This window comes from Zalophus californianus, chromosome 15, assembly GCF_009762305.2.
Source record: "Zalophus californianus isolate mZalCal1 chromosome 15, mZalCal1.pri.v2, whole genome shotgun sequence".
NCBI classification, from domain to species: domain Eukaryota; kingdom Metazoa; phylum Chordata; class Mammalia; order Carnivora; family Otariidae; genus Zalophus; species Zalophus californianus.
The window spans coordinates 47643397-47706938 of record NC_045609.1 but is presented as its reverse complement, the minus strand read 5'-3'; the positions used below and the strand labels follow the sequence as shown (position 1 = coordinate 47706938).

The window sequence follows — 63542 nt, the reverse complement described above, 5'->3', positions numbered from 1 at the left end:
CCGAGCATGGAAGACAGGATGGCAGGCACCCACAATATCACTCAACACATTATGATGAAGGGGGACGAGAGGGCTCTAAAGAGAGCAAGGCGCACTTCTAAGCTTGGGAAGGATGGGAACGGGAGATGGAGGTCAGGGCTGGGACCCAGGAAGAGAACCAATTGCATGGAAGGGCTGGAAAATGGTGTCAGTGTGGCAGTGCCCAGAATACGCTGAGTTGGAGAACAGTGCGGGAACAGTGAGGGGACTTAAAAAACGAAACTGCAGTTGGATGAATGATGAGCACAGCCAAGACTGGCTTTGCTTAGGGATGGTGATGTGCGTGGCTCCTCAGTCCCCCGTTATCTCCTCGTGTGCTGGGAACTCTGGCTCAACCGCCTTGGAAGGGAGCCCTCGTTCCTGTCTTCTGAGATCAGTCCATAGGCTCCTTTCAGAGCTCCAGGGAACGCCTGCGTCTGGCTCTGGCAGGGCCTGGTGGCTGCGCTGGACAGTTCCAGGACCTGGCTGTGCCTTTGCCCGTCCACAGCTTTCCACCTGGAGAAGGAGTGCCCGCCCATGGGCAAACCCAGATGGGCCCTTCCTCCTCATATGCCTCCACTGAAGTGACCCCACTGGCGGGAACGCTGGGCCCGGGCAGCGCCGGGTCATTTGCGTGGGAACTCTGCTTAGGATGGTGTTTATGAATCTGGGTGTCCCTGAGTCCCCCGGGGAGCTCTTCTATTTACAGCTGTCCTTTTCCCACACTTGGAGAGGTGATGAGGTGAGCAGGAATTGCAGCCGGGGCTGTCTTGTCATCAAGTGCACAGGTGTTGGGAAAGCCAAGAAAGGCTTGGGCTTCCTGTCTGAGAGCCAGCAGGTGAAGGAGAGAACCCCTAGAATCAGCTGCAGTTCTGCATCTACACGGAGTCCAGCGGAAGGAGGAGCCCTCTGCTCAGATGGCCCTGCTGGGGTGACACTAAGACACATAAGCAGGTGGTGACAGGCTCTGATGACATGGCCCGGAGCTCTCTCTGCTTACCTTGGACTTTATATCTCAGTGATATAGAAGGTTCACATAAGACAATCGTGTGTAACATCACAGTGTTATCTGGGCCAAAATGCTTCCCACCTGCATAGAATTTACGTTTTGCCTAGAGCTCCTCTTTCAATTGCAAATGTTTCATTCATATATTTCACTCCTGAGGCCATGCCCTGTTTAGACTTTGGACCCATGACATTGTCATACTGGAACCCCATGTGCAGCCTGGGGTCTCAGAGATGTAGTTAGGACACGTTGGACATTGAACCCATCCCTGTCTTAGGAAAGGGGTCATAGCTTCTCTGGCACGTTTCCAGTGATGGGGAGCTTAGTGCTCCCCAGGCCGTGCTAGCCACCTGGACACGGTGATGCCGTCTCCTGTAGGAAGCCCCTTTTCTGCCCGGGCTGAGCTAGATGCCCCTCAGACCACTTTATTAAATTACTTACCACACAGGACTATCACTGTCTTTCTTCTCTGTTAGATTTTAATTCTTTGGGTGTGGAGACCAGATCTAATTATCATAGTATATCTTTAGAGTCCAGTGAAGTGCCTGGCACAGGACGGGAACTCTGAAAATGTTTGTGATAGGAGGACACGAGGAAAATAGAGAGATAGGAAAAAGGAGAGAAAGGGAGGCAAAGAGGGAAAGAAGGAGGAAGGGAGGAAGGAAAGAGAACATTATTTGCAAATGAGTTGGTCTTCATTGATTTTTATCCCCCGGAAGCACTACCTGCTTCCTAGGAACATAGGAACCTTGCTGTAAGTGATGGAGGCCTTCCGCTGGCTGACCTGCTGGGGAGCCAGGTGTCCCAGGAATCACTTCTCTCTGAGTGGATGCTGCATCCTGCCAGATGCCCTGTTCCTCTTGTGCATTCACAAGGAAGTTGACCTTGATCTCCAAATATCTACCTTGATGCTTTTAGCTTGATCAATAGCTTTGCTTATATTGTTTCTAAGACAGAAGATGACTGCTTCCCCATACGTAAGCTCCCCTTAAAGAAAGTATATTATTCCTCGTGGGGACATCGTTACTATTACTATGTTTTTTTTTGTTTGTTTGTTTGTTTTGTTTTGTTTTTTAACCGAAGGTTTCTATTTTTGTTAGGCAGTTCTTTTCCTGGGCCCTGAGAATTTTAAAATGAGCTATCCATTTTCCTATCTGAGTAAGATGAAAGCAGGTGAGAGGATGCTTAGCCACGGTGGCAAGAGCCAAGATCACAGATTGTTCTTCCCACTGGCACCCCAGTGCATGACTCGTGGGAACCAGACTTCTCAGACAGCAGCCAGACTGTGTTCCTGGCCAATCATCTGGTTGTCTCACCATGGCATCGAGACAGGGGATTTGTGGAGTATTTTCACAATGAAATTAAGGTGTGGCTGTACTTGTTGGGAAAACAAACAGGTAAAAAATCCTGAATCCAAATAGTGGCCAAGAATAAGAGCTCTTATATTGGTGTGAGCCTGGGACTTGGTGAGTTCTGTGCCTTCCCATCTTTCCAGCCTGGAAACAGCATCTTTGCCAAAGGAACAAGGATGATGCAGTTTGTGGGGTCCCTGGGGACGTGGACAGCACAGTCCTGACAGCTGCCTCAACAGCTGCCCTTTCTAAACAAGGAGGGAGACGTGTTTGCCCCTGTCTTTCCCATAGCACAAGAATTAAGTTGCTTCAGCAGATGCCCTGGGTAGAAGCCCATGAAACCTGCCTGCTTTCTTTCCTAGCACGGTTGCCCACAGTGTGCATGTGCTCACAGACTCCTCTGTTCTCAGAGGTCAGAGATGGTTATTGCATTTTGCTGCCTTGACCTGAATCAGATACTTCCCTCCACATCCCCAGAGGCCTGGGAGTTGGGACAATACAATTTCCTTTTGAGCACAGGGCATAGGTTAACAGTCATGAAATTGGGACACCGAGGGCCTGACTCAGTTCCCTGGGCCAGCCGTGATGGTGAGCTTGGGTCTCCCTCCTCTTTGTCCCCCGACACGGGTGGACAGCCTGGCCCCGCGAACTCAGGGACAGCGTTGAGGGCTCCAGGAGGAGCGCCGGGATGGCAGCAGGTGCCGAGGCTGCTCTGTTCAGAGCAATGCCCCTGCGTGGCCGGCGGTGACGGAAGGTGATGGAAGGCCTGGACAGCACAAGGCACTTTACTCACCAGGGGAGACCTGCCACTGCCCAGATGGAAGACCAGTCCAGGACAGAACCACATCTGCAAGCTTGTTTCACTTTTTAAAAGGTAGCCTTTTCTTTATCAGAAAATAGCCTTCAGAGGAAAGCTTCCTCAGTAAAGAAAACCCACTCTATCCAAAGAAACATTTCTGCAGGGTTGCCTTGGGGCAGTCCTTAGCCATTTCTGCCTGCAGTGAGCTGAAAATGGTTACTGCACGGGAGCGAGGGTAGAGGCACTTCTCTGTGCCCTGCTGGACCTGGAGGGGCTGGGCCGGGTGGTCTGCTCGCTGGGCAGGGCTGCGCTCAGTGCAGTGCAGCGTTTCTGGGAGATTGGGAGTTGGCTCACTGCATGAGCCGGCCCTTGAGAAGAAGTAGGTGCGGTGCCCGAGCAGAGCAGCCATTAGGAATCAGGCTGGACTCACCCCAGTCGCATGGCCAGAGGAGGACAGGCAGTAAGGGAGGGGAGAAGGAAGGGGGAAAGGGAGCAGATCCAGGATCCGGGAAGGGGCTTGGGAGGGACCCGGTCATGCAAAAGTGCCCTCCCAGGGAGGAGAGCCCCAGGAAGCCCTTCAGGTCGGGTTTTCTCAGAATCCCCACTTCCTTTGAGACTTTAGGGATCCCACATGGCTAAGTATGTGTTGGTGTGTGTGTGTGTGTGTGTGTGTGTGTGTGTGCGTGTGTGTGTGTGAGAGTGATTGATTGGTGGAAAGGGGAAGTAAGTTCTTCTGGGTTTATTTGAGGGGGGTTAGTCTGCTGTAATTCTCAAGAAATGCCTTCTGTGGCAAAGTCCTCTAGGTCGTCGGTAGAGATAATGCCCAGGCGTGGAGCATCTCCCCCCTCCACCCCTGGGCACCGGGGAGGTGCTGGCTGCATGCTCTGGGACCCAGGGCCGGCCGCCTCGGGGGTGTGCGGGCCCTGCCTGAAGAAGGTGGGGGCAGAGAGCTGAGACGAGCAGCGCAGTGGCATCAAGGGCAGGGGCCGGAAGTGGGGGTACAGCATGTAGGGAGAATCAGGTGTGTTTGGCGGGGGCTGCTCGGGGGAACCCCCCTCAGAGGATGGGATGGGGACCTTGACATATTTGCCTGTCTCTGGGTCATAGAAGGTCTTGATTTTCACCTGGAGTGGCAGATCGAAGACAAAGTACTCTCCAGATTGGGGGTCTTGGAGGACCTTCTGGGTGGCAGGGTAAGGGGCCAGAGGCATACCGGACTGGGATCCCGCAGGCTGCCTCCTGAGTGGCTCTAAAGCAGACACTGAGTGGCGGTGGATGGGATGGGGCAGGGAACGGACCTCGGGGAACCTGTATCGGGGCCTCTCTCCGGGGGATGGTGGCCTATGCTCCCAGTCCTCCAGGAAGGGCTTTTCTTCTCCAGGTTCACCATGCTTTTCTTGCAGTTGGTCGGTCTTTCTCCTCTTGCTTGCCAGCTTTTTGGCCCGCCGCAGGGCCTTCTCTGTTTTGGGTGGGACTGCCGGGGGCTTGCCGGCTGCCCTCTCCTGCTGAGCAGGAGGCTCTGGTTTCTCAGGGAGGCCTGCTGAGTTGGTGGCCATGTCCAGCACCGAACCTCTTGGAGAAAGTGTCCTGAGGTCTTCGGTGGATGGCTCAAGTTGGGGATCTGAGCCGGCCTCCCATGTGAGGGCGTGTGTCAGGTCCTCCCTACGGGCGACCCTGGTTGGGTAGAGGCTGGCCCAGGGGCTGGGGTGATGAGGCTCCCCTGGCAGCAGGCCCTGCTCAGTGGGGGCCTGGGAGGCATCGTCCCAGGTGCTGCTGGTGGCCGGGGAGCACGCGCTGCTCTCGTCCAGGGAGCTGGCATTAGGGGAAATTGCCATCTCCCCGGGGACCAGTCTTCTCCCTGGTGGCCCTGCTCTGGGTGTGGACAATAAGTGACTTTTGAAATCTTGTGTGTGCTCTTCCCAACACGTTCCCAGCTGCCGTGGGGGTGGCTGGTCTTCTGGGTCGCCTTGGGGCAAAGCGATGGTGGGGATGCACCTTGGAGCATCCAGCTTCCCCTGGTCCATGGAACTGTTCTTGGTTTCATTTGCCACAACGTGACATGCAGTCTCTGGGGGTGGCTTCAGCCCTTCGCCCTCTCCCATGAGTGGAGGAGACGGGATGTTTCTTGTTGGGACTGGCTGGGAAGTCTCCGTCCGGGCCATGCCAGGCACCTGTCCGTGGTCCTCCGTGCCCTCCCAGGCTGTGTGCTTCAAGTGTGTGTCCTGCATGCTAGCGGGGGTCGGGGTGTTGGCCATTTCCTGGCTCTCGGGGCCATCAAGACCAGCCTCTTCTCCCCAGCTTGGCTTTGGCAAGTTGTCTTCTTTGTGGCTGCTGCCCAGAGGGTCCGCTGATGACATGGTCCTCAGGAGGGGCAGCATGATGGGTTTTATTACGGGGGTGGCCCTAAGGGTATTGTCTTTAATTGCAAACAATATGTGCTTGTTTGAAGTAGAAGATGGTGAGAGGGTAAGGTCTTTGGTTGTATCCTTACTTCTCCCCATCCAAGTGCCTCTGAAGTGAGCCTCCTCTCTCGATGCCTTCTTGGGTCTATATCCAGACAAACCTCCCCCTTCTCCTTGCAAGGATTCCCTCTTGCTGCGCTCCTGCATGCACGTGGGCCCATTACTCAGGGCACAGGGCTGTAGCTCCTCTTTCGCCATCGTTTTCTCCTTCTCATCCTTCCAACTGTCTCCTGCACTTCTGTCATTCCTCCTGTCTTCCTGCTGGCTCTCGGTGAACCACGTTTTCTGCTGATCTTCAAATGAAGCAAAGGACTGGTCTGAAGAGCTGGTGCTGAACTTGGCCTTACTTTTGAAGCCTGGCATGAAATCAGATTGGCTGTCACTGTAAAACACATCTTCTTCCTCTGGAGAGAGGGGCTCTGGGGAGAATTTCTGGTTGAAGTTTGGATTCTGAAGTCCTGCGTCTCTCTCTGGTTCTGTCTCTTGAGACACGGATCTCAAGAAGCCCTTCTCGAGGCTGGGGCTCTTTGGTTTCTCTGCAGCCTTCCCTGCCTCAGGCTCTCTGCTGCAAAGCCTCAGGGACAGGTGCTTTCTAGGGCAGGGTTCCCCGGCGTCCGGACACTTGCCCGACCCGGTGGTACCCATCTCCAGATCTCCATTGTCCTTCTCGTCACTGTTTCTGTCAGTTCCCTCCCCGTTGATGCAGAAGGGGGCTAGGGTGGTAGCTGGAGGTGAGCTAAGAGTTAGACAGTTATCTGCAGAGGCTGCACCAGAGACAGCCCTAGGGTCCTTCTGGGTACTGATGTGTGACCCAGAAGGGCCGTCAGCTGGTGTCTCCTTAGCCATCTCCTCTGGAGGGCTCTCCTCCAGCCCATTGGGAAGGATGGCACCATTGCTCACGGGTTCTTGCTTGCCTCTGGTTTTCTCCTCAAGGCCTTTCAAGAGGGGTGAGGGGCTGTATGTGCTTTTAACATGCTTCCGCACATCCTTAAGGTTGAACAGCAGGCTGGGCGCTTTGGATTTGTAGCTGTCCCGAGACTGACATTCACTGAGCTCCTTCTCTTGGTATCCATTTAGCTGCCCTGGGGGTGGTGGGGTTATCTCCCCTGGCTGGCTGTCGGATGGCTCCAGGACATGCTTGGTGGGTATGACGGGGGTCAGAAGCTTACTGATGTTAAAAGGAGGACTATAATGCTCATTGGGGTCCATGGGCAGGTCAAGAGCCTTGCTTTCTGGAAATTGTCCCTGGGGATTGTGCTTTGTATACAAGGCTGGGCCTCTTCTGGTGACCTGCTTCTTCTCTTCTGAAGCATCTGGTAGACTTTCTTTCCTTCCTTTGTCAGGCTTTGGTTTCCTCCATGGGGGCTGGGTCGGCTTCACCTGAGGGTCAGGCTGTAAGCTAGAAGCTTTTCCCTCCACAGCGAATGCCTGGGCTCCTGGATCCCTAGCTCCCCAGGGTCCAGATACGGTGAGAGCCCCTGCAGCCAGCCTGTTCACCTCCTGGCTGCAGCTGGCCCGGGCGTGGCAGGGGGAGACCCTGTGCTCAGGGGCCGGGGGCTCTCTTAACAAGGGCGTGTCATCGTAATGCTTGGGAGCTTTGGTCTCTGGGACGGGCTCAGCGGCCTCCTTTCTCTCTGGCAGCCTCGGTTGGTGGGCGTTCCATGACTCAAAAGCACTGTTTTCGCTATGAAGAAAGGTCCCTTTGCGGGGCCACTCCTTACCTCTTCCAGGCTCACCCTTGGCTGGCTTGTGGGGCGGGGAGGGGAACTTGGACTCAAACGAGTTGGCCACGTTTTCGGGTGTTGGGAGGAAGCTGCTGGAGCCGTGACAGGCCATTTCGGGATTCTTGGGGGACTCCTGCTCTCCGTGCTTCCTGCCAGGCTGGTGGTGGCTATTCTGGTGGGCGCCAGAGACTTCAGCAGGCACCCTCCTGACCGTCAGAAAGGCAGAATCGAAGCAGAAGTGGACACCACTTTCTGGAAGAGGAGCAAATTTGGGCGGATTTTTGAGAGCCGGGGGCTTACTGGTCGGAGGCCTGCTGTCACAAGGTTGGCTCTCAGTCCTGTCAAAGGATTTAATTAGTGATGACACTTTCGAAGCAGGCTTGCTGTTGCTCCTCAGGCCGGACACGGGCACCTCCAGTCTCCTCTGGGCTGGTGTCAGCGGCGGGCTGCTCTTGGGATACTTATCTTCCCCTTGAACGTACTTGGGGAGCTGCTGGAATGTGGCCGCCCAGCCTGTGTGCTCTGTGCCTTGCGACGGTAACTGGCTCCAGATGCTGCTTTTCCTGTGGGTGTGGATCACTGTTCCCTGGGGAAAATTCCCAAACACCTGGCGGGTGATATCCGGGGACAGAGCCAGGTTGGAGTCATTGCAGGATATGTCCTCTGAGATGCACAGGCTCCGGAAGGCCCGGTCTGTGAGGCTGCTCACCTCCCTGTCTGCATCGTCCAGCACACTGCCGATGCTCGAGGAATCACTGAACCCGTCCGTGCACTTCTTATTCCCCTGCATCATCCGCCAGCTAGGAAGACTGTCCCTGGTCAGCCAGGGGGTGCCTCTGGGGGATGATTTTGGAAGAGCAGTCCTCTTGCTGCAAAACTAGAGCTTCCTGTCGACCAGATGGAATTACAAAGTGTGATTTCTTTCTTTCTTTTTATTTTTTTTTCTCTGTAAAAGAAAGGCATGCAGGGTATGAACAGGATATCCAACTTAGTGGCTCCATGTGAGAACTACACACTGGTCCAGATGGGTGATCGTGCCCGTGATGGCTAATTTTATGTGTCAACCTGGCTGGGCCCTAGTGGCCAGTTTTTGGCCAAACATATGTAGATGTGGCTATGAAAGTATTTTTTAGATGTAATTAACGTTTAAATCAATGGATTGTGAGTAAAGCGGATTACCCACCCTCCACAATGTGGGTGGGCCACATCTCAGAGACTGAGCTCCCCAGAGGAAGGGAGAATTCTGCCCCAGGTCCCTGGACTGGAGCTGCAACATCAACTCCCCCTGGGTGTCCAGTCTGCTCTGCAGATGTCAGACCCGCCAGCCCTCATAACTGCATGAGCCAGTTCCTTAAGATAAATCTCTTTTTATATTTATACATCCTGTTGGTTCTGCTCCTCTGGAGAACCCTGCCTGATATAGTGCCTAAGGTCCAGATGTGCCATTTTTGCAGAGAGGTCTCCCCTGACATTTCAGGGGCTGTCCCCTCCCCACTTTCTCTCACAGCGCCTGCTTTGTTTTCTTTCTGGTACTGAGCACGCTCTAAAATTACGTTGACTTCTTTGTTGCCTATCCCATCATGAGACCGTTAAGAACCAGGAGGCACTAGGCTATCTGTCGGCTGCTTGAGCTTGTCCCAGAGCCACCCCAAGAAAGCACAGTCTCCAAGAGCCTGCAGCACCTGGGCTCCTTAACTCTCTGACTTGCCCTTGGGTGTCACCAGTGGGAGATGCTGGGTGGAGTCTGGAGGGAGCCAGAATCCCTGGCATTTCTTCCCCATGCCTGCTCCTGGCTGTGGTGTGGGGTCTGGGCAATGCTGCCATCCTCTCTAACTATGGCGCCTCTCTAACTAGATCCTGGGCTCGGACTCTAACTGCTCCCCTTGCTCCCTGGGGCTGTGGGAAGGATGGCTCCTACTCTTCCTGAGTGGCTCCACTTGCTGGGGTCTCCCTAATGCTTATACCTCTCTTATGGTCCCTTCATTCGATTTTCTTCTTAAAAAAAAAAAACTGTCGTGAAATTGACATGAAATAAACTTTACCAACTTGACCATGGAAGTGTACAGTTCAGGAGTGTGAAGTACATTCATATTGGTGCAACCATCACCACCATCCCTCTCCAGAACTCTTACAGCATCCCGAAGTGAAACTCCATACCCATTAAATATCGGCTCCACTCCGCCCACCACCCTGCCGACCCCAGCCCCTGGCAGCCCGTCTGCTTTCTGTCTCTATGAACTGGATTATTCTAGGAACTTCATATGAGTGGAATCACACAGTATTTGTCTTTTTGTGACTGGCTGGTTCACTTAGCATGATGTCCTCAAGGATCATCCACTTCCATCCAATTTCCTTCCTTTATAAGGCTGATTAATATTCCATTGTATGTTTATTCTACATTTTGTTTATCCATTTGTCTGTCAATGAACATTTAGGTTGCCTCCACTATTGGCTACTGTGAAAAATGCCACTATGAACATGGGTATACAAATATGTGTTCAAGATTCTGCTGTGCCCAATTCTTTTGGGCATATACCTAGAGGGGGAATTGGGGGATCCTATGATAATTCCATTTTAAATTTTTTGAGGAAACTCCATACTGTTTTTCACAGTGGTTGTATCATTTTACGTTCCCACCAGCAGTGCATGGGGTTCATCTCTCCACATCTTGCCAGCACTTATTATTTTATGTTTTTTTTTTTTTAAAGATTTTGTTTATTTGACAGAGAGAGAGACAGTGAGAGAGGGAACACAAGCAGGGGGAGTGGGAGTGGGAGAAGCAGGCTTCCCGCTAAGCAGGGAGCCCGATGCGGGGCTCGATCCCAGGACCCTGAGATCATGACCTGAGCCGAAGGCAGTTGTTTAACCACTGAGCCACCCAGGCGCCCCTATGTTGTTTTTTTTTTTATTTTTTTATAGTAGCCATCCTAATGGGTGTGAGGTGGCACATTGCATTTCCTTCTGGGTCCTGTCTGAGGATGCTGCTTTTGCCAGGACCCTGACCACTACTGCTGGGGTACATACTTCCACTGCTTGGAACAGACCTCACCCAGACAGAGGATAGGTCAATGAGTACATGAAAAGTTAGATAAAATAGCAAGTGTAGACCCTAGAGTGGGCCTGAGTGGTGGGCACTTGGGACAGTGAACATCTGGCAGTGTGCTTTGGGTCCTCAGCTGACAGATGACATTGTCACCCAATGGCCCCGTTCACAGCAGCAGCAGAAGCCGGCAAGGCTGCATTCTTCCCTCCTTGCCTGGCTCCAGAGCGATAACACAGCCAAGGCTTTAGGGGATGGAAGATGTAGATGCTCCCACAGGGAGGTAGGGCCTGCACATCAGGTGTTCCATGTCCTATCCCGGCCCCGCATGGGGGATGGTGCAGGAGGTGTCCTGCCCAGCTCTGCCGCTGTTGGGCTAGCGGCGTCCTGTTTTGGTCCTGGAGGCCGGCCTTCTTTGGGGTTGTTTGTTTCCTGTGTCTTGACCAGCCTGACGGTGAGTTTCCAGTGCTGACTCGTCGGCAGGCTGACCTGGTTTTATGATGGGAGAACTGAGCTGGCTGTGATGGAGAAAGGAGGGACCCTGAGTTCTAGGAACTGGATGAGCCCACTCTGCAAAAGCCTCTACTTCCATGCTCCTCAGCCCTGCCTTGCAAATGAGGGCATCTCCCCAGAGAGCACAGTGCAGGATTTTTAGAAGGCCGAGGGCATCTGCTTCAGCTCTCAGACCCTGCTGGTGGGCCAGCTGCGCTCCTTTCCCCACCGGCTTCTCCTTCCGTGTGGCCCAGCTCCGGTCACAGGGATGGAAGCATTCAGATGTCAGGGAGAGTTCCGGCCTTTCTGATCAAGGGAGCAATCCGTTGTCTCCACTTTGTTGGTGCTATTTCTTCCTGCTTCGAATGTAGACACAAAGCCCGAGATGGAGTGTGTTTGTTTGCTAGGGCTAATGAAGTACCACAGAGTGCTGGCTTACACAACAGAAATTTAGTATCTCACAGTTTTGGAGGCTGGAAGTCCCAAATCGGGTGTCAGTGGGGTTAGTTCCTTCTCTGGGCTGTGAGGGAAAGATCTGTTCCAGGTCATTCTCCTTGGCTGGTAGATGACCACCTTCTCCTGCATCTTCATATTGTTTCTCCTTTGTCTGTGCCTCTGGGTCCAAATTTCCCCTTTTTATAAGAGCACCAGTCCTATTGGATTAGAGCCCACCCTAATGATCTCCTCTTAACTGATTATATCGGCAACGACCCAATTTCAAATAAAATCACATTCTGAGGCCTGGGGGGTTAGAACTTCAACATATGAAAATTTGGGGGATGCAACTCAACTCATAACAGTAAGGCATTCACTTTCCAATCTTGAGGAACAAGCAATGACAATGAGAAGCCCGTTTGCTGAGGATGGCCTGGTGGGCAGAATGGCCCTGGGTCTTTGATGGCGTCGTTGAGCTCTGAGCCTGTGCCTGAACTCCCGGTCCTGGAATTTGTGTTATTGGGGTGGGGTGGGAGACCTTAGTGGCTTCGGCCAATGTGAATCAAGTTTTCTGGATCTTGAGGTCCTACGGATACAGTCAGGGAGGCTTCTGGTGTCCTGAATGCTGGGGTCTTGATCTTGGCAATGGCTGTACTTGGTAATGGTAATACTGGGGTTTCTATACTTTCATATTTAGAAGAAAATAGGATAGTTGGAGATTTAAATTTAGAATCTTAGAGTTAAGCAAATGACCTCCAGCCAGTTAAATCCCTCCCACTTTTGGCAGATACTTGTTATCTTTTTGAACACTCAGCTTTGAACATTTGATAACGTTGGGGTAATTTCTTCTCCCCTCTGTGTTTTGTCTTGGTGGGGCTGAAAACCAAGGTGCCTGCCGAGACCTCCCTGGGCCAAGTGCAGATGTGAGACCCAGGCCAGGCCCTCTGTACTGTTTCTTCTGGAATGACGTGAGGATGGAAATGTGCTTGGATGGGGCAGGGCTGTCTGCTCAGCCTTTACCAGCCTGGAACTTCAGCCTTCACCTTGAGTCTGCAAGGGCTCCAATTTCCTTTTAATACTTATCTATTTCAGTTGAATTTGTCCAGTTTCTGTTTCTTTTGTGCATGGCCAAAGAACCCTAACTGATCTGAAGTTTGTGTCATAATTCCCAACAGTAATACAAGATGTTCACCATATTAGAGTATTCAGAAAATACAGTAGTCCCCCCTTATCCACAGGGGATACGTTTCAAGACCCCTAGTGGATGGCTGAAACCACAGAGAGTAGTATTGATTCCTATATATACTATGTTTTACCTATGATAGAGTTCAATTTACAAATTAGACACAGTAAGAGATTACCAATACCCAATAGTAAATAGAACAACTATAACAATATACTATAATAATCGTTATGTGAATGTGGTCTCTCTCAAAATCTTACTGTACTGTACTCACCCTTCTTGTGATGATGTGAGGTGATAAAATGTCTATGTGATGAGATGACGTGGGATGAATGACGTGGGCACTGTGACGTAGGGTTAGGCTACTGTTGACTTCTGACCATACATCAGAGGGAGGCTCATGTACTTCTGGACCGTGGTTGAGCGTTGGTAACTGAAACTGCAAAAAGCAAAACCATGAGCAAGGGGGAACTGCTCTAACCACATTTCTTCTGCCTCAGGAAAGAGACCTTTATTCAGATAGCTTCTTCAGTTCTGATTTGATTTTCCTGGGTTTGGATGGGACAGTCATAAAGTTGGCTCCACGCCTGGTCCTACCCCTCGTCTCCCAATGCCCAGTGGAGCCCTTCAGCACAGTAGTTGACAATGGAAGGTGTTTCCTTGGGTTGGTTCCATACCTGTTACAGCGGTGGGGGTTGCAGGTGCCTGCCTCGCTGGGTTTTAGTGTCTGCAGTTTTAAAACTTCTCATGTTTACATTTGCTATCATCACTGCCCATCTAGAAAGAAGAAGAAAAATATTATCAGTGGATCCAACTGGCCAACTGGTCAAGCACACATCAGGTGCAAAAGATGTCTTTAAATGTCAGTAATACAGTGGGCTTTCAAATATATATATTTTTAAATCCACACTTGAACTCAACAAAATTCCAGACATAGGCATTTTTGGTGAAAACCAATATAGAACCAATATCTATGCCTTCCAATATTCGTTAATTCATCTCTGGTCCAAGAAATGTTTAGGAAGCTGTTTAAGCCTTTGGGGTTTCTAATATGGTTGGCCCAGTTGAGAATTAGTTTTTGCTAGTCCAATCTGATCAAAGGCCCTTTCCCACCTGGATTAATAACTCAGGTTTTGCAGTAAAGAGAATGGGAGTGGCAGAACTTGAATCCACTCAGCAAGCGGTAGCACAGTGTTCGATTTATTGTTGGCAGGAGGCTTGAGTGTCTATTTTGACAGCTAAAAGAACCCAAAAGCTGCCCAGGAGAATTTTAAGAGTACTCAGAATGAAGTGTAAACTAATTAAAATAAATCCATTATGCAAATTTTAAATGCAGACCATTGGGGCTTCCCCCAAGACGTTCCTCATCTCAAAGCTCCTGGCTATTAATCTAGTCCATGGTAGTTTATTAATAATATTAATAATCATACTAACTCAGATTTGTGGAGTACATTTCTTTGGAGGCTCACAGAGGGCTTTGTGTCTACCACCATTGGGCAGGCCAGGGCTAAGGATGACATCAGTCCGAGTTGCACACGGCCGAGACATGGGTGCAGAAGGAGGGGAGGCATTTCTCTTATGAACATTTAGGGAAACTATCACTCTGCGCTTGGGTTCATGGGCTCACTGTCGTTGCTGCTTTTTGGAGGCCAGCGCAGATCTGTCCTGCGCGCTGCGTTGGGCTACTCTCTTGGGCTATTCCTTTTTCATTCTCAGCACTGCATTCAGGAACAGCTGTTCCTGTTCACAGTGTTCATGTCAGCCTCTTGCTGAGAGTCCCTCAATGGCTTCCCAGTTTTAAAGAATGAAAATGAAAATCAAACCTCCTTAACAAAGAGTCTCTCTTTCCATCCTCCTCTTGGATTATCTTCCCTCTCATGGTTGGCTTTCCAGAGCGTGCCTCAGAGCCTTTGCACACACTGTTCCCTCTGTCTGGGATTCTTTACTCCCCTTTCCTCTATTACCTGCTTAACTCCTACCTATGCTTCAGAACCCAGTTCCCATTACCCTTCAATAAGACTGCTTCTTCAGGCCATTGTAAGTCTCCCTGTTATATGCTTTTGTAGTTGGCTATTCCCTCTCCTTTGCATTACTTATTATAATTGCACTTCAGTGGTTAACTGGGTGATTATTGTTTGTCTTTCCTGGTAACCTGGGTGCTTTACGGTGGCTGTTTCCATGTCCATCTGGCTCTACAGGCTCTCCTCAGGAAGCATAAGACACAGCACAAGGAAAATCTGTTAAATGAGTAGGCAAATCATTCCACCTCTGTCGTATTATTCACACTATTGACTGGCTTAGCAGGACTTATTTTATTGAAACTCAATTATAATTGGGTAATTCCAGAATTATCACAATTTTCACATTAGTGAATTTGGAGTCAAGTGGATTTAACTTACTTTTTGATTCCAAGCCCTAAAATACATAAAAATCTGCCTGTGGTAAGAGATGAAAGCGGGTGGAACAGCTCAGTCCTAGACACGGCTCCCAGGCTGGCCCAGGGGAAGGCATTTATTTGCACCATGGCATATACCATTTAAGTTGGGATCAAGGTTCAGGGTAATCAGGGAGAAATAAGGAGCAGCTTCATGACTTCTCCATTTTCCTGTTCGTCTTTTGAATTGCACTCAGGGCCCCAGTTGGGGATGACTGGAAGGCCAGCATCCAGCAAGAATTTGTTGAGTACATTGACTGGGGTGCTGTTTACAGCCACAATGCAAGTGCTCATGAACTGATACGTTATCTAAATTATGGGTGTCAGCAGATGACATGTTGGCATCTGCCCTGTGTGGTACAGGCAACCCTGGAGAACACCCACAGCGTTCTGTTATCGGGTCCTCCAACACTCCATCCATTGATGCTAGCTAGATGCTGGTCAAGCTTGCATCAGGTAGATGCGAAGCATCAGAACGCAGGAGTTAGTGGACTGGAATTTCTAGTTCAGCCATTGGGGAGGGGTAAAGGGTCCAGTGACACACCCATCTTAAAGAGTTGCTTGGTGGGGGACCTGGGGGCGTGTATGTACCCCTGTGGCCTTAAGACTGGGAGAATGACACTCGAGGATGTGCTTTGTTTTTCCTTATTGCCAGAGTCATTTATTTTTTAAGATTTTTTTTATTTATTTGAGAGAGAGAGAGAGAGAGCATGAGCGGGGAGCGGGGAGTGGGGGGGAAGCAGACTCCCTGCTGAGCAGGGAGCCCGATGCAGGGCTCGATCCCAGGACCCCAAGATCATGACCTGAGCCGAAGGCAGATGCTTAACCAACTGAGCCACCCAGGCGCCCCAGCCAGGGTCTTCTTTTTGAATCAGAATGTATCAAACAAACCAAATGGGAGTGTGCATCCTCATGGATAAGCATTTTCTTCCAACGAGCAACGAAATATCCTTTGCACAGTCATCACTAAATTCTAACTCTTCTGGGAAGTTTTCTTGCATGATGCCTTTTCCTGTGTCGTGCTGCAGTTGAACTATCATGGCCTGGAATACACTGGTCTTTGCAGATACAATTTTCTCTCTCTCCTAGTCCCTTACAGATACCTCTGTGTGACCCTCACGCAGCCCCGGCTCTGGCCACATCCTTTCCCTCCAGGCCTGTGGTGCACTGGAGAAGGAGCTGCGGGCCCAGGTGGGTCCCGGCTTGGCTCCTCGGCATGGTACCCTCGCTGCCTGCCTTGTCTCTATCTTCCCTGGGCCACCGACTGCTCACTGCTTATCCTCAGCTCTCCACTTCCTTGTACGGTTTTTTAACCACTGGCATGGCTTTATTCCACTTTATCTGCTGTAAATCCATCTTTCCAACAAGGCTTTGGGCACCTTGGAGTGAGAGCCCTGACCGGGTTCATCTTTGACTGATAGGATTGCTGGAGCGGGGTGGTCACTCCCCTGTTTGCAGCTGCTGTTGCTGAGTGTGATTCCTGGCCCTTGACACTGTGATGACGGAGCTTTGCTGTGAGTGTGTGGTGGGACACGGGACGGCTGAAAGCCCTGCCACCCCATGTTCTCCTTGCCTCCCACGAGGCTCCTGGCGGGAGCCCGCCCAGGCCCGAGAGGGCATACAGCCTGACATCTGCTGGTCTGTCCCAGGCAGCGAGGACAGCAAGTGGCCGGAGGAGGGGACTCATATCCACCACTCTCTAGAGGCCCTTGTATATACATGCTCCATGTATAGCTACTCCTCCAAGCCCCACAACCTGAAGAAGTGTGATGAGCACACAGAACCAGAGCCCCGCTCGGAGGCCCCGGCTCCAGCACCATGATCGCCCTCGCGGCTGTGCCCTATCAGCTTCCTTTCCGGGATGAGACAGTGGACCCTCAGAGAGGTGACATGAATATTCCGTGTCACACAGCTGGTGAGTGACAGAGCTGGGCTTGGGACCTAGGCCTGTGTGGTCCTGGAGTCAGACACAGCAAGGGAGGGAGCTGTTAGCTGGGTTGCCAGATTGAGCAAATGAAAAATACAGGACATCCAGTGAAATTCCAGATAAACAACCAACTGAGAATGAGCGTGTCCCGCGCGTAACAGTGGGATATACTTTGTATTAGTCAGAGTTCTCCCTAAAATTAATCATCACATGCTTGCACTAAAACTAGGTAGTTATTGTTTATCTGAAATTCAAATTTCACTGGACATCCTGTTGTTGTTTTTTTTTTTAATCTGGCAACCCGAGTGGTGAGCATGAGTTGAATCCCACCTGCGTTCTCTTTTGGAACCCAAAGTGGATTGCCATCGGAGGAGGCCAGCGCAGTGAGTCAGTACGGGATGACTCATGTTTGCGTGTCACCCTGCAGTTCAGGACACATTTGGTGGCCATTATCTTGTTTGATCCTCACGATCCTTATGCGGTGGGGCCAGCAGGCCTCATTGTCACAGTTTTCCAGGTGGAGAAGGAAAGACACAGAGAGGTGCAGAATGTTGTTCGGTGTCACACAGCATGTAGAGAAGAGAACGCAGGTGGGATTCAACTCATGCTCACCACTCGGTTACCCCGAGCTTCCTCTGGGAGGCAGCCCTGACCCTCTGGATCTTGGGCTCAGGTGAAGATGGGTGTGTCTTGGGCCCCTGGGTTGCAGTGCAAGGGGGAACTGAGGGCAGGGATGGAGAAAAGGAGGGTTTTTGTTTCTAATTACCTCCCACAGATCTGTTCACCTCAAGTTTCCGTGATAACCACAAGGATGGAGGCGATGGTTCAGCTGGTAAGCAGAGGGTCCTCCTGTTGGGGGCTGCAGACAGCAGGAAGGTTCAGGTGGGCCTCACACAGCTGGGAGGGATGCTCTCGAGCTGCTCAGGAGGCCGTTTCACTCCCCTCTGGTCCCTGCCGGTCTTTGCACAGGAAGCCGTTGGGGTTGGCTCTCCTGCTGGGTTTGACCACTTGCCTGTAGTGTGGTTTTTGAGCCTGAGCTCTTTGGGTGGATTTAATTACCTTAATTGAATGGTGTTTTCACTTCTCAGTAAAGGGGAGGCAGGAAGCTGGTGGAGATGACAGGGGTTGGCTTTATCACACCCAGAAGGCCCTAGCAAATTGGAATTGATTCCTCTTGGTCTTCTTTCTGGGTGGTTTTTTGAGCTGTTGAGGTGGGCATGCCTTGAAAAGCAGTTAAGTGTAGTGAGTCATGACAGCCCCCTGCCTGTGTACCCATGGGCCCTGTTCCAGTTCGTGAATGCACGGACGTCCCACATGCAGCCTTCCCCCTCCACCCCAGCCCGGGACCCCTGCCCTGCTGGTCAGTCTTGGGCCAAGCTCTTAACCTCTCTGTGCAATTGCCAACAACCCTCTTGCTTGGCAGTTGCCGAGCGAATGCCCTTGTCTCTATCCTGTATTTTAGGAGGCAAATGGTGATGGCAACATCGACTTCCTCAGTTGGGGTCCTTCAGTGGGGAGAGCAGATGTGTGTTGAGTGTCTACAGCATGGCAGCCCTCAGGCCCGCCGCCGCTTGTGCCTGCATTCTCTCATTCCTCACAGAAACCCATCAGGGTAGGCCCAGCTCCCCACCTTACAGAGGTGGGAACTGAGGCTATCACCTGGGTTACCCGCTGTCTCTTGCTGAGTGCTGGTGCTGGGATTGCCTGTCTTCGGTTCCAGGGCCCCGCTTCCTGGCCCCATGATGACTCCTCCTCAACTATCCCCAGTGTGATCATGGCTCGATCCTTTTAACTCTTGGAAATCAGAAATCTCAAGGTCATTACATTCAACTGGAAGAACACAGGGGCTCCCGTAAGGCCAACTGGAAGGTCTGTCATGCACTCCTTCACTTGGCGAGCACCCCCAGAGCATTACTGTGTACCTCCCTGTCCCAGGGCTGGAGACAAGGCTGCGGCAGGGCTGATTGGGGCCTCCACCTCGGGGAGCTGCCGGGAGTCACTGACGGTATTGGGCCACATTAATCAGATTGCCTCCGAGTGGCTTCCACTGGGCAGTGTCTCTCACACACGGAAATCGCAGCTTTGATTTGTACCTGGGTCATGGTGCATCTGTTTGGACCATTTTCGTTCCATGGCCCTGGAACTTGTGAATAGAGGAGGAGGGTCAGCCTGCATCCTGGCCTGGTTGAACGGCCCCAACCTAAGGAACTGGACTGGGAAAGCCATGGGCTCTCAGACTGATGCCCGGACTCCTGTGCCCTGGGAGCGGACAAGGCCAGCTTTCTCCAGCCCCGGGAACACAGTGTGGTTGGCACCGGGGGTCCCGATGGCAGCGCTGGGCCAGCGTGTGTCGGAATCCTCCCTGAATCACATCACATACAAGGAGTCTCAAAGCCCTGCCGCGTGTAGGAGACCAGGAGTCACAGGGAATGTGGCCGAAGAAAGCTGCGTGTCTGGGCTGGCTGGGCTCACGGAACCACTTGTAGGCAGGTGATCTCAGCTACCGTGGGCATTCTGCTGCCTGCAGGAGAGAGCTCAGGAGGAGAGAGGCTTTCTCCCTGGAGCTCAGCCCAGCCTGCATGCCCTGCCTGCCTGGGTGCCCAGTCTGCTGTGTCTGGATGGGACATTTCCTCGGGAGCCTCTGAGGAGCATGACCCACGTCTGCAGGGAGAGGTCAGGGATCCTGGCAGAGGGAAGGCCAGGCCTGGTCTCACCAAGCTCACCACAATGGGCAGGTGACAGCACCTGGCATCACACACCCAGCGGTGGGCCGTGTTGCAGGAGGAGAGTGGAGAAGCAAGATACAGAGGCAAGGGGAGAGGTGGAGAGATGGGCTGAGTTCAGACCCAGCAAGCTGCCCCTCCCAGCTCCCGTTCCTCTACCCTGATTGTGTGACTGGGGGCTGAGCAAAGTTTAGTAACTGGCTGTCTGGGGCAAAGTTCCTGCCTTGTAGCCCTGGCTGATTTCAGCGGTTGACATCCTGCGGCCCATGAGCCACCATGTGGTGCAGGGGCTCTGGGAACCTCTGAATCCTCGGGTGCTTTGATCAAGATACTTGGGCAGGGGTCTTACTCTGCAAAAGCTACTATCTGCTGCACTGTTTCTGACCATCTCTGGTGGCCAGGTGTTGTCGGGGATCACTCCTTGGAGCTCCTGGTGGCTGGATGGGCTGGATGCAGCCAGAGCTGTCTTCGGACACTCCTACCATCAGGAAGGAGCTCAGGCCTGGTACCCCTGACCTGGTACCTGCTCCACCAGGTGCTCTCTGCAGAGGCTGAGGGTCCCAGCCTCAGTGGCCAGACCCAATCCAAACTCCAGGGGCTGTATCTACTCCCAGGCCAAGGCAGGCAGCCTCTGGAAGGGGGACATGCAGCTCTTTCAGAAACACCCAAAAGGGTTGGGTCCACCTGGGTCTGGGCCAGGTCCTGGTGCTCCTCTACATTCACTGGGTATGACCTTGGCTAAATGACATCAAGTCTGTGAGCCTCAGTTTCCTCATCTGTAAAATGGAGCCAATGCCATGCCCCCATGTATAAAAAACAGGGGTTCTCAACTTTGGCACAATTGATTTTGCTGAAGTCCCCTGGGGCAAAATCACCCCTGGTTGAGAACTACTGCTATGGAATCAAGGAAAAAGCACAGCCCCATCACCAGAACATCATTTGTTCATTCATTCATTCATTCATTCATTCATTCATTCATTCTGTCAGTCAGAGTCCATCAGTCGGTCATCCCTTCTGTATGTCCCAAGAACATCTTGCCCTGAAATCTGGGAACCATAGGATGAAATGAGATAACCATCGATGGGCAGTTCGAGGCAGTAGAAAAGAGCTGGAGACCCGGCACCAAGTCAGCGTCGTACTGGGCCAGTCACTTCACGTCTACCTCCACCTGTAGAATAGGAACAATAAAGAACAACCCTGGCTCTGCCCACCCCCTCGGGGCCGCTCCCCACACTGGAGAGGGTAGAGGAAAGGAATTGTCATGAAGTTGGTCCCTGTAGTCTCCAGATTATTGGAGCGACCTGACTCACCAGGTCTGGGTCCTCCCTTGGCCAGGGGACGCCTGCAGTGGAAGGAGGCCCCAGGTGCCACAGACCTGTGGTTTAACTTCCAGCCAAGGGGCACCAAGGGAATTATGTGCATGCCCTTCGCTACATGTCTCCCAGGAGCAGTTTCATCTTTGCCTGTTTTCCCTCAACACACGGTAGGAAATATTTACATCCCGGCATGGAAACTGCTCAGAGACATAGACAGTTGACTTTTGAACAACATGGCTTTGAGCTGCGCGGGTCCACATTTACACAGACTTTTCCAGTAAATCCAGTACAAGTCCTGTAAATGCACTTTCTCTTCCTTACGATTTACTTAATAACATTTTCTTTCCTCTAGCTTTCTTCAATAACATTTTCTTTTTTGTAAGGTTACTTACTGTAAGAATGCAGCATATAATACACGTAACATACAAAATATGTGTTCATTGACTGTTCATGTTATCAGTAGTTAAGTTTTTGGAGAGTCAAAATACGCAGATTTTTAAATGCGCAGGGTGGGTGTTGGTGCCCTTAACCCCCTAATGGTTTAAGGGGCACCTGTAGATCAAGGAAAATTCATGAAACAAAACTCAACCTGCTTATCTGTACCACTCTGATATCTTCGGTTCTATTCTATTCTATTCTATTCTGTTCTGTTGTTTCATTAAAAAAAACCAATTTGCAATTTGGTAAGGGATTTCAGACCCGATAATGAGTTCTGATCTGCAGTGGTTTTTGTAAATTACTCTGGACCAGGGACTCCAGGCATCCCTGGTTAGGCTCCGTTGCTGCTGCCCTGTTTGTAGGGTTGCTGGGTTTTCGTTTGGATGGAGAAACGGGGACCCGAAGCCCAACCACTGTGACTGGCAGGATCTGACCAGATTCATGTGGGGCAGGGGGAGGAGACCACCTCGGGGGGCGGGTTTATGGGGCCAGACCTTGCCTTTTCTTTGTGCTGTGTCCCCAGTCCCCACATAGTGCCTGCGCTTTTGTCAAAGGAGCAAATGAATGAATGAGTAAGAGAATTCCCTGTGTACTGAGTAGCTGGCATAAGACAAGCACTTTATATACTCCAATATTATTGATTCATGTTTTTTATTATGTAATTAATATTTGCAACAGCCTTGCGAGGTGGAAATTACTCTTGTTCTTTACAGAGGAGGAACCTGGAGTCCAGGGAAGTTTACTACCTGAGGGCATAGGGTTTGAACTTAGGGCTGCCGAGAGGGAGAGGGTGCCTGCAACCTGTATTTAAAAGGGTGCCTCCAGGGACTTCTGAAATGCCTCCTGCAGGCTGAGAACCTCTGCTCAGGACCACCCCACCCCTGGCCACCTGCAGCCCCCACACTCCTGGTTCTCACCTACAAGTCTCCTTGGAGCTCATCCTAAGACCTTTGGTCACAGGCTTATTGCCCACACCCCATCACACCCAAGAGCCCTTGCAGAGGCCGTGAAAGCCTGCCCTGGCCTTACTGGCAGGCGGGGCTCTCTGCTTATGAGCTTCCGAGTCAGACAGACTTGGGACAAGTCACTCCACTTTTCTGAGCCTCTGTCTCCTTTTTGTAGGCTGGGATTGATGGGCAGGGGAACCCAGCAGCCTGGTACTTGTGAAGTACTGTGGCTCATGAAGTGGGTCTTGTAGGGAGAAATGATTGTAACCAACGGCCTGAACTCCACCTTGGAGAGCCTTGTCCAGAGAGGAGGCCCCTTCAGAGGTCCCGGGGAAGAGACACTTGGGTTTGTTGGGAGTGGGGTGTCCCTCAGCACCTGTCCTTTCTCCAGCCCCTGGGAAGAAGAAGACATTTGGGGATAAGCACTACCCACTGAAAACGGCCCTGGAGTGTCCCGGGCTTGCGCAGAGTGCCCGGACCACAGGGTCAGGGGTGCTACAGTGTTCCCCTCACTGTCTGTGTGCCCCATTTCCCCATCTGTAAACCGGCGCTGTGGGGCTGGGTGGCAAAGGCGGAGAAGCAGATCTGGAAGAGCCATCACTGAGCCCCAGCTCCCTGCTGGGCAGTTCCAGGTGTCCATCCCATTTATCCAGCTCCTACTACCTGCCATGCACTTGGTATCCGTGATCTTGCTCAGGGATCACAACCAGAGGCATTAGGTAGGGCTGGTGCCAAAGGAATTTGGGGTGGGAAAAGTGAGGGTCAGAGAAGTTGAGGAACTCACTCAAGGTCACACAGCCAGAGAGCACCAGCATTGGGATTCAGACTCAAGGGTCTGTGCTACATGGCTCTGCCCTTCCTATGCAGCCAAGGCAGAGCTAGGCTTTGGGTTTCTGGGGGTGTCTCCATCTGCCGTGGTGTCCACACAGGGTGGTGGGCAGGGGGAGGGGGCAGCAGCTTCTCTCTTAGCACCTTCTCTTCTACCTTCAGTGCCTCTCCTCTTCCCATCAGAGAGCGTTTGCTCTGGCAAAGCTAGAGATGGCATCTGTTGCACCTGGCTGTCCTTCAGGAGGCACATTGGAGGGTGCCATCTTCCTCATCCTTGCACAGCCAGGAGGACATGACTTTCTGGCATGGGGAGGGGCCTCACATGGAGAATCAGGGAAGTCTTAAACCCAGGAATTCCTAAACTCCACAAGGGCACGAGTGCGCGCGTGCGCGCGCGCGCGCGCACGCACACACACACGCACACACACACACACACACACACACACACACACACACACTTGTCAGAGTCCGGCTGTCCCTGGCCTTCTCACTTCCTGCTGGAGGCTGGAAGTAGATGGGAGATGTCTGTTTGGGAGCTGACACCTGTCCTTTCTCCAAGGGTCGCGGCAGCGGAGAGCCCAGCTCTTCCAGGGAAGGAGAGACAACTTTCCTGCCGTGGGGGACTGACAACCATCCTGCCTTCTTCATGGAATTCCTTATGGGACGTTTTACAGTGGCAAGAAAAAGAATTCAGATGTGGCCACCCAGGTTATCCTTCTAAAAATGAACACCGAGAAATGCTCTTCCAACAGGCAAAGTTATTTAAAACTACAGCTTGAGTTGATGTGAAAAGATCAGCTTCTTGGAGCATCTTCTACTGTGTTTGAGAACAACATGGGGACCTTGTCCCCTTCCCTTCTCTGAGCCAATGGTTCTTCTTGAAGGCCCCAGAGGGCTTGTTAGAGTGCTAGGCCTTACCCCAGAGATGCCCACGCAGGAGGTCGGGGTGGGGCATGGAGGATGCTGGTGCTGCCCGTCCTGGGACCACACTTGGAGCACCGCTGCCCTAGGTTGGAGGCTGTATCCCTTTTGGGGAGGTTGTACTGATAAGCCATAAGCTCTGGGGCCACTTGGGCCCCACGGCTGTCCACCACTGTGGTTTGGGCTGTGTCTGCCTTGCTCCAGGCTGGCTCTGGGCGGGCTGTGCATGTGTGGGGTGCAGACGTGAATCAGAAGTGCTGCCCTCTTCAAGGGACCATCGCCTAGCTGGGGAGAGCAGGCAGAAGTGAGTGCAAGCTGTGGGTCCAGGAGGTGGAAGGAGAGAGGTCTCACAGGGCAGGGCTTGTTCGAAGGCAGCTGCAAGAGAGCTTTGGCTGCTGTGTGTGCATGGGCACCTGATCCGGACTGCGCACCAAGCAGAGGGCGGTGGAAGAAGCGCGAGATTTAGAGTCAGACCAGGGCTCCCCTTTCCTAGCCTCGTGTGACCTCAGCACGTTACCTCTCCTCTCTGAGCCTCCGATTGTTCAGCTGCAGCAAGACCCACCTCATTGGGTGGTTGTGGAGGGTGGGGGTAAAAAAAATGTCCAGAGCCCAGAGGAGATTTACACAGTATAAGGACTCAATGCATGGAAACTTCCAGCACTCCAGAGACCTCGGGTTTTTGGAGCAGACAGCGCAGAGAAGGAATCTCGTATCTACCACTGTGATTTGAATCTGCCAACAGGATTGCTGAGCGTGTTAAATGATCGCATGTGTGTAAAGCACATAGTAGATGATCACTAAATGCCACCTGGCATCATTTCTCATCCCCAGAGGGGGCGGTATAACAGAGCGGGCAGGGCACGGACTGATGCCAGACCTCCTTGGGTACGGCTCCTGGTTATGCTAGCTCTGAGTGACCTTCTGCAAATTATAAACCCTATTTGTGCCTCGGTTTCCTCATCTGTAAAATGAGACTAACAGTCGTACTTGCCTCATGGGATCATTGTGAGGACCTAATGAATTTGTGTCTGTGAGGTGGCTGGCAGCAAGTAGCTGTCTGTAAATGTCGCTACCCTCCCCACCACACATTTGCCTCACTTAGGGCTGGGGGCATGAGGGTCCTTAAGACAACATTGCCTTTCGCCAATGTAAGCAAGGCAGTGACTGACCAGCACGCCGAGAGGGCTTCCCTGTCCTGGGATCTGCCCTCGTGTGTGCCCTCTCCGCCTGGTTTCTCTGCCTTAGCAAGCCACTTAGCTCCCTCATTCTTAGACGGGATCTCGGCTGACCTTTCGGCGCAGTGTTGGTGTTTATAGGGCGTTCCCCTTACACGATGGGTCTGCAGCTCCTAGGCAGTCACCCGAAGCAATTCAGGGAAACCTTCCTCGCTCAGTTACAATTTAGACTCCTACCCTTGCCCTTGAGATGTAAGTTAAAGTTAGGTAAATTTAAATTAGGTAAAATTACGTAAAGCTTTTACCTCCTTTCTTTCCCTTGGGGGGTTGCTGGTGGGGCAGAGCAGGGCGTGCTGGCTGATGTCGGTGTGCACGGAGTCACCCAGACCCTGCCCATGTTGCTGTGTGGGTGGGAACATCACTTCCCCTCTCGGGCTGAGTCCTCCACCCCGAGGGCTAACAGTGTACAGATCCATGATGCTATTTGGCATATGAGGTTAGGTAATAATGATGTGTGAATGTCCAGCAGTCACTGTGAGGATGGGTCATTCCTCCATGAGGCCAGCTACTCTACTGTTGAGCGATGAACATGAGTCAGCTGAGCCCTGAAGCATTGGGGTTTCTCTTTAGGGACTTCTGGAAGGGAAAGATCCATGTTGGAGTTTAAGCAGGAGAGAAAAAACCCAACAAATAGGGCAGTTGAGAAAACAGTTGTCATATTTATTATGTGCCTGGTACTTTTCATATGTTTGCTCAGTTAATGCATGGAGGAGCCCTTGAGATGGATTCCCATTAGCTAGTAATTCCCATTTTACAGAGGAGGAAGTTGAGGCCCAGGGGCTGGCTAAGAAGGGTGGAGCTGGACTGTGAATCTGGATCTGCCCCTTCCCAGAGCCCCTGTTGAGCACCTCCACGGGTCTCCGGGAGCAGCAGGGACCCTCTGAGGCTCTAAGGGGAGGAGGCTGTCTGGGCATGCATGGCTTCTTTGAGGAAGGTTTTGACTCTTTGTAAGTGGACTGGCCTCCTTGTCGAGACTCTTTTGGATGCAGAAAAGACATGGGCTTTGGACTCCGGTCCCAGGTTTGCATCTTAGCACCTCATTAGCTGTGCATCCTGGGGCAGATTACTGAACGTCTCTAAGCTGCAGTACCTGCTTTCCCAAAGGGGATCCTCAGACCTACCATGCTGGATGAGCCCAGCAGTAAACCCCAGACAATCTATGAAAACGCTCTGCACGTGGGAGTCAGGGAGCCAGGGATGGCCCTGATGAAAACGGTGGGCAAACAGGGACAGAAGTGGCTCTGAGTCAGTGGCTTTAGCCCAGTGGGTTTGAATTCTGGTGTTTTGCTTTCTGCGGTCGTTAGGCTTGACCTGGCTCAGAGAGGGGTTGACAGAGCCAGGTGAAGCCACCAGCTGTTGGTGCCACCTATGGCCAGGCTGCCCCTGAAGAGGGCAGACCCAGGGGCATCTCCAGCATGAGGCAGGCAGGGCCCTGAGGCACAAGGCCTGAAACCGGCCTCTGCAGTCAGCAGGGAGTGGGGAAAGCATTGGGTCACTCAAGCACATCTCGGAGTTTCCTCTCCTCCTTGCCTTAAGCTCCAGGCGAAGGCATGGCTGAGATGAAATTCCTCTGTTAGCTCAGCCTTGCAGTCCCTCAGAAGCTCAAGCCCTCCCTGGAAGGGGCTCCTCAGGGACAGGAGGGGCCAACTGAGGCAGGGAATAGCATCCAGGTGGAAGAGCCCCTGGGCTCCTGCTGGCACCACGTGCAGGCCTCTCCGTGGGATTTGGAAGCCCTTCTAGGCCCCTGGGGAAACTGTGCTGTGCTCATCTTCTCTGGGCCAGAGTCTCAAAGGGACTGCCATGCAGAGAACGGAGGACACAGCAACTCCCCACTTTCACATGCTGTGGTCCAGAAGAGTCCCTTGCCCTTTCCTACTAGGAAAGGGAGGTCTATCTGTCAGGTCCTGGGGAGAAGGCTACTGTTGGTGGATTGGCTCCTCGGACCCTCTTGCTGTCAGATTCCCAGACACTCCGACTCTGTGGTCAAGCTCTCCAAGGCTGACTGATGCAGGCTTGGAAGGGAATGCACTTTGCACCAAGTGGTCTCCAGTCTTCCACCTGAGAGCCGAGGTCAGCTGAGAACATGCTCTCCCTCCACCTTGAATAGGAGACACATATGACTCACACACGCAGCCGCCTCCAGGGAATGTTCCATAATGATACCGGTGACCTACATTGGGGGTGACCCATCTCAGCAGTGTTCCACATTCTCCATTTCTGGGTCTTGATCCGTGTGCCTTGACAGATCCTTTGTCCCCCCGACGCCCCATCTGTCCTCACCAGCTTGTATCATGCAACCCCTGGGAACCAAGTAGAAATTAAGAGGTATTTTGACAAATTTTTTCAACTAACTGAATGAAATGTACAATTGAGTTGTAGGGTTACAGATTGGCTGGATTTGGTGAAATGTGGTTTAAACCTTCAAGTGGAAATAAAACCAAGATCCTCTGTAGCCCGTTGGGAAATGTCAGCTCTGATGTCTCCACGAGGGCCACCTTCTCTTAAGCCCCCTGCATTTCTCCAGTAACCCTCTGCAGATGGAGTGAAATCCCAAGAGACAATGAAGAAGATGGCCCAGGCCTGTCTCCACTGGCTGGCAGGTGTCAGCTCCTGGGATTTCTGGTAGACGCTGGAGGAAAAGGGCTATTTCCAGACATGGGGCTTCCCCTTTCTGTAAGGGTCTCTAAGGCTTCTTAAGGTCAGGGTCGAAGAAGCAGAAGATGCCAAGACGCTTGCCTGCATACTGGTGAAGAGACTCCAGGGTGGATGCATTCATCCTCTGAGGACTGGTGGCCCTCCATAGCCTTCCTGGTCTCCTCCACACACACCTGTCTCCCCAGGTTCCCAGGAGATCCAAGCCCCTGTTTCCAGGACCCAGCATCCCACCAGCCCCTTTTCCTCCCAGTAATCACAGTTGCTCCCATCCCAACCAGCTTCTGGTCACCAAATAGCAGGCACAATTGTTCTCCTCTCAAAGACCCAGGCGCAGAAGCACACTGGACTCGGGTCACCCGGAGATGTCTATTTATAAACCATCCTGATAAGCACAATCTGCCCTGCTCAGCCCAGGCCACACTCCATAGCAAAGCTAACCTCCCAGTGGCAAATGGAACATTTCCTGTACCAGCCAGACTGGAAAAACCAGCCCCAATGAGGGGCCGGGGCTCCTGAGCCGGCTACTGATCCTGAAGAGTCCAGCTTACAGGCTGTTTTAACAGCTGGAAATTTCCCTGCTTTTTTTGTGTGGGTACCAGATTGACCAATCTCAAGGAGTGTTCTTGTACAGTTGAGGTCAGCAAACTTTCTCTGTAAAGGGCCGCATAGTAAATGTTTTAGTTTTTGCTGGCCAAATGGCCTCAGCCTTTGCAGCCATGGGCAAAATGTAAATGAACAAGCGTGGCTGTGTTCCAATAAAACTTTATTTACAAAACCAGGAGCCCAGCCCACAGCTGTGGTTCACTAACCACTGTTGGAGAGGGAACTCAAATGCTGTCAAATTGGACCTCATTTAACACAAACATTTGTTTATTCTACTCTCTAGGATTCCTATACTTACGGATTTTTAAAAATATTACTTCAAATAGAGCTCATTATAATTGGGTTAGATGTGTTGAAAGAAATGGTCTATAATTTAGTTTTAAAAAATAGTTTTCATTTTCTAGAGAAGTTTAGATTTGCAGTAAAACTGAGCAATTTAGTGAAAGTACAGAGATTTCCTATATAGTTATTGCCCCCCACCCCCCCCCCCCCGCAACATATGCATGGCCTCCTCCATGATGAACATCCATGGGAGGGGTTTAAAGTCCTAAATAATAATTTTTTAAGGCTATCTAGTTTTCCACACATATTCAGTATTATCTCCTCAGTGATCCATTCTCCATGAGAAAAGAAAGATATGATTTCAGATTTGGCCAAGCATGAGTCTGGTTGAGGACCCCCAGCGTGTGGGAGAACACTGTGGGGGGGGGCTCCATGCTCAGGACACACATACTCTCAGAGTCTACCGGCCAGAACGTCCCAGTGACCAATTGTCCTCTTTGTTACAGCTGTCTGGATCCTGCTTAGCCTCGCATTGGAGTCTCAAGATAGTTAGTCCCCTGCCTGAGAACCTGTCACCGTGGGGTTGCTCCCATTTGGCAGTGCATGACCCAGGCCCATCCACAGGCTTGTGTCTGCTCGGCCGTGTGAGAGCAAAGGGCTCTGACACATGCACGTAAGGACAAAGTCACACACAACTGTACCATGCACTCTATACAGCATAGCCCTCCTGCTCCACACGGAAATCCGGCACCCACGGCACCCCCAGCCCACGGAGAACCTCAGCCCCCAGGGTGCCCCTGGCGGCTCACACCACCCTGCACAGCGCCCGGATTCAGAACTCCATCCCCATGACTGCCGCCCCCCGAGCGAAGGTCCCTGCTGCGGGGAGCTCCAGCCTCCCTGCCTCCGCTCAGAAACCAGCCAAGCGTCGGCAGCCTACCTTCCGCTCTGCGCGTGGCCCAGCTGCTAGCTCTTCAGGCCTGCCCGGAACCGGAGAGAACCCTGAGTCCTCCAGCAGCCCGGCTCTGCCTGGCCGCCGAAACTTCTTCCCTCCTTCTGTGGGCTGTCCAAAGATGAGCCAGGGACGGAGTCAAGACCCACACCTCTTAGTTCTCACAGACCTGCCCACCTGGGGAAAATCAGTGCCCAGAAGTTGTCCAGACACTGGACGTTCATGAAGCGTACCTAAATAGAGACCCAGCCGGGGGAAACCAAATGGTGTTCTCGGTGGGGACGAGGCAAACAGTCTGCATCGCAACACCCGCGTGGTGTCAAGTAACAGTCAGATTAAACAAACAGCCTCAGCAGCTATTTTTACATCCAGATCGGCCGCTGGTAATAGATAACTTGGGGAGTGAGAAATTGCTTGCTGCTGAGCTGGACCCTAACCATGAGTCCAGCTTCCATCCAGAATGATTTCTTAAAGCTATTTCAGCAGCTAGATTCAAATACAAATATCCCAAGGTGCGAAGGAAAACATTTGTTTAGGGAAACGTTAAAAAACACGATAGTGGGTGCCTTGGAGCCAGCACCCGCCTGGAGGCCTGCTGATATCCCGGGGCAGAAATAGCCTGTTTCATCATCCCCTCGGAGGACCGCGGCCTGCATTCCTCGAGTAAGGAGCTGCACTCTGCTGTGCTTTTGGAGCAAAATAACAGGCCCAGCTGCAGGCTGGGGGAAGGCCAGGCTGGGATTTCAGGGGGAGAGTTTCAGAAGGATGGGAAATAATCAGGGAAGAGGCAAGGTAAGTGCCCACTTGGTGAACCTGGCTGTGGCAGGCCCCGTTGTGTGCAAGGTCCAAGTGCCGGTGGACAGGTCTCGTCCTGCCAGCTGAGAGCTCCCCTCTCTGGCTCTGGGAGGCCCTGGCCCAATGACCACTTTCTATCTTGGCCTGGGGTTGCCTGCTCTCCAAACTGCCTGCAGACCCCCAGACATCTTCCAACCCCTATGCCTTTGCTCATGCTGTTCCAACCCCTGGGAGCCCCCCTTCCCTTCCTCAAGTTCGCCCTGTGACAGCCTGCTCACTGCGAGGATTTTAAAGCAAGAGTTTTTGTCTTTGTTTCCAAGAGCCCTTTCTCATGTTCCCCTGCCCCATGGCCTGGGAAAGCAGAGGTGCTGGTCCCCACCAGGCACCCTGCTATATGAGGTGCTCAAAGCCCCTGAAAGTCTGCACTGCACTGTATCTCCGTATCTATTTGTGGACTGCCTCCCCCGCCCCCGCCCCCGCCCCTTGTGGGCTTCTCATGGCCAGCAACCTGTGTCCTAGCCCTAACTCGGGGCCTGGCACCACCTCCAGCCTTGAATCTGCTGGTGGCCAGGATCACAGGGACCCGGCTCTATGCACTTCAGTTTGAACCAAGTCAGAAAGAACAGTTCCTTGTTGCCCTGCAGTTGGAGGGGTCAGATCCCAACCAGCAGGATTATCCAGCCCTTTTTCCTCCTTGGAACCTCAAAACTTGCCTTTTGCCCTGAGAACTTAGGACCTGACTACAGGGACACCTGCTCACTAATCAGTACTCTGAGACAGTTTGTAGGAGGCTCTAAGTGAACCCCTTGATTTTACCCACCCCACCACCTCCCCTGCTTGTCAAAACCAACACTAGCCAACCTGGCCAATGAAAAGAATCAACTTGAGATGTGAGCCAGCATTAAAACAAAACAACACAACACAACACAACACAACACAACACAACACAACACAACACAAAAGACTCAGAACCCCTGCCCCTTGTATTTCCTAGCTGACACCAGCCAAATCACTTAACCTCTCCGTGCCTACAGTTTACTAAGATGGACAGACTGCCTAAGTTCTGCTGGGTTGAAGATCAAATGAATTCATGTACACGGATATGCTTGTATATTGCAAAGCTTCTCAAATGTTAGTCATTTTTTTGATGATTTTTGCCACACCTTCAACCATCCGTACCATCACTTACTATATTTTTGTAAGGAAAATTTAAATCGACTTCTTAAAAAAACAGAACTTTGTGGTAAATAGCAATACCTGCAAAATCATGGGTTTGATGTTCTAGTTCATCTTTTCCCCTCTTACACATCGAAACAAATTCATCATCAGTTCACATGTTATCTGTGCATGACCCAAATCATTTTGTTCTAGATTTTAGGGAAGGCTGCCTCATTAAATCTCATTTTATTGGGGAGTTTGCTTTGGGGTGGAATAACAGGAGCTGAAACCATTCCGCAGGGCCCTGGTCTTCCTAACTTCCTTTCCTCTCGCTCCTCAGCACGTTCCCTCCCCAGCTTACTTTTAATTCTTCCCAGGTGGAGCGCCTGACTGCACGTCTCTGGTTTGGGGTCCTAGAAGCGGTGAGCTTTGCAGTGCGGCTGGAGCTGGTGGTGTTTGCTTGAAGTGGCTGCTTGAGAAAAGAAAAGCACAAGGGTGACCCAGGGAACTTTCTGGGGGCAAGAGAGTGGCTGGCAGCTTTGTCAGCGTCAGCAGGAGGGGTCAGGAGAGAACAATGAAACACCATTGACCCGCTAAGAGCCCCGCCTGGGAGCAGGAGCTTGGCGGGGGTGGGGGGGGTGGGGGTGGGGGGGGTGGCCCGTCCGGCTAGCCAGACCACAGCTGACCGCTGTAGAATCCGATGTCTCCCCCAGAATGTGCCCTACCTGCCCCGTGCCGTGGACTCCACATCTGGCTCGGTCATGGTGGGCACACCAGTGTGGACCACCCCCGCACAGAGCACAGCCAGAGAACTCAGCCCCTGCTCCAGACCAGAGGTGAGCTGGCATCTTTCCAGGGGCTGGGCCCAGGCAAAGTGACCACTCTCTTCTAGTCCAGGAGCTGTGAGCTGCGTGGAAAGAATGTGAGTGAAGACACAATTCTAAATGTAGAACCACGGACGCTATGTGAGCTGGCTCCCTAATCATCCAGAAAAACAAGGCCTGCGTGTACATTCTGCAAGAGCATAAATAAAGCTGTCCTCAGGCGGCGGGCTACGGCATCCCATCCTTCAGTGACTTCCCTGGCCCCAGCTGGCGGCAGAACCCCTGGAACAGAGGCGGGAGGGGCCCAGCTGCCTGACCGCGTGTGTGAAAATGGCCTCGCTCTTGCCTGGATGTGCTTGATGCTTACTAACCTCATTCTGCAGCAAACTGGCTCTGTTCTGCATCTGTCTTATTCAGAAATGTTCAAAAGCTGGTGATGGGGGTAATGCAGAATTTCTGGGGCTGGGTGTTGGAAACTCGCGTCCCCACAAATGACATGAGGCAACTCCCATGGTTCTTCCACTATTGTGGTTGTACCAGACTGCTTGTTAGGAGGCCCCAGCAGATATTTCTTCACTAGTGCTCATTCTTCTTTACGAGTTGTTTGCATAAACTTCTTCAGGAGGGTGGAGCATGTTCTGGGCTTAATAATAACAGCAAAATAGTAAATGCTGGCTAATACTTATCAAACCTATACTTGGTGCCCTGCACTGTCCTGAGTCTTGACCTAAATCAACCTTGATGCTGTACAGTCTTTATCTTAGGGCCTGGCACCATTTTGTTCTAGCCCCGCCAATTGCTACCTGTCAGGGAGCTAAGCAAATACACGATAAGGAAACCGGTATTTCCTGAGCATGCATTATGTACCAGGCACTGCCTGTGTGTTCTTCTACTGAATCCTCATGATATCCCAGTGTGATGTCTGTACATACCCCCTCTTTACAGATGAGCAAACTGAGGCTTTCAGAGGTCCTGGATGTCACTCAGCTAACAGTGGCACTGAGGATGCAGATGAGGGTTTGTCTGCCTGTCCAGTCTGTATATCTCTGTTGCACCCCCCAACCCCCAACATAAGTGCACTCCCAGCCCAAGTCCAGGGAACATGGCTGCCTTCCCACCCACCTGTTTTCCTTGCCTCTCCCTGGCAAGAGAGCAAAGTCTGGCCAGGGTACCTCCTTAGCTACTGATTTGTTATGGGAACTGAGGGGATTCTGTACCTCAGTGTCGGCGCAGTGTAAGTATATCCTCAGGGCTGGTGCAAGGATGGGACGTCACTGTAGGGGGTACTGCTGGAGCTCACCTGCTGAGGGGCCTGAGCAATTAGACCCCTCCCTTCGGATGGATTTTCTTACCAGGATCTCTGAGTTGGCTCCTTTTGAAGGGATGTTACGTGGTAACGTGTGTCTGGTGTCTAGCTCAGAGGAGCTGGATATATCGAACTGGGGGGGGGGGGGGGACACCTGTTTGTAGCTCACAGCTGGAAAACAGCCCACCGGCTCAGGTTGCTGGTACCCTTTCCCTAGGGATGCTGCTCTCCTAGCCTTGCCAGCCTCGTGCCAGGATGGGAGTGTCATAGTCTTATCTCGGGTCGTCTGGGCCAGGGGGGCTCTCCTTAAGGCCTTTCCTTCAGAATCCTTTGCTTAGGATTTTCTAGTGAAAGATTTCGATGCAAGAAATAGAACCTGTGCTGTGAAATGAAGTAAATCCAGTTTATTAAAATGCTATCAAACACCAACATAATCATGGTGACCAGTGGAGAGGTCAGCCACCGTGCACGTGGAGTCTATGTAAGCCATCTCTCCTCCTGGAGGGATCTGGAAGTCGAAAGTCAGGAGGAGCAGGGGGAGTGGAGAGGTGTGCTCTACTCCCTCACATATGGGCCCACAGACTTTTTCTGTAAGAGGCTAAAGTAAATGTTTTCAGCTTTTCGGGCCCGATGGTCTTTGTCACAACTGCCCAGCTCGGCCGTGCAAAGTGGTCAGAGTTGATCCGTAAACAAAGGGGTGTGGCTGAGTTCCAATAAAAGTTTATTTGTGGACACACAGATTTGAATTTTATATAATTTTCCCATATCACAAAATATTCCTGTTTTGCTTTTACCATTTAAGTATGTCAAAAGCATTTTTAGCTTATGAGACTACACAAAACCAGGGGCAGGACAGGTTGGCTCACGGATCATATGTGCTGAGTACTGAGCCACTCTCTCCGCTTTAGCCACCGCCAAGCACATGGGCTAATGGGCACCCGAAACCTGGCTAGTTTGAACGGAGACATGCTGTGAGGGGGGGAAACGCACACTGGATTTCCAAGACGGTGCCCCAAAAAAGTCCTCCCAAAACAAAAACAGACTGCGAAAGATCTTCTGTTTAGAATAGTGTATTGGATCTTGTGTGGATATGATGATACTTTGCATATTGTGGCTTTAATAAAATATATTATTAAGATTGCTTTTACATATTTCTTTTTACTCTTTTAATGTGGCTACTGGCAAATTTAAAATGACACACGTGGCTCACACCATGTATTTCTAGTGAGCTGCTCTTCTCCTGGCTTTGACCCTGCCCCTCATCGTCCACTGTTAACATGAGGCCAGTCTGTTCCTGGGATCAGGGCTGGTGTGGTCATGGTAAAAATGTCTCAACTTCTCCATCGTCAAGTGCTCTGAGTTCAGAAGTTACACAGGAACTGTGTATTCCTAGATCACTAGTATTATTATTTCTATTTGGTTCTTCCATTATCTGTAAAAGAGTGAACCTTAAGAAATTAAATTTTCTGCCGTTGAAGAAAAATGGGGATAATTACCACTTTCCGAGCACCTACTGGATACTAGGTTAACGGTCTCATACCCGGTGTATATTTTAATTTTCACAACCACCCAGGGGAGTGGGGAGACCATCTCTATCTCCAATTCCAAATGCAAAACAAAGTAAGAGAGGTAAAAATCCCTTGCCCTAAATTGTGTAATTGACGGTGGAGCTGGTCTCAATTTCAGGTCGCCTGGTTTGCCTAGACTGACTTTTTTTCCTGGTGCCATAATCACTAAAGTGCCCCTAGAAGCAGGGTCTCCTGGAAGAATTGTTTGACTAGATGTGGAGGAAGAGGATCATAAGGCAGGGCTGGGGTACAAAGCCAAAATGTGTTCTCTTGCTGTTCTGCACCCCCAGGCATTGCCTGCTCTGTCCCCCAGCAGCAGCTGGGGAGGAAGGCCACTGTTTAACTGTTCATACCCACCTCTGGCCCAGGAGTAATATGATTGCTTTGACCTCAGAGATGGATCAATATAAGAATCACTTCTCTCACCCTGGCTCCAGCCGTACTGCCTCCTTGCTCCTCTTCATGTATGCAGCTCCGTCCTGCCTCAGGGCCTGCTGATCCTCTGCTTGGAGCTTTCTGCCCCTGATTTTTACAAGGCTGCTTCTTTCTCCCCATTCAAGTGTCAGCTCAAGGGTCACTTCCTCAGTGACCATCCTGCCTAAAGACTCTCACTCTCAGCCTCGGTCATCCTCCATCCTGTCTATATCCTTCATACCATCTCCTTCTTTGGTCATGGGTTTATGCTCTGTCGATGCCCTCTCCAGAATGCAAGCTCCAAGAGGACTTTTACTTTGTCTGCCTTCTTGTCCCCTGCCCCACTAATGGGTGATGGTGGGTGAATGGGAAAGCACTGGGGGTGAGGGGGGCTCCTTACGGCCTTGCATCTCCCCCGACCATTACAAACTCAGTGTTGGCCTTATCTTGGGGCGGTGGTTCTCAAGTCAGCTGGAGGGCTGGTGAAAACACAGATTGCCGTGGCCCTCCCTCAGAGTGTGTACCTCTAACAAGTTCCCAGGTGGTGCTTACCCTGCTGGCCCAAGGACCAGCCCCGGAGAAGATGCTGCTACTGGCCAAGCCAGGCCCAGGCCACTGTTGCGACAGGTGGCTGTCTGGGAGCTACTGCTTCATAGTGGCTTCCCACTCAAGGTGAAGCTTTATCCTCCCTGCGTCTCGGAGGTGGATCTACTGGTAAGAGCTTAGACACAAGTTAAACAGAAGACAAGGCTGGAGCTTGAATTCAGGAGTCCCAGCCCTCAGCCTCTGTAGGCTCCCACTTATCCTGCGGTCTTACCTCCTGAAGGCCTTTGGGTATGGGTCACAGGTGCCAGGGGAATCCAGCCACCTCTTTCTACTTGTAACCTTCTTGATGCTTGGCAGAACTTGACAGAACTTTGGGAGGCACGGCCAGGAGAGTCTCTGAGGCTGAGTGGCTAAGATTGTGGATTTTAGCCTCAGAGAGGTAGAGGTTCTATTCCCAGGTCTACCAAGACCAGCTCTGTGACCTCTGGCACGTGATTGGACTTCTCCAAACTTCAGTTTGGCCATTCCTTCACATGACTATTGCAAATGGTAAACGAGAGGACACAAGGGCATGGCACAGGTCGCCGCTCAGCGAGGGCACGACAGGCTGAGGAAGCTCGCGTGGTGGAATTCTGATCACCTGGGCTGGGTCGGGGCTGGGTAGGAGATCTGCAGCAGACTGGCAGTGACTGGGAAACCCGGGGGCTCGGGGAGGAGATCTGCAGCAGGCTGGCAGTGGATTGAGAAACCCGGGGGCTCGGGGAGGAGGTGAGGAGTGGAGGACCATGAGCCCCGTGCAGCTGTAGAAAGCGATAAGGAGCATCTCCCTGTCGTTCTCAGGGCAAGGGGGAGACTCTTGGCATCATAAGGTACCATTTACTTAAAAAGAAGAGGGTCCAAGTATGCAGGTATTTATATATATTTACTTATATTAAAGGAAAACAATAGAATAAATAAAATCCCAAAATGGTTACCTGTGGGGAAGGGAAGGCACATGTGTGTTTCGGGATGGGAAGAGGAGCTGGGCTTCTTTGAGTCTACTTTGTTTGGTAGATTTGATGTGGGACCATGTAAGTACCTGCCAGTTTATAAAGCTAGATTAAACCGAAACTTTGAAAAAGGCAGTCCTTAAAAATTAGAGCAAAATGAAACAAATGAACTTAATGTGTAGGGGGCATAATTTCACAGAGGGGAAGTTATTTCAAATGATGTGAAAATACATTAATTTGACTTAACACCCGCAGTCAGGATATAGCCTCACACAAAATTAACTGTCAAGTGAAATCTTACACTGTTCTCAGAAATATAGATAGATAGATAGATAGATAGAGATAAAGCAAATGATTAAGGATGTTAATGTCATTAGAAAGCAAAGTGGTTTTTTTTTTAGTGTTAGAGACAACAGATGCAAATATAAAATCCAAATGGTAAGTAAAACCCAGTACTTGTGTATTTATATTGAATATCAATTTAAAGTAAAAAGATCATATAAAGCAAACATAAAAAATCAAGTGTAAAATCAATATAAAGAGAAAGCATAACAAAATATACTTTCTTTTAAAAAAGAGGAAAAAAGGGGCGCCTGGGTGGCTCAGATGTTTAAGCGTCTGCCTTCGGCTCAGGTCATGATCTCAGGGTCGTGGGATCGAGCCCCGCGTCAGGCTCCCTGCTCGGCGGGAAGCCTGCTTCTCTCTCTCCCTCTACTACTCCTCCCTGCTTGTACTCTCTCACTCTCTCTGTCGAATACATGAATAGAATCTTTAAAAAAAAAAAAAGAGGAAAAAAAGCATTTCCTAATAAAAAGGCAATAACTAACATAATAACTAACAGAATAGCTAACAGCAATGAATCTCCTTTGGACAAAGATTTTTGTTTCTAAACATGATTTCTCATTAAAAAGAACGAGCATTCTCTGAGCTGGAGCAGAACATGTATGAGAAGGAGTCTGGAACCCCTTGTCATACTAAAGGCATGCAGGCTAAGGAAACCCCCCGGGAAGATTATCAAAAGAACAGGGACCAATTTGAAGAGGTTCCCACCAGCAAAAGGTAGGATGATACAGTGTGTGTTTGTCAGTAAGAAAACACCACACGCCCTGAGACACATTGAATCTGCTTGAGCCCACGAGTTCATAAAGATCCTGAAAAAAATAACTCAAGCCACGCTCTGTGGCCCCCTGGGCAGATGTCAGGAGCAGCTTCTTTCTTTTGAAGAGGGGAACAGGGTTGAGTACCTCCCTTGACTTTCCCGTGTGAACTGTACAAAACAGTTCAAGGAGCCAAGTGATGGATGAAGAAAAGTTTCTCTAGTAAAGAAGGAAGGGTAGAACTAGAATATTATCAGTTTCAAACCCCTGGCAAAACAGTGAGTCAAGGTGACAGTCACCCAGGGGCCCCCTATGAAAATACATATTGCTCACGAAGTATTCTTGCCAAAAAACCAAGCCTAAATCAGAACAAGTCCCTAACCCTGGATTTCACTAGCAGATCAAAACAATAACAGGGACAGAGAAATCATGAAATGACACTGTGAGGAAGCAAGGAGCAAAATCGGGGTGTGCACAGCCCTACGGGACAAGTGACACGTTTCTTTCACACATTAGCCATTGAAATTGAGGCAGGTGGGATCACTTGATTAAAAGACACTAAAGGAGACACATCAATTAAACACCACCTATAGACTCTTTTTGGATCCTGATTCCAACAAACATAGCAAACATTTGTAAGACCACTTGAAATATTGGAGTGCTGCCTGGGTATTTGATGATACTCAGGGATCACAGCTCCTGTTTTTAGGCATGGTAATGGTATGTTAAAGGAAGAAGCTTTATTATTTAGAAAGACTTACACTCATATTTATGAATGAAATGAGATGATCTCTGGGACTTCTAAGTCATGCAGTATATGGGGACACGGGTTGAGTACATGAAACAGGATTTTTGTCCTTGGGCATTTGCTATACTATCTTCTGAACTTTTGTATACATTTGAAAAGTTTCATAGTTAAAAAAAAAAACCAGAAAATTCCCTGGGGCAGGGAGGAGAGAAGGAGAGGGTCAGGGTGAACTGAGGGGCAGGTAGGAGCTCCGGGGAAGGAGAGAGACACAGCAGGGAGTCCGAGAACTCGGTGGTCAGGTGGCTCTGCAAGAGCCAGGGTGAGATCGGAGACTGTCCCTCGGGTCACGTGGCAGAGGAGGTGGCACCTGGGTCTGCCCAGCCCATCCTGTAGACTCCAGTCTGTCTGGTATTCCCATTTAGGGTTATTTGATATTAAGTGGCTTCAAGGAGGCCAACGTCTCTACAAATGTTGGCAGGTACACAAAACATCAGAAACAAATGTCCAATTTTAGAGTTTGGTTGGCTAAGGTTATGCTTAAAAATTAAAAACTTAAAATAGAAGAACATATTTATAGTAGATTATTAAATTACCAAGTAAAAATGTGTATATTCACGGAAAGAAAAAACCCTGTAACAATGGAGTTATGTAAAGAAAAGTTCTCCAGTAACGTATCACTAAGCATTAGGTAAAAAGATACCTAAAACCAACAGATATTGTTTTATAAGCAGAATATGTGCGTGTTGATTTTTCCTTTGTAAAAATAATGATGATGCATTTTTCATTGAGATGATCTGTAGCAGGGTGAAGAAAACCTAATTCCTACTTTTGACCAGAGATTAGAGTTGGACCAGCTTGCAGGAAACCTGAGTGCAGAGTTTTGGTGGGGCGCTTTCAGTTCCCCCACCCTGCTCACCCCACTGGAGCCACCTTGGCCTGGCAAAGGTGAGCGGCTAATTTCACCCATGACGTTAACACCCCTGGAATGGCTATATGGGAGGGTGGGGCTAAAAATACCCCAGTGCAGGAGGAGTTTCTCTAGAAAGCCCGTAGCTGTCTACTTTCTCCCAAGGGCTGGGGAGGTCACTCGCCTGTGGCCAGTGCTGTGATGTGATGACCATGTCTAGGGCAAATACTACTTCTTGGACCCTTGCAGATCCCAAAGTCCCTAAGGCATTGCCTTTGCTGCAGAGGGCCCCGGGAAACAGGTGGAGGGTGCTCACAACCACAGATGGGCTGCCTGGCTCATGTACCTTTAGTCTAGTTTCCTATTGGGGAACAGAAGATGCCAAGACCCCCTCTGGGCACCTCACCTCCACCAGGGGAGGTTCATTTGCATTCTCCCGTCCAGTTTTAGGGCACAGAGCAGGAAGTGGACAGCACAGTGGGACAGGGACTGGCTCAAGCGACTTGCAAGGTGGGGATAGAGTCAGTCTGCACTCTTAGGTGAGTAGCTTTGCAGGTCACCATTTCCCCTCCAGCTTCGCTATCTGGGACATTCAGATCCCAACTCCCCAAGATGAGCCCTGCTTCCAGAAACTTCCAGAGGCTTCCAGAGGCCAGACTTCAGGGAGATTTCACACAGCTTCCTGGACATCCACTAGTCACTGTTCTGTTGGCATGGATGGTGCTGTCTGGTGTGCAGAGTGTTCCCCATCACTTTATGGGACATTGGTTCTTAATGCAGCCCTCTGAAGAAGGCTCAGCAACCTTGTCACCCTTCACTTTCCAGCAGAGGGGGCAGGGTCTTGGGGATTTATGGAAGTCACTTGGCGAGTCCAGCAGATAATGGAGCGAGTGCAGACCTCAGGTGTCCACCAATTAGGGTAGGGGCTTTTGGGCTCTTTCCTGGCCTCTGTGGAGGGACTAGCCCATAGATTTGCTTACATATCCCCGGCTCTTAGCTCCAAGCCCCAGATTCGCCTAAAGCAGCCCATGGCCAGATGTGGCCCAGAAAGCTGCTGGAGGGTTTTGTTATAAAATAATTTAGATTCGTTAGCAGCATTTAAAGACCAGGAGATTTTGTGGCAGTAGCGGCATGTCTGGCTATATTTAATGGAAGATTGGGCACCACTGGGTGGCATTCGTCCATGGGGGGAGGGGCCGGGGCTGCCCCTTCAGGTAGGGCATCCACCCTCCTGCTAGCCATCAGAGAACTTCACTCATTTACATACCCTGTCAGGATGAAGACTTTTGTGTTTGCAATTGCTTTCTAAGTGGGGGATAGTCTAGGCGGTGTTGGAGAGCGATAGCTGATCACAACAGCCTGTCTCAATGTCTTCCCTAAAGCCAGCCATGGGGGCCGGACCCCGAACACCCAGCCCTGCCACCCTCCTGGCCACTGGACACCATCAAACACTTGGAGAACTGGGAGCCACGTTGAGTTGAATTAAACCTTGAACAGGACATAAACCAGGACGTGTTCTGCTGGCATTAATACTAAATAAGGCTTCTCTTCAGAAGCATTTACCTGCTGTGAGCAGATATGTCTTCATGAAATATGAAATCCACCCAAATTTATTAAAACCGCCTGCGAAGTAGTGGGAACTCAAACTGAGCAGCCCTCCGTTAGAGCCTCATTATTATTATGGCATTATTTATTTATATCCCACCCTAAGACAGACATGATGTAATCCAGTAATTAAGATTGTTATGATTGAATATTTATTAAGCACCTACAATAAGCCAGCCACTGATCCACAGAAAATGAGTCTTTACCCTCAAGAGCTCCCATCTCGTTGCCACGGGGAGCTCAGTGCCTCTCATAGGGGAGCAGGGGGGCAGTTTAATGGATTTTGTCTTTTCTGAGCAAGCCTGAGAAATGACACTGATCAGAAATTGGATCCAGTTTAGTCTTGCTGTTCATTCTGAATGAAATGAAAACAATCCATCGCTGGCTTAGGAACGCCATAGGCTTGCAGAGGGGCTGCTCCTCCAAAATGTCTCAGATGAGTAGCGGGGCCTCCCAGCACAGGGTGGTGGGCAGGGCCGGGCTCTCCCATGTCTCTCTCTCCTCTCACCCCCCATGCAGGCCAAGAGGCATGGGCAGCCTGGCCCGCTTTTTAAACTCATTCCCAGGTCCAGATTGGATGGTACTTTGGTATTTCTCATAACACAGGTCCTGCTCTGACATGTCACAAGCCAACATTTGCTGGGTCCCTCCTGCGGGCTAGGGGTTGCAGAGGGCACCAGGCACAGCCTCAGGCTGCCTGGAAACCTTGTCCCTGGACAAGGCCCCCGCAGGGAACTTCCTCCAACTATTTCCCCACAACTGCTCCGAAGCAGCCCTTGAGAGCTTCTGAGGCCTCTCCTCTCTCTGGTTCTCTCTCACTTGTCATCTTCCTTCTTCCGCCACACTGGGTCGCTTCTCCTCAAAAGGACCTCTGGGCTGTGAGCTCGCCAAGGTAGAGCCCATGCTCTGGGCTCCTCTTGCTTCTTCCGGCCCCAGTGCCTGGCAACTGTCTGCACAGCAGAAGAGGAAATGAAAGAATGAAAGCATGAGGGGGTCAGTGAGCAAAACACAATTGCAAACGTGAGCCGGGCATTGATAGGCGACTTTCTGCAACCGACTTTCTTCATTTACAGTTAGTTTTTCCCTAGCGGATTGTTTCTGTGTTTGGGAAGAGGGTGGAATGTCCCCCAGGTTCTCTGGTGTCTTTGGTAGGAGGTGTTTTGAAAACTGACACATGCATGCCCTGTTTCCCTTTGAATTAGTCCTGACTTTTGCACTTGGTTCAAATAAAAGCCACCTTACCATGGAGGAGACCCTAGTCGCTTCCACAAAATCTCGGGGTTTTTTAAATTAAGAAAAAAACTGTGGTTAAAAACATTTAATATAAATGTATCATCTTAAGCATTTTTAAGTGTACAATTCTGTGGCATTAAGTATGTTCATACTCTTGGGCAACCATGCCCACCATCCATCTCCAGAACTTTTGCAGCATCCCAAACTCAACTCTGTCCCTGTGAAACATGAACTCCCCATCCTCCCACCACTGACCCCTGGAACCCACCATTCCACTTTTTGTCTCTATGAATGTGACTACTCTAGGCACCTCAGATAAGTGGAATCATGCAGTATTTGTCTTTTTGTGACTGGCTTATTGAACTTAACATAACGTTCTCAAGTTTCTTCCAAGTTGTAGCATGTGTCAGGATTTCCTTCCTTTTTAAGACTAAATGATATTCCATTGTGTGTATGTATCATATTTTGTGTATCTATTCATCCATTCATGGACACTTGGGTTGTTTCCACCTTTTGGCTATTACAGTGATGCTGCTATGAACACGGGTGTGCAGATATCTGTTCAAGGTCTTGTTTCCATTTCTTTTGGGTATATACTCGGAAGTGGGATTGCCAGATCCTATGGGTAGTTGGATTTATAGTTTTTTGAGGAGCTGCCATGTGGTTTTTCATAGTGGCTGCATCACTCAACATTCCCACTAACAGTGGACAAGGGCTCCAGTTTCCCCACATTCTCACCAACACGTGTTCATTTCTTCCTTTTAGAAAAATGTTTAGGGTAGCCATCCTCATGGGTATGAGGTGGTATCTCATTGTGCTTTGGATTTGCATTTCCCTAGTGATTAGTGATGTTGAGCATTTTTTTCAAAAATATCAGATTTTAAAGAAGTCTGCAGACGCGCCTTAATGAGGTTTTATTTGAAACGAGCGCCTTCATATTGAACATGCCATGTGATTCATAGCTGTGGCTGTGGATGGGCATGCTGGGTGACCAAGGGCGAGAGCCTGGGCAGGTGCACAGCTGCTGGGTGTCAACTGTGTTGCCTCTTCCGTTTAGCGCAGAGCCAGCTGCAGACATGATCACCTGTGGGGTATTATACCCTGTGATGCTGCATCCCCTCTTATGTGTCTGATTTAATCGGTCTGGGGCCATGTGCAGCCATATATACCGGGGAGGGCGAATCTGCTGTGCAGCCAAGATGGGGACTATTGCTTCAAGCTGTGCTATTGGTTCCGTAGTGTGGGGATCTTTGGGGGTCAGAGATGGGACATAGGAGCCTGTGTAAAAGTGAATGAGTGCGTTGCTTCGGGCAGGTTTCTCCTGGTGCCAGGCTTGAGGACCACACTGAAGTCCGCTCAGGTCCCCTTTAGTGTAATCTAGAATCCTAGACCCTAATTCTCTGACACTTGTCCCGATGCTGTCAGACAACCCTGAAGTTGACCTCGCAGGCCTCATGAGGTGTTTGCTCGGAGGCTGGGGGATGCCTCTTCCTTGTGGAAAAGAGGCTGTCACTTATTACCACGTCCCCACTTGGAGGGGACACGGACCGTTTGCTTTCACAGAAAATCTTTGCCATCTGGAACTAGTGGTTAAGCTACAGTATCTCCCCACCATCTTGATGTAAGACCGGCCAGGAGGCTTGTTCCAATACACATTACCAGGCCTCCCCCTTGGAGCCTCAGATTTGGTAAGGCTGGGTCAGGGCCAAAGAATGTTTTGTTTTGTTTTTGCACAAGCACCACAGATGATACTTATGTGAGGTTAGGAAACACTGCCCTAAAGTGGGGGTGGTGGCCAAGGGAGCAGCTTCCCTTTGGTGTAGACCCTGCCCCTCTGTCACAATAATGCACCACTCACCGTGTGTCCCTTTGCTCTTAGCCAGACGTTTGCCATGCATGGACCCTGGACCAGCAGCATCAGCGTCTTGGGACCTGTTAGAAATGCAGATTCTCAGGCTCCACTGGACCAGACTCTGTGGGTGGTCCCAGAGAGTTGTGTTTTTCGAGCCCTCTGGGAGAATCTCCTGCAACCGCTGGTCTTAACAAAACATTTTCACACATTATGTCCTTCATCCCATGTTTTTCATAGGTGGGAAACCGAGGCCCAGAGAGCAGCAGCATGACTTGTCCCAAGTCAGACACTGCAGGTGGCACAGAGCTGGAACTCAAAGCCGTGGTTCCTGATTCTGGATCCAAGAATTCCCTTGAACTCCTTCCCTGGAGAACATGAGGGTCTATAAAGATGGGGGTGGAGCCCGGGCATTCAGGAGCTCCTTATCTCTGATTCTAACTTCACTGCCAGGGATGTGGAGATCCAAGAATGGAAGGGATGAAATATATGCCTTTCATGTAAATTAGAGTATATTTGGTCAATAAACACATAAACAACCCCCATCTAAAGTCAACCCTCCCCCCCCCTTCCCCCCTCCCCCCCAACAAAAGCTCTACCATTAGGGTCTAGGATTCTAGATTACACTAAAGGAGAAGAACTCTTTAAAATAAAGGATTGCATAGCTAGGCAAATCAGACATAAATATGACATCACCACCCATGGCATCAATGAGAATTGTGTCCACCAGAAAACGGGACTGCCATTGACCATAGTTCTAATTTGGAGCAAGACCAAACCACCAGACCCAGGCCACACCCTTCAGGAACTAATAAAAGAAATTGCTGTCGAAATGCTAGGTCATCCCAGAGTAGAGAGGAAACATCCAGAGCGACTGGGCTTGAAAGAGGAGCAAGACTTAAAGGCAGAGCTGTGACCTCAGCCCAGGGAACGTTTTCCACCTCCTCTGAGGAATGTCGGCCACCCCTCCACGCCCCTCCCAACCCTTCCAGATGAAAGGGGATTGGGAGGCAGTCAGACAAGAGAAAGGGGCTGGCACCTGACTGCATAGTCCAGCTTGGCCTCTTACTAGCCGTATGGGTATGGGCACATTGTTAATCCACCCTCTGCCTCAGTGGTCTTATCCATAAAGTGGGCATAAAACCTGGCAGCTTTTGTACAGATTAAGGTAAACAATGTGTATTCAATCTTTGGTTCCATGTTTCATCTGAGGTTGGCACTCCGTGCGAAGCAGCTCCGATTAGGAGAGTGGTATGTTAGTTGCGGTCCTTGAAAGAAGCTTCTTTTGACAGACCCCTGCCTGGTTGGGGTCACCAGCTCAGACAACAGGAAGCAGTGCCAGGATGGCTCTTTGCCCTTAGTAAGTGTTCTGGGCAAAAAGTCAGCACGGTCACCCTGAATGCTTCCTTCCCCAGAAAGACGAAAATAGCCCCGTCTTTGATCTATTTTAAATCCCACAGGGAGCTTATTGCCTCCAAATCCCAGGTATCATTCCTCCTCAATCAAAACCACATTTCATCTTTTCCTTTTTAAGTTCCGCTTGGTGGTCTCATTCCTAAACATTTTCCATGTGCACTTGCAATACAGTCATTTGGGGGGTGGGTGGGTGGAGGTAGTGATGGGAAATGCATATGTGCATGCATGTATGAAGTGTGTGTGTGTGTGTGTGTGTGGCACAGGCAGGCCTGGGGGTCAGACTTTGCATTATTATCTTACCAAAAAGATAGTAAGAAGCTGATTTCCACTGTTAGCTCACTCCTTAGCTCTAAAGGCTTTCTAAGGATCTTATTTTCTAATTAGCAAATTTTCTAGGGATCTTACCCTGAATTCTTTGTACATATTATGTACGGCATAAGAAATTAAATGTCTCATATTTTGGAATTGCTTCCATGCTGAGAATTCAGTACATATTCAGGTGACCCTTAATGGGATCATAGCATCCTGGAAGGAGGTCATCCTACCTCCTCAACCTACATCTGGGGAAAGCTAGGCCTCGAGAGAGAAGGAGCCGGCTCCAAGGTTATGTGGTGTGTGAGTGGTAAACCCCAGTCCTGGCTTCTCTCTTCTGTGGCACAGTGGGATGGAATTGGCCCTTAGAATGACCTACCAGAGACCAAAGCTGGCCAGATATTAACTGTTCTTCCTGTGGCAGGATCTAATGCATTAAACTCCACCATCACATTCCCATTTCCCAATTTAATGCTGCAAAGAGGGCCAAAAATGGGCCTATTGATGCATCCACTCATTCATTTAATGTTCCTGTGTCCCTGGTTCTGGGGACAGGGGACTCTGAGATGCAGGCTCAGCCTGGCCCCCAACCAGCTGGAGCGCTCAGCCCCCTGCTGGCAGGCCGCCGACATTGCAGGTCACGTTCTCCCTATGGCCATGGAGCCTGTGCCCGTGCGCGCGCGCGTGCGTGTACGCCAGAGAACCTCTGCCCAGGCTGCAAGGTGGGGCCCGAGGTGTAGAGAGTGGGAGAGTGAGCTAAGGAGGCTTCCCTTGGGGACCTGATGGAATTTGGAGTTTTTAGGAGGGTTGCAGTGTTGAGAAAGCATTATTAACATGGTCTCTCTTCCCTGAGAAAAAGTATGTGGACAGGGGAAATGAGGTCACAAATCAAAATGGTGAGGAATTCCAGGGGCTGGTGAAACAAAAAGGTTGTACTGGAAAGCGAAAGGCCATGAACTTGTCTGCGTTCTTCATTTGGGATGAGGCATTCCTTTTCTTGCTTTTCCTCCTTCCCCTCCTCCCTTCTTTCCTACTTCCTTCCTAACAAAATCTTTGTTTCTCATGATAGATAATTTGACAATTTTGGGGGAAGTAAGAAAAAGTGGGAAGAGAAGCCCCACCCACAATGTGGGCAGTGAGTGAGTCTATGTTTGTATGGAGTACAGGGTGTCTGGGAACTCCTGTACTTCCGCTCAGTTTTGCTGTGAACCTAAAACTCCTCCAGAAAATAAAGTCTGCTGATAAAAAAAAAAAAACCTCTACCCATAAGTTCTCTAATTTCTTTTTAAAGATTTATTTATTTGAGAGAGAGAATGGGGGAGGGGGAGAGGAAAAGAATCTTTCAAGCAGACCCCCGCTGAGCGAGGTTCTACGTGGGGCTCCATCCCATGACCCATGAGATCATGACCTGAGCCGAAACCAAGAGTCAAATGCTTAACTGATTGAGCCACCCAGGCACTCCCCTAATTTTTTTATGCAGTTGTGGACAATTTCATCTGGACAATTTCATAATGTTCTTTTATCATTGAGCGTTATATAAAAGGATTTCCATGTTACTTTGATTTCTTCTGAAACATTATTTCTAATGGCTTAATATTTCATACTCTGGGATTTCAATGTATTTGGCTCTTTAGAAAAAGGCCACAATAAAGATGTTTATAGCTAAGACTTAGTCTTATTTAGACTTACCATCTTAAGATATATTTGCAGATGTGTGATTATTGGAGCAAAGATGCATGTTATTAAGCCTGTATGCACATGTCTTGCCAGATTGCTTTCCACTGCCACCAGGAAATGGCAGGTTAAACAGGTGGCTACCTGTTTAACCACATCCCTGACAGCACTGAGTATTTCCTTTTTACAGCTTTTTGCTACTATGAGCTGTAGGAAACGGGGCCTACCATGCACAGAAATGTCCCCGGTATGACTGCGACCACGGCTGCTAACAGACCAGGTGGGGGGCCTCTGTCAGAGTTTGAAAGGACACTGGTGAAAGCCCGAAAGGACATGGTGACCCCCATGGCAAACCGTGCTTGCTGCCCAGCAGCTCCAACCGCCTCCACCAGAGCTGTGCCTGGCATATCCCCACAGCAGGCACGGCCAGGGCCATTCAGCATTTTGCCGGGTGAGCATCTGGAGGTCAGCCTTCCATCATTCTTCTTTCTCATTTTGGGATGAGATCATGAGATGCAGGCTGGTAATTGCTCAGGAAAAGAAGGCTCCTTTTTAATCAGGTGCTAAAAGTGTTTTTCAGCAGCCTCGTGCCGTGCTGCTGACGGGAGCAGTCTCCAGCCAATTTCGTGACACTTCAAAGAGCAGAGGTAAGATTGCTTCTGGGAAATTAGCACCACTGCCTCCGCCCCCAACCTCGATTTTCTTGGACCATTTAACACAGGTCAGACCAGAGATGGGAAATATTGATGTGACTGCAACACAAATATTGCTGAGACCCCAGCTGAGACCCAGGCCCATTGCCGTCTCTGAGTGTTGTGTTTTGTTTCTTCATCTGTACAATGGATCAGTAGGAGAGAGAAGGGGGGAGAAGGTCACAGCGTTTATTGCGCTGCATACTTTTCATGTTCTATTTCATTTGATATTTTCAAGAACTGTATGAGGCAGAGAGCATCACTATCTGGGCTTTGGATCCATCCTGCTGCACAGCACAGGGCCCCCTCCTGGCACCATGCACCCAGCACAGAGACTCTCCCCGTGGTGCCCGCAGCCAGGGCCACGGAAGCAAAACCTGGCTTTGTGACCCATGGCCAACACCCTTCTTAACTCTCTTGTGCTGAATTCCTCCTGCTGTAAATGGAGCCGATTGGTTTCAGCCTCTCCTCCAGGCCAAGAACACTTGGGAATCACAGAGCCTCCCTAACGCTGGAAACAAATATTGTTCAGGAAGTGGAAACTTACCAGAGCAGTTAATCAAGGCTGCACAGCTGGGGTAGGGGCTCTCTCTACCACCTCCCTCCTGCTCCTCAACCTTGCCGTTCTGCTCCTGATAACATCTTAGGTCAAGCATGTGGCTAAATATAGACCCTCTCCCGGCTGGGCTGTCATCAGCACTGTCAGCGACGTCCCAGATTTTCAGACTTAGCATCGGGCTGTGACTTGACAGCCAAGCTCAGTTATGGGGTCGGGATTTTGTTTTCAGAAGGCCTACCCTCTTCCCCACTCCGAATTTAGGCACCGGGATGGACCCCCGGTATGGAGTGGGGTGAGGCTGGACGGAGCCTGGCCCTGCAGACCCAGAGGGCTGAGTCTTCAAGATCGAAGTCTCCGACTGCTATGCCCCATGACCATGGGAACACTGCTGCCTCACAGGAGCTGTAAGGCTCACCTGTAGGCCAGGGTAAGGCAACGGGGAAGGTGGGCAGCCATTGACCCTCTGAGCCACAGTGGCCTCATGTACAAGAAGGGATGATGAACTTCATGCTTGCCATTACAGTGACTAAAGGCAAGCAAGGGTGTGCTGACTCTCTTGCAAGCGAAGCTCCTCACGCTGGTAGAATTGCTGTGTATTGAGTCTGCCACGAGGCTTGGGCTTTGCCATCTCTCCACCAGCCCTGCCGTACAGATACCCAGTTCAGCCGAGCTAACGTGTTCTGTGCGTCTCTGTGCGCTGGCAGCCCAGGGCTTGGAAGAATGCTGGGCTCAAGAGCACACAGACAGTGAGCCGCAGAGAGAGGACTGAAGGCTGGGTTTGATCGTGGCAAAGTCTCTACAATCCCTGTCCGGCACTCCCTCCTCCCTCCTGCCTCCTCCTCAGGTGACGATCACTTAATTTTTCTCTGGCTTATTGCTCAGAATTCTTAAGGAGGAAACCAACTGAAGGGAGAGGGGGTACCGGATGGGGCTGAGGGAAGGGGCTCAGAGGGGGCTCACCCCCAATAGCGCAGGTTGGGGGGGTAGGGCTGCGGCACTGTCCCATCTGAAAACTCTAGGAGCATCTTTCTATGTCAGTGGCATCCCTGGATTTGTGCAGCCCACAGCCTGTGCAGCTGAATGTGGTGACCCTTCTAGGGCCACTTCCCCTCCAGGCCACCTTGGCCCCTTGGAGATACAGTTGGATGTGTATACTTTCCTCATCCCCCTGAGCCCCACAGGTTCCCAGGTTAGAAGGAGGGATCGAACTTAGCTTAGTTGGAGTGATTTATTTTTTATGAGTGTCTATTCCCCTGTTTAGTGGTACAATGCGGTAAGCTTCCTTTATTCTAGAAACATTTGTTTTATAACCACCACGGGCCAGGCAATGGGGATACAGCAGTGGCGAAGACAGACAGGGTCCCTGCTTTCCTGAAACTTAAATTTGGGAGTTGGGATGGGGGATTCAAGATGAGAGTGTGGAGCTTGAGGCCAGGGTACAGTGTTTGCATTTTACTCAGTGTTACAGGAAGCTGAAGGTGGGTTTAATCAGGGGGCTGGTAGGATCCGATGTGCATATTAGAAAGAGAGCCAAGCAAGGCTCCTAGTACTGAGCAGTTACTCACTGTCCCACTTATGGTCTGCATTTGTTTTGGGAAGCCACCGTGCAATGGGCTGCTATCCACAGCTAACAGGTGGTGACCACATCTCTGTGACCAAGTGATCACCACGTATTGACTCATTTTAATAATCACAGCAATCCTAGGAGAGAGGTACTATTGCTATGTAAATAATTTGCTCTGGTCACTTGGCAGGTGCCCAGACATCCTGGCTCCTCCAGAAAACTGGTCTTAGCAGTAGCTGTTAGCTTCTCCCTGGGTCACCGGCTCTGATAATCAGGAGCTTTGCTCATGCCCATGGTAAGGGGTCATGTCCACACTTGAGAAGTTGATGTTTGCCTTCTCCAAACATAGGTTTATAATTCCTCTTATAAGTTTGCTGAGGACTAAAGGAACGGTCCCCACTCTCTGTCTTTTAAACAGCAGATGAGCCTTACCCCAGAGAAGGTGGAGGATGGCAGGCCTGCCTTGAACCCTCCAGAGAGCTGGGCCACCCCGCTGAGGGGGCCCACAGAAAGGTCTGGTGTCCCACACCCCCAGGGCGCCCCAGCAGTATCTTTGAGCTTGTCTGGAAGTTTCTGCACAACAGAAGGGCTCTCATTTGGGTGGCCCCATCCGGATGCACACATGCAATGGTTAGTCCAGTTACTAGTCATCAAGGAGAGCTTGTGATGTCAGCTGCAAGTTGGCCATGGCCATGCTGGTTAGCACCACATGCTGCAGGCAGAGGGGGGAGGTGCAGAAGCCCCAGGCCCCTGTCCTTTCTCTAACGTGGAAACTTTGCCCCACTCTATCTTTGCATGGATCTTGGGCCGGTTCCCTGGTCATAAAATGCCTTCTCTTCAAGCACAGCGGGACAGGCCCACTCAGAGCCTGGGGCTGAACGACCCCCCCCCCCCCCCGCCCCCCCGTGTGCGCTTGCATGGGTGTGCTCAGCCCTGGTACGCTTGTGGAAGGGCGGGCAGCTCTCCTGTGGATGGTGAGAGAGTCAGAATAAAGAAGATTGGCATTTGGGGCATTCTTGGCAGAGATGAGATGGGTAGTGCAGCCAGGGATCCAGGTAAGGGAGGACAAGGGGGAGTCCTCGGGATCTCAGGGTCCCAACAGGCAGCTCGCCCCTGTGAATGAGGTAGCATCACCTCTGTTTTCCAGAGGGACACTGGGTCTCCGGCTCGCAGCAGCACCCCAGGGCCGGGCTAGCTTTGCCCCTGGCTCGCATGGTGTGCCTCCTGCCGTTACCTCTTTGGCTCTCACATGGCCATCCATTGTGCTAATTGAGTGCTTCACAGTGTTTGAAGGCCAGGTTTTGTGCTTGAATATATTGCCACATTAATAACTTCAGAACATTTCAGGCAGCATCGAAATAGTAAATTAGACGCGACGGGGCCATATATTCAGGGCAGAGAGCTGAAGTGCCATTTTATTACATGTGCCATGGAATTAAAGGCTTAATTTTCTTTTAAAGATGGCGATGCATCATTTCCTGCAGCCAGGTAAAAACAGTTAGCAGGAATGATTTATCCTTCATTTCATTTAAAAATAAGAAACCGGAATCCTAGGATCTCGCGCTCTGTTATTTATCTCTGCCTGGAGGGCACTTGAGACTTTGATCTGCCATCCTGACCTTGAAGGACACCGCCAAGCCCTGGGAAGTGGTCAGGGGAGGGGGTGAGGATGGAGCCGTGGCCGTCCTTATGGGTTGCGGGCCCCCGCAAGGCTCAGAAGGTAGGCGGGAGGTGTTCCTCTCCCAGATTCGGCCACGGGCTGGCTCTGGCTGGGCGATCACCTCTTGGCACCTGGTCCTCTCACCTACAAAATGAGTAACAGCAAGAGCTACTCAGGGGGCTGCTGTAAGGACCTCCTGAGATTATAGCTGGAAACAAGTGGGTCTTTAGCGACTCTTGCACAATTTTAAAAAAATTATTTTTTTATTTTTGAGAGAGAGTGAGTGAGTGAGCAAGCCGGGGGCAGGGAGGAGGCAGAGGAAGATGAGAGAATCCCAAGTGGACTCCCCACTGAGCATGGAGCCCAACGTGGGGCTCGATCCCAGGACCCCACGATCATGACCTGAGCTGAAACCAGGAGTGGCAGGCTCAACTGACTAAGCCACACAGGGGCCCCCACGGCTCTTGCACAATTATGTGGTATTTGCAGGAAGAAAATGTTACGACAGCTCTCTTGTTTTCTGATAATAACAGTAATACTCATTGAGGAGAATTTGGAAAATAGAGGGGAATAACAAAGAAGAAAATAAAGAACTGGTATCATATTGCCTGAAGATAGTGTGATTTTGTTTTTGTTTTTGTTTTTGTTTTTGTTTTTTGGCCTACGTTAAAAACAGAATGAGATTCACATACATTTGTAAAATTCTGGTACTCTGTTTTTCCGGCTTGATATTACAATGTGAACGTCTGTCTCATCATTGACAGTTGTCCACAAACTTCTTACATGGCTGTATACTATTCCTTTAGATGAATGCACGTGACCTATGCTGATCCCCCCGTTGTTGGATCTTTATATTCTTTTTTTTATCAACACTCCCTTTTTCAGTCCTCATAATTTATAACTGTGAAGGGCAGATATTATTGACCTGTTTTATACCCTCCTGCCACCCTGGCTGCAGTAACAAATTATCCCTGAGGGGCTTGAAAACATAGAGGTTTATTCTCTCACTGATCTGGGGTCCAGAAGTCCAAGATCGAGGTGCCTGCAGAGCTGAGCTGTCTTCCCAACGCTCTCCTTTGCCAGCTTCTTGTGGCTCCCAGTGTTTCTCGGCTTGTGGCTGCCATCACCCCAGTCCTCTGCCTCTGTCTTCACATGGCTTCACCTCCGTACATGCCTCTCTCCTCTGAGTATCTCTTGTAGGGACCCTTTGTCACTGGATGGAGGGCCTGCAAAGACTTTCTCCAAATAAAGTCACATTTGCAAGGTCTAGGGGTTAGTGTGTGGACAAGTATTTTTAGGGGACACCATTCAGCCCACAGACGGCAGCCAGGACACTTGCCCCAGGTCACAAGGTTTTAGGTAGTGGAGCTGGGATTCTAACCTAGGCATTTGGCCTAAGCATATTTAATTTGTCTGAACATCTTTTTACCTACACGAGAGTCATCTTTTAAATTTTTTGTTTTAAAGACCTCTTTGTCAGATGACACTGGCTCTCTCCTGTCTGTCCTTGCCAGGTCCTGTCACCCTTGGGGGTAGGACCAGCAGATGTCATCCTCAGATTCGTCCCTGCCAGTGGGTGGGGACTGCCCAGCCACCTGCATGCCCAGCTGCAGTCTCCTACCCTGGGTGCCTGGGCTTTAGTGTCAATTCTAACAGGAGCCAATACTCACAGTCTGGCAGGCATGAGCTCTCCCTGGGATTTCTGTTGTCCCAACCCACTGCCCACCCTTCCAGATACCTCAGGTATGAGTAGTACCCCTGGATCTAGACCAGCTTTGCCTTGACTGCTCTGGGCTTCTCTCCTTCTCCAGGGCGACCCCAGATCCGGTCTGCCCTGGCTCCTCATTGAGGTCTGGGGGACACAACCCCCCTACAGCACCTTCTCTAGACACTTGGCCTCCCCATGTGGCCAGAGCTGCTGAAAAGCTCAAGCAAGTTTCCTAAGAGTGACATTGCCCTGCCCACTGCTTTGCAAATCTGATTACTAGATGAGAAGACTGTGGGATTTCCTGGGGATGGCTAAGAAGCTGGGAGAAGCGCCTCTGAGTGGGCCTGGCTAGCTGACTCGCCCCCATTTCTTCCTGTGGGCCTGAGCATTGGCTCTGGTAACCCCCTAGTTATTCTTAGCTCACACTGATTTATGGCTGTCTATGCCTGTAACCAGGTCTGGGTTCAAATCTTGCCCCTACCTTTCCTGGCAAGACCTGGATCATAGTTATTAAGGTAAGAGGCTAGAAGGAAGACTGCTCAGCCCCAGGAACTCGGACACCTGGGTTTCTGCTTCCTGGCAGCAGCACGGTGGGGCCGTGGTGCCCACAGAAGGGGAGCAGCTTTGGCCGCGACATGGAGGATGCCATGAGGACGGGGGTGTGGTGGTGTGGGGGCTCTCCGCACTAGTCGGGGGGAGGGTCTTGCTGAGAACTGGGCCGGCTCTGAGGATGTGCCTCCCCAGCCAGGGCCCGGGGGGTACTGTCCTTTAAGCGTGGCGCCCACTGTGGGAGCTGCTGGGATCAGGGCCGGCTGCGAGCGGGTGCTGTAGAGGGGCTAGTGCACTGCGCACTGGTCGGGGGCATGGACCCGCACTGCCCGGCTCGTGCTGAGCTGCAGCACTGTGTCCCCACTTGGGCCAGCTTGCTCCAGCCTCGGCTGCGCCCCCAGAGTCAGAGTGGGCCCCCCACAGGCTGTTTGCCACCGCCACTCTCCCTTGCAGCCTGGTGGGGCCCTGTCTGCGAGGGTCTGGGGGAGAGCATTTCCCCGGGGGTGCTCTGGAGGAGTTGGAGGTGCTGCGCACCCTCACTGTGGCCAGCCATTCATGAAGGTGGAGCTTCTCATCCCCAGCTCTACACACGGGGTTGGGGGGCACGGCCCCTCCCTTCCACTCTCCTCTTTACCTGCCTGTGAAAATGGGTGTGTAAGAGTGTGAGTGTGTGCACTGTGAGTGTATGTGTGTGTTGGGGGGGCTGCTGTCGGCTCAGTGTTGGTTTTGGTGTGCGAGGGGCCAACTTCTGGGGCTTGGAGGGAACAGGGCAATGACAGGCACCTCGGTGGGTGATGCAGCTCTTCTCTGGGATGTTCGATCATGCAGGTGTGAAGGCTGTTTCTCCAGTCTCAAGGTTGTAGAAAAAGGCAGGCTCCAAACCTCAACGTTCTTAGAAACCCTCCCATCCTGTTAGCTGGGGGGCAGTGTGCAGACATAATTGTCCTGCTTTGAGGTGGGAACAGAAGTTCTTGGAGCTGCCTGTCAGGGAGACTTCCTGATGTGGGGTCGCCTTGGAGGGGCAGGAGAAGGCAGGTGGGACAGGGACAGTGAGGGTCTGACCTGAAGCAGCAGAGGGAGGAGGGAGGCAAACCATAAGGCTCTTAACTGCAGGAAACAAACTGAGGGTTGCTGGAGGGGCAGTGGGTGGCGGGATGGGTAATTGAGTGATGGGCATTAAGAAGGGCACGTGATGTTCTGAGCACTGGGTGTTGTAGGCAACTGATGAATCACTAAATTCTACTCCTGAAACTAATAATACACTATGTGTTAACTAACTTGAATTTAAATAAAAAATTAAAAAAGAAAAGAAAATAAGACTCAGAGAGGTTGAGTGATTTGTCCAGAGTCACACAGCAAGAAGGGGATGAAGCAGGGATTCAAGGTTTACTAGAGCTCATGTCTTCTGGACCCAAGCAGGCAAATGTCTGCCCCTGTTCTTGCTCCTGTTACAGCTACTCAGTCAAAAATTTACTCCTATAGGGAGAAGTACTTAAAAAGTACCAGACTCAAAGATGGGATACGGTCACAGACATGAATGAGGCAGGCCTGCTAGCCGTGTCAGAGGCTGCTCCTGACATGGAGGGAAGCCTTCTGCTGGGAACCCTGGTGCAAGAGAGCCGGGCATCAACCAGGCACAGGCCTGTGGGACGGGCTGGGTAAGGCAGCCCATGGACCGTGACCTCCTCTGGACAGCTGGGCCCCGCACCCCCCGAGATGGGAGCGAACCCTGGTCCAACTCAGCCACTAATCAGAGAGTCCCTGTCCACCCACATCCCTGGCACTGTGTGGGCAGGCTGGACTGAGACACCCCCAGATGTCCCTCTGACCTGGTCCTGCTGAGAGAGTGGTCTTTACGGTGAGAAACGGAGGAGCCCAGAGGCCCTGTCACCATGACAGCGTACCCCTTGAGGCAGCAGGAGTGTGTGTGCGGGGGGGCAAAACGGCCCACAGCCAGGACGCGGGCTGCTTGCAGGGTGCCTGCCCTGGGCGCTTGCACTTCCTTTCTTGGAGCAGCAATGAGGCAGTGGGAAAGAATCCAATCCCACCCAGCCGGGCTGCCCTTCACCCGAGACACCAGATACGACTTGGAAGCAGCTGGACATTCCTGTGTTGGGTTGTTCAGAAACGGACCACAGCCCCACTGCTCAGAGAGGCCCCGAGTACCCCCTGCTCCCGCCCCCTTCTTCCTCCCAGAGCACTGCTCTCTCGGCAATGCCCCCTGTCCCAAGGGACTGGGCCTCTGACCTTGGTAAAGCCCTTGGCCAACCCCGCGCCCGCCCTCTGGCTCTATTTGTTTAAAATAGACCCATTTCTCATCTTGCCTCCAGCCCAGAGCTCCACACCCAAGAGGCAGACGCAACCTCGGGATTCCCTTTCCAGCCAAGGGCAGAGCAGGACCCGACGGGCTTGTGGGCCCTGAGGGATGAGGTCACAAATTCTCCTGCAAATAGCAGCTCGCCCTGGACAGTCCGAAACACAAGCCTGCCTGTGCGTTCCTTTCCTGTGACTGCCCTAACAGATCACCACAAGTCTCTCCGTTTTGGAGGCCAGAAGTCCGACATCAAGGGGCCGGCAGGGCCACTCTCGCTCCCGAGGTTCCAGAGGGAGGGTCTTTCTGTGCCTCCTCTAGCTTCTGGTGGCACTATTCACTCCTTGGCTGTGCACATACCCCTCCAATCCCTGCCTCAGTGGTTATACCACCTCTTCCTCTTCTGTCTCAAATGTCCCTCTCCCTGTCTCTTCTAGAAGGACACTTGTCAGTGGGACTTAGGGCCAGCAGGATACTCCAGGATGATTTCCTCATCAGGAGACCCTTAATTCCATCTGCAGTGAAGCCTTTTCTAAATACGGTCACATTCATAGGTTCTGGGGATTAGCATGTGGACGTAACTTTCGGGTGCCACCATTCAGCCCCTGCAGCTTGTCACGAATGAAATGTATGGAGATGGCCATCAGCAGGTGCATCAAATGAGGGAGCCCGAGAAGAGGGATTTGCAACAGAGAGACGCAAGCAGGGGGATGCCTACTGGTCTGCTGTCTGGGCACCTCCCCCTCCTCCCCCCAACACTGGCACCAGGTAAATCGTGCTGATCCTGAAGGCAACTCTACTGATGGACCACTGGCTAAGCCGAGGACGCAAGAGAGGCTGCCTGTCGTCTTCGGCTTGGCAGTCTGTGGGTCAGCCGCCCAGCCTCGGCTATCGGCTGGATTAGTAAATTGTCAATAGAGCCGGTGAGCTAAGACAGCTGGAGTAAGCAGACCACACATAGGCACTTCTTATTTTGGCTTTCGTGGTGACGTGGTATGATTTGTAGCTTGGCCCTCGGCCACCATGACACTCACAAAGCCTGGTCAGCTGTCACCGTGTCATGCTCTGTGCTGAGTGAAATGACCTGCGTGTAACTTCATGGTGCACGGAAAGAACACGGTCTCTGGAGTCACACAGACCCCCGGCTGGGTCCCCTCTGTCACTCGCTGCTGGTGGGAACTTCTGGAGGCTCCGACAGTTTTCTCCTAGGTCAAATGAGGAGGGACAAACCCACCTGCAGACATGGCTGCAATTACGAAGGTAGATTGTATTTCAAGGGCTGGCACATAGTAGGCACTCATTAAATGGTCGTTTTGACTTCAGGATGGGGAGGGTGCCACTGTCCACCATCCACAGAAGCCTGAAACTTCCCACTGCCCCCTCCCTTGCCCTCTCCCTCTGCCCAAGTCTTGCCATGTCTTGACTGCTTCCCTGCGCCCCCACGGCCGCTCCTGGCCCCTGTCCCTGCCTCAGGCTCCCCGCTCTAGGCCTGCTGCGCATAGCAGCCAAGGCCAGTGATAGCTCTGGTTTTGTCACATTCCCTGCCTAAACGTGTTGGTGATTTCGCGCGTTTGCTGGATCAAGTCCCTCAGAATCAGCTCCACCCACGTGGCAGCCTCAGGGATCACTGCTCCTCCTTCACGCCATGCTCCCTAAACCACAGGAGCCCTGCTCGGAGCTTCTGTCTCCTTCCCAGACCCCCTCAACAGCCCGTTCTTCTCTCATCCTTCCTTTTTCCCTCTCCCCCTCTCTTCCCTCCATCAGCCCCCTCACTCATTCTTCTCCTTAGCTCTTCTCTTCTTCCTCCCTCTCCTCGCGCCCCTCCCCGTCGTGCAGGCTGCAAAGAGGGTTCGTTCTCCGTTGTTCCCGTAGGGCCTCGTCCTTCCTGTGACCACACTGCGTCTCCACGGGCTGAGCACTGGGCCAGGTGCTGGCTCTCTGCAGCGAACGCAGCACTCCCCACTGGCTCTCCTGCTGGATGAGGAAGGTCATGGTCCAGGGCCCCAGCGCTGGCGCCAGAACATCTGACCCTGAACTGCCCGTGTGACCTTGGGCGAATCACTTTAACCCCCATTTTCGTTAGCTGTGAACTTTCTGTGTCTTGGGTTGCTGTGAGTTAATGCAGGCCGAGCACCGAGGATGAGAGTGTGTGCCAGTCTGTGCGGAGCGCTTTCCAGCGGGGGGTGGGGGGGGTTAGTCAGAGAAGACAAGCAGTCGTGACTCCATTTGATAAGGGGAAACATGGGTGGAAATGAAGGGACAAGAGGGGGTGCCTCACCAGCCAGGGACACTGGAGATGGCTGCTGCCTTCCTCGAGAGGCCATGAGCTACTCCAGGACAGGACTGGGTCGTGGTTGTCGATATGTTCCAGGGCCTGGCAGCCTTGGTCCCGTGGTGTTGGGTACCTTCTGAGCACCATGCCAATCTGATGGTCTACACCTCTTGCTCTGGTTGCTGCTGCCTCCCTCTGTGACAAACAAGCCCTCTGGGGACAGTCCCTTCCCTTTCTGGACCCCATGCTGCATGCCCCTCACTTCCTGTCTCAGGGTTTCCCTCAAGGCATGTGGGGACACCTGTGGGGACCCACGGAGCCCTCATACAGGTGAGGTCCCGAAGCACAGGGCTTCCTTTGCCCTGAGGGAGGAGGACAGACAAAAGATAAGCTGCTCCCTGTTTGAGCCCCAGGAGGATAATTCTGAGAGTCATTTCAAAATGCTCTTCTGAAGGTTCTGGCCAGATAGGGTACCATCTCCCTCAGCAGTGGGTCGCCTGTAACACACCTTTGAATTGCCTGTCGTGCTGTCTCTGTCCAGTTCCCCCAGTCCTACACTCCACATCCCTGGGATTCTTCCCAAATCCACTACCTGCATCAACGCTTTGGCTTGGTCTCTGCTGGGATCACCCAAGGAGATCCCGAAAAAGGATTGCAAGAGGGGCTGACTGAATACCGCAGTCAAAGAAGCTGCCACAGCCCCTAGTGCCTCTTGGAGGGCTATCACCTTTGTGCCATCAGTACCAAGGTGAAGAAGGGAGGATGGAGCAGGTCAGGGAGGGAGAGAAAACTGGGCACTGGGTCCAGCCAAGGTGGGTCTAGTGGAGACCGGAATCCAGGTCGGTGACTGGAGGCATCAAGTCCGGATGGGGAGTGTGAGACACCACCTCCAAGGGGCCAGTCCAAGAGCAGAGCCCGCAGGGAAGCGACAGGTAAGGCATCAGAACCAGGGAGCTCACAAGGAGCACTGCCAGTCTCTCTCAAAGGCTTCTGACTGGCCCAGCCACATCCAAAAGTCTCCACCGGTCTTACAGGGCTGGTATCAGACAGAACCCTGCACCTGGCATTCAGGGACTCCTATGACCTAGGTAAGAAAGGAAGTCTTGAGGATGCAGGTGGCATTTTCACCTTGCTGAAGGGCCTGGCTTTGAGAGGAGGGGTAGTAGCCTCTGGGAGGTGGCCAGCTGGCCTCATAGATGACGTTGGAAACGGGTCTGGTTGTTCTGAGCTTCCAGGGTCACTACAGAACCAGTGGGGGCCCCCACAAGGACAGGGGGTGTGGTAGGGGGCAACCCTCCTGATCCAAAGGGCTAGAACTGACAGTGGAGGGAAAAATGGTCCAGAGATCCCAGATATCTTGAAAGACAAGTTGTCATACCAAGTGAAGAAACAGATTTGAGGATGTGCTAGCAAATGAAAAAAAAAAAAAAATCACACCTGGCCTTGCTGGCCTCACAACAGTGAGAGTGTATGAAATCCAAGTGTACCTTCTGCATATTCTTTTTGGTGAAATATCTGCTTATGGTTTTTATCCATTTTCTAATTGGGTTATTTCCTTTTACTCTTTTCAACTGGGTTTTGAAAATTCTTTATATACTTAGATATAAGACTTTTGTTATCTATTTGGTTTGCACATATTTTCTCCCAGTCTTTCATCCTCTTAGCAAAGTCTTCTGCAGGACAAAAATTTTTAATTTTGATGTGGAAAAAAATTTTCAATTTTTTCATTTCATGGATTGTGCATTTTATGTCAAGTTTAAGAATTCATTGCTTAGCTCTAGATCCCAATAATTTTCTCTTTTTTTTCCTAAAAGATTTATAGTTTTAGCTTTAACTTTGAAGTCTGTGATCCATTTTGTGTTAATTTTTGTGTAAGATGTGAGACTTAGGTTGGGGTTCATTTTTTCTTTCTTTCTTTCTTTCTTTCTTTCTTTCTTTCTTTCTTTCTTTCTTTCTTCTTTCTTTCTTTCTTCTTCTTTCCTTCTTTCTTTCTTTCTTTCTTTCTTTCCTTTCTTCTTTCTTTCTTTCTTTCTTTGCCAATAGATGTCTAATTGTGCTAGCACTATTTGTTGTAAAGGCTGTCCTTCCTCTATGGAATTGCTTTGGTCCCTTTGTCAAAAATCAACTGGGCATTTTTATGGCTGACTTGTATCCCTCCAGAATTCGTATATGAAAATCCTAACCCCCAGTATCTCAGAATGTGACTGTATTTGCTGATAGGGTCTTTAAACAGATTAAGTTAGAAAGAGATCATTAGGATGGGTCTTAATCCAATAGGACTTGTGTCCTTGTAAGAAGAGGAGATTAGGACACAGACACACCCAGAGGGAAGACCAGCTGAAGACACAGGGAGAAGACAGCCATCTGCAAGCCAAGGAGGGAGGCCTCAGAGGAAACCAACCCTGATGACACATTGATTTCAGACTTCTAGCCTCTGGAATTGTGAACTAATAAATTGATATTGTTCAAGCCACTAAGTCTGCGGTACTTCGTATATGCAGCCCTAGTAAATTAATACAGGTATATTAGTGTGGGTCCATTTCTAGGCTTTCTATTATGTTCCATTGTTTTATGTTTCTATCCCTCCACAAACACCACACTGGCTAGATTACTGTAGCTCTGTAGTAAGATTTCATATTGAGTAGAGTGATTAATCCTACTTCATTCTGGTTTTTCTTTATGTTCAAGCTATTTGAGGGTTTGTGCTTTTCATTATAAATTTTGGAACAACCTTGTCTATGTCTGAAAAATAACCTTCCTGGAACTCTGGTAGGAATTGCATTATACCTATAAATTAATTTGGGACCATTGACATCTTTATTATGTTGGGTCTTCCAATCCATGAATATGGTATGTCTCCCTTATTTAGGTCTTCTTTGAGTCTTTCCTCAGTATTTCATAATTTTCAGCATACAGAGCCTGTATGTGTTTTGCCAAATCTATAACTAAGTGTTTCATTTTCTTTGAAGCAATAGTCAGTGGTACTGTTTTGGTTTTTTTTTTTTTTTTATATGTTCGGAATTTAATCAAATGCCCCACAAAATGAGACCATGTCCTTTATCCTTGGAAGTGCTCACTTTCAAAATATTTAAAAGTGATCAAAATACAAATTATTAGGACTCTGCTCTTCACAATGAACTTTTTAGGATTTACGTATTTTTTTTATTATGTTTAGTTAGCCACTGTATAGTACATAATTAGTTTTTGATGTAGTGTTCAATGACTCATTAGTTAAGTAAAATACCCGGTGCTCATCACAGCACATGCCCCCCTCAATATCCATCACCCTGTTACCCCTTCTCCCCACCCTTCTGCTCTCTGAAACCCCCAGATTGTTTCTCGGGGTCCATAGTCGCTCATGGTTCATCTCCCTCTCTGATTTCTCCCCCTTTGGATTTCCCTCCCTTCCCCTATGGTCCTCCATGCTATTGCTTATGTTCTACATATGAGTGAAACCATATGATAATTGTCTTTCTCTGCTTGACTTACTTCACTTAGCATAAGCCCCTCCAGTTCCATCCATGTTGATGCGAATGGTGGGTATTCATCGTTTCTGATGGCTGAATAATATTCCATTGTGTATATGTACCACATCTTCTTTATCCATCTTGGCTCCTTCCACAGTTTGGCTATTGTGGACATTGCTGCTATGAACATTGGGGTGCATGTGCCCCTTCTTTTCGCTACGTCTGTATCTTTGGGGTAAATACCTAGTAGTGCAACTGCTGGGTCGTAGGGTAGCTCTATTCTTAACATCTTGAGGAATCTCCATACTGTTTTCCAGAGTGGCTGTATTGCATTCCCAACAGTGTAAGAGGGTTCCCCTTTCTCCACATCCTCCACATCTGTTGTTGCCTGATTTGTTAATTTTTGCCAGTCTAACTGGTGTAAGGTGGTATCTCATTGTGGTTTTGATTTGTATTGCCCTGATGGCTAGTGATGTGGAGCATTTTCTCATGTGTCTGTTGGTCATTTGTATCTCTTTTTTGGAGAAGTGCGTTCATGTCTTCTGCC

The 63542-nt window shown here is 50.7% G+C and overlaps 1 protein-coding gene across 4 annotated transcripts; it reads right to left on the bottom strand.

Annotated features, from left to right (window-relative positions):
* Window positions 1-3241: 3241 nt before the first annotated feature.
* On the bottom strand, window positions 3242-32652 carry C15H10orf71 (chromosome 15 C10orf71 homolog). 4 transcript variants are annotated; one of them, XM_027597265.2, is made up of 5 exons: window positions 32451-32652; window positions 32087-32194; window positions 13189-13288; window positions 12786-12950; window positions 3242-8307 (listed from the first exon to the last, which is right to left on the bottom strand). In XM_027597265.2, the coding sequence occupies exon 5, from the start codon at window positions 8152-8154 to the stop codon at window positions 3946-3948; it is 4209 nt and encodes a 1402-aa protein (XP_027453066.2). In that variant the 5' UTR covers window positions 8155-8307; window positions 12786-12950; window positions 13189-13288; window positions 32087-32194; window positions 32451-32652; the 3' UTR covers window positions 3242-3945. The 4 variants fall into 4 exon arrangements, with proteins under 4 accessions (XP_027453066.2, XP_027453063.2, XP_027453067.2 ...); XM_027597262.2 differs by lacking the exons at window positions 32087-32194; window positions 32451-32652 and adding an exon at window positions 29761-30082; XM_027597266.2 differs by lacking the exons at window positions 32087-32194; window positions 32451-32652 and adding an exon at window positions 30006-30071.
* Between the last annotated feature and the right edge of the window lie 30890 nt (window positions 32653-63542).

Coding starts and splice junctions, on each gene's coding strand:
- C15H10orf71 (XM_027597265.2), bottom strand. CDS start 8,154: ATGATGCAGGGGAATAAGAAGTGCACGGACGGGTTCAGTGATTCCTCG.